We start from the raw sequence: 70,863 nt of genomic DNA, 5'->3' as shown, positions 1-70,863 counted from the left end.
TAAAATGAAGCTTAACAAAAATTTCAAAATAAAAGCCTTGAATATTTTTACATGACGTAATTGCTCTTTTTGGCTTTATTTGACTTTTTCATCCACAGCACTCTTACACGTGGTATTAGTTCAGAACTTTAAAATGAAGCATACTGAAAATTTCAAAATAAAAGCCTTGAATATTTTACATGAAGTAATTGCTCTTTTTGGCCGTATATGACTTTTTCATCCAAAGCAATGTTACACATGGGATTAGTTCGGAACTTTAAAATGGAGCATAATAATAATTTCAAAATAAAAGCCTTGAATGTTGTTACATCAGGTAATTGCTGTTTTTGGCTTTATGTGACTTTTTCATCCAAAGCAATGTTACACGTGGTATTAGTTCGGAACTTTAAAATGGAGCATAATAATAATTTCAAAATAAAAGCCTTGAATATTTTTACATCATGCAATTGCTGTTTTTGTCTTTGTATGACTTTTTCATCCAAAGCACTGTTACACATGTGATTAGTTCGTAACTTTAAAATTAAGCATAATAATAATTTCAAAATAAAAACCTTGAATATTTTTACATCATGTAATTGCTGTTTTCAGCATTATATAACTATTTTAACCCAAGGACTATTACGCATGGGATTAGTTTGGCCCTTTGAAATGAAGTTTAACAAAACTTCCAAAATAAAAGCCTTGAGAAAATTTTAAATCGTACCGAATGGTGCATGTCCGCCTCGCTTAACGTTCTTGCGGTTCTCCGCGTGCCGCTGGTCACGTCGCGGCGTTCTTTAGCGTCGACGCCGACTTGTGGCGTGACGACGCCGGGCCCAAAACCCCACGGGCGCGCCTTGGCAGGCCCCGGCTAAATTTCTTCCGAAATTTTCTAGTTGGGGCCTGCCATGCAAAGCAATGGCAGGAACCTATTACTCTACACCCAACAAGCGTCTCTTTATTATAATTCTTTATTTTTCTTCCGTCACCGTTAATGCGGCTCATACCGCTGGGTGCACACCTACAAATGAGGTATCAAAACGTGCAGAAAATTCACGCCATTGGAGCTATTATTTTTGGTGGGATTTGGGGTTAACGTGGCGACATAATTCGCAAAAAACTACGAAAAAAACCCCATTATAAGTCAATGGGAAAAATCCTGGAAATACCCTATTTTTGAGGATTTGCTGTGTCGTCACAAATTCACCTAGAAATGCCATTCAAATTTCATTTTGTAGATACGTCTGTGATCTCTTCCAAAGTGAAGACGGCTCGTCGATACCAGTTACGGTTTGTCCACAATTTGCCTCTAAGCGACCCAAAGTTTCTCATTTTTCCTAAAGTTAGAGTGCTTCTCTCGCTGCTTAGAGTGAGAGATCAAGACAACTTTTTCAACCCAAATCATTTTTGAAATCGCCATCACGGCCACAAATATCGCACGATTGGTATCAAAATCGGTCCTGACATTGATACGCCTGTCTGCTCCGGTAAAATGTTTTCGAAATTTATCTAGACCGTACGGTTTTCTGTCACGGTGCTTCAGAGCAAAGTGATGCGACAAGATTTTCTGAGGCTCTCAGGCTGTCTCACTGACATTTCACACCTTGGTGAGAAACTTATTTAACATAGCAACGGAACTCAAGAGGCTATTGGCTGCTGATTTGGACTACAAATACGCATCGTTGTAGTTCTATCTATCCTCAGTTGAAACAGATCAGGACTGAACTGGCCTTTAGAACTAATTGCTGCTATGGGCTGTATATAACTGATTTAACTTAGTAACTGTTACACATGGGATTAGTTTTGAACTTTAAAATGAAGCTTAACAAAAATTTCACAATAAAAGCCTTGAATATTTTTACATCAGAAAATTGCTCTTTTGAGCTGTATATAACTGATTTAACCCAGCAATTGTTACACATGGGATTAGTGTGGCAATTTAAAATTAAGCTTGATGAAAATTTCAAAATAAAAGCCTTGAATATTTTTACATCAGGTAATTGCTGTTTTTGGCATTATTTCACGTTTTCATCCAAAGCACTGTTACACATGGTATTAGTTTGGCCCTTTGAAATGAAGCTTAACAAAAATTTCAAAATAAAAGCCTTGAATATTTTTACATCATGTAATTGCTCTTTTTGGCTTTATTTGACTTTTTCATCCAAAGCACTGTTACACATGGTATTAGTTTGGCCCTTTGAAATGAAGCATACTGAAAATTTCAAAATAAAAGCCTTGAATATTTTTACATCATGTAATTGCTCTTTTTGGCTTTATTTGACTTTTTCATCCAAAGCACTGTTACACATGGTATTAGTTTGGCCCTTTGAAATGAAGCATACTGAAAATTTCAAAATAAAAGCCTTGAGAATTTTTACATAAGATTATTGCTTTTTTGAGCACTATATAACTAATTTTATCCAATGACTGTTATTCATGGGATAAGGTTGGCATTTTGAAATGAAGTTTAACAAAAATTCCAAAATAAAAGCCTTGAATATTTTTACATCATGTAATTGCTCTTTTTGGCTTTATTTGACTTTTTCATCCAAAGCACTGTTACACATGGTATTAGTTTGGCCCTTTGAAATGAAGTTTCACAAAAATTCCAAAATAAAAGCCTTGAATATTTTTACATGACGTCATTGCTCTTTTTGGCTTTATTTGACTTTTTCATCCAAAGCACTGTTACACATGGTATTAGTTTGGCCCTTTGAAATGAAGCATACTGAAAATTTCACAATAAAAGCCTTGAATATTTTTACATGACGTAATTGCTCTTTGTGGCTTTATTTGACTTTTTCATCCAAAGCACTGTTACACATGGTATTAGTTTGGCCCTTTGAAATGAAGCTTAACAAAAATTTCAAAATAAAAGCCTTGAATACTTTTTACATCATGTAATTGCTCTTTTTGGCTTTATTTGACTTTTTCATCCAAAGCACTGTTACACATGGTATTAGTTTGGCCCTTTGAAATGAAGCATACTGAAAATTTCACAATAAAAGCCTTGAATATTTTTACATGACGTAATTGCTCTTTGTGGCTTTATTTGACTTTTTCATCCAAAGCACTGTTACACATGGTATTAGTTTGGCCCTTTGAAATGAAGCTTAACAAAAATTTCAAAATAAAAGCCTTGAATACTTTTTACATCATGTAATTGCTCTTTTTGGCTTTATTTGACTTTTTCATCCAAAGCACTGTTACACATGGTATTAGTTTGGCCCTTTGAAATGAAGCATCCTGCAAATTTCAAAATAAAAGCCTTGAATATTTTTACATGACGTAATTGCTCTTTTTGGCTTTATTTGACTTTTTCATCCAAAGCACTGTTACACATGGTATTAGTTTGGCCCTTTGAAATGAAGCATACTGAAAATTTCAAAATAAAAGCCTTGAATATTTTTACATGACGTAATTGCTCTTTTTGGCTTTATTTGACGTTTTCATCCAAAGCACTGATAAACATAGGATTAGTTTGGCGCTTTGAAATGAAGCTTAACAAACATTTCAAAATAAAAGCCTTGAATATTTTTACATCAGCTACTTGTGTTTTGAGCATTATATAACTATTTTAACCCAATGACTGTTACGCATGGGATTAGTTTGGCCCTTTGAAATGAAGTTTAACAAAACTTCCAAAATAAAAGCCTTGACAACATTTTAAATCATACTGAATGGTGCACGTCCGCCTCGCTTAACGTTCTTGCGGTTCTCCGCGTGCCACTGATTACGTTGCGGCGTTCTTTAGCATCGACGCCAATTTGTGCCGTGACGACGCCGGGCCCAAGCCCGACGGGCGCGCCTTGGCAGGCCCCGGCTAAATTTCTTCAGAAATTTTCTAGTTATTCTTTATTTTTCATCCGTAACCGTTAATGCGGCTCATACCGCTGCGTGCACACCTACAAAAGAGGTATCAAAACGTGCAGAAAATTCACGCCATTCCAGCTATTACTTTTGGTGGGATTCGGGATTAACATGGCGACATAATTCGCAAAAAACTACGAAAAAAACCCCATTATAACTCAATGGGAAAAATCCTAGAAATACCCTATTTTTGAGGATTTGCTGTGTCGTCACAAATTCACCTAGAAATGCCATTCAAATTTCATTTTGTAGATACGTCTGTGATCTCTTCGAAAGTGAAGACGGCTCGTCGATACCAGTTATGGTTTGTCCACAATTTGCCTCTAAGCGACCCAAAGTTTCTCATTTTTGCTCATATTAGAGTGACAGCCGACCTCGGTTCATATCTGGGCACAACATTTCTTTCTCTCATCACTGTAAATGCTCTGAGTGAGGTACAGATATGAATCTCGGGACTATCGCAGAAGACACATTGAACTGTCATACGCTTAAAACGCTTTTCGAATATGTATTACGGTTCCCGAACAAGAAGGATTTGTTTCCAATGCTTTTTTTCAGTAAAGTGTGTTTGCTCAAACACACTTGTGTGTTTGAGAGCTCACAGCTCAGAGCTCACACCTGCTGAGACCATTATTTGCCATAGCAACGGAACTCAAGAGGCTATTGGCTGCTGGTTAGGACTACGAATACGCATCGTTGTAGTTCTATCTATCCTCAGTTGAAACAGATCAGGACTGAGAACTGGCCTTTACAACTACTTGCTGCTTTGGGCTGTATATAACTGATTTAACTCAGTAACTGTTACACATGGGATTAGTTTTACACTTTAAAATTAAGCATATTGAAAATTTCACAATAAAAGCCCTGAATATTTTTACATGACGTAATTGCTCTTTTTTGGCTTTATTTGACTTTTTCATCCAAAGCACTGTTACACATGGTATTAGTTTGGCCCTTTAAAATGAAGCTTAACAAAAATTTCAAAATAAAAGCCTTGAATATTTTTACATCAGCTACTTGTGTTTTGAGCATTATATAACTATTTTAACCGAAGGACTATTACGCATGGGATTAGTTTGGCCCTTTGAAATGAAGCATCCTGCAAATTTCAAAATAAAAGCCTTGAATATTTTTACATGACGTAATTGCTCTTTTTGGCTTTATTTGACTTTTTCATCCAAAGCACTGTTACACATGGTATTAGTTTGGCCCTTTGAAATGAATATTAACAAAAATTTCAAAATTAAAGCCTTGAATATTTTTACATCATGTAATTGCTCTTTTTGGCTTTATTTGACTTTTTCATCCAAAGCACTGTTACACGTGGTATTAGTTTGGCCCTTTGAAATGAAGCTTAACAAAAGTTTCAAAATAAAAGCCTTGAATATTTTTACATGACGTAATTGCTCTTTTTGGCTTTATTTGACTTTTTCATCCAAAGCACTCTTACACGTGGTATTAGTTCAGAACTTTAAAATGAAGCATACTGAAAATTTCAAAATAAAAGCCTTGAATATTTTACATGAAGTAATTGCTCTTTTTGGCCGTATATGACTTTTTCATCCAAAGCAATGTTACACATGGGATTACTTTGGAACTTTAAAATGGAGAATAATAATTTCAAAATAAAAGCCTTGAATATTTTCACATCAGGTAATTGCTTTTTTTGGCCGTATATGACTTTTTCATCCAAAGCAATGTTACACATGGGATTAGTTTGGAACTTTAAAATGGAGAATAATAATTTCAAAATAAAAGCCTTGAATATTTTTACATCAGGTAATTGCTGTTTTTGGCTTTATTTGACGTTTTCATCCAAATCACTGTTACACATGGGATTACTTTGGAACTTTAAAATGGAGAATAATAATAATTTCAAAATAAAAGCCTTGAATATTTTTACATCAGGTAATTGCTTTTTTTGGCCGTATATGACTTTTTCATCCAAAGCAATGTTACACATGGGATTAGTTTGGAACTTTAAAATGGAGAATAATAATTTCAAAATAAAAGCCTTGAATATTTTTACATCAGGTAATTGCTGTTTTTGGCTTTATTTGACGTTTTCATCCAAAGCACTGTTACACATGGGATTAGTTTGGAACTTTAAAATGGAGAATAATAATTTCAAAATAAAAGCCTTGAATATTTTTACATCAGGTAATTGCTGTTTTTGGCTTTATTTGACGTTTTCATCCAAAGCACTGTTACACATGGGATTACTTTGGAACTTTAAAATGGAGAATAATAATAATTTCAAAATAAAAGCCTTGAATATTTTTACATCAGGTAATTGCTGTTTTTGGCTTTATTTGACGTTTTCATCCAAAGCACTGTTACACATGGGATTACTTTGGAACTTTAAAATGGAGAATAATAATAATTTCAAAATAAAAGCCTTGAATATTTTTACATCAGGTAATTGCTCTTTTTGGCTTTATTTGACTTTTTCATCCAAAGCACTGTTACACGTGGTATTAGTTTGGCCCTTTGAAATGAAGCATACTGAAAATTTCAAAATAAAAGCCTTGAATAATTTTACATGACGTAATTGCTCTTTTTGGCTTTATTTGACTTTTTCATCCAAAGCACTGTTACACGTGGTATTAGTTTGGCCCTTTGAAATGAAGCATACTCAAAATTTCAAAATAAAAGCCTTGAATATTTTTACATCAGCTACTTGTGTTTTGAGCATTATATAACTATTTTAACCCAAGGACTATTACGCATGGGATTAGTTTGGCCCTTTGAAATGAAGTTTAACAAAACTTCCAAAATAAAAGCCTCGACAACATTTTAAATCGTACCGAACGATGCACGTCCGCCTCGCTTAACGTTCTTGCGGTTCTCCGCGTGCCACTGCTTACGTCGCGGCGTTCTTTGGCGTCGACGCCGATTTGTGGCGCGACGACGCCGGGCCCGAACCCCACGGCCGCGCCTTGGCAGGCCCCGGCTAAATTTCTTCCGAAATTTTCTAGTTGGGGCCTGCCATGCAAAGCAATGGCAGGAACCTATTACTCTACACCCAACAAGCGTCTCTTTAATATTATTGGGGCCTGCCATGCAAAGCAATGGCAGGAACCTATTACTCTACACCCAACAAGCGTCTCTTTAATATTATTATAATTCTTTATTTTTCTTCCGTAACCGTTAATGCGGCTCGTACCGCTGGGTGCACACCTACAAATGAGGTATCAAAACGTGCAGAAAATTCACGCCATTGGAGCTATTATTTTTGGTGGGATTTGGGCTTAACGTGGCGACATAATTCGCAAAAAACTGCGAAAAAAACCCCATTATAACTCAATGGGAAAAATCCTAGAAATACCCTATTTTTGAGGATTTGCTGTGTCGTCACAAATTCACCTAGAAATGCCATTCAAATTTCATTTTGTAGATACGTCTGTGATCTCTTCGAAAGTGAAGACGGCTCGTCGATACCAGTTACGGTTTGTCCACAATTTGCCTCTAAGCGACCCAAAGTTTCTCATTTTTGCTCAAGTTAGAGTGCGTTTCTGGCTGCTTAGAGTGAGAGATGAAGACAACTTTTTCAACCCAAATCATTTTTGAAATCGCCATCACGCCCACAAATATCGCACGATTAGTATCAAAATCGGTCCTGACATTGATACGCCTGTCTGCTCCGGTAAAATGTTTTCGAAATTTATCTAGACCATACGGTTTTCTGTCACGGTGCTTCAGAGCAAAGTCATGCGACAGGATTTTCTGAGGCTGTCTGAGGCTCTCTCCCATGTATTTGAATAGAATTTCAGATCTGGGCACAACATTTCTTTCTCTCATCGCTGTAAATGTTCTGAGTGAGGTACAGATATGAATCTCGGGACTATCGCAGAAGACACATTGAACTGTCATACGCTGCAAACGCTTTTCGAATATGTATTACGGTTCCCGAACAAGAAGGATTTGTTTCCAATGCTTTTTTGTCAGTAAAATGTGTTTGCTCAAACACACAATTGTGTGTTTGAGAGCTCAGCGCTCAGAGCTCACACCTGCTGAGACCATTATTTACCATAGCAACGGAACTCAAGAGGCTATTGGCTGCTGATTTGGACTACAGATACGCATCGCTGTAGTTCTATCTATCCTCAGTTGAAACAGATCAGGACTGAGAACTGGCCTTTAGAACTACCTGCTGCTATGGGCTGTATATAACTGATTGAACTCAGTAACTGTTACACATGGGATTAGTTTGGAACTTTAAAATTAAGCATACTGAAAATTTCAAAATAAAAGCCTTGAATATTTTACATGACGTAATTGCTCTTTTTGGCCGTATATGACTTTTTCATCCAAAGCAATGTTACACATGGGATTAGTTTGGAACTTTAAAATGGAGCATAATAATAATTTCAAAATAAAAGCCTTGAATATTTTACATGACGTAATTGCTCTTATTGGCCGTATATGACTTTTTCATCCAAAGCAATGTTACACATGGGATTAGTTCGGAACTTTAAAATGGAGCATAATAATAATTTCAAAATAAAAGCCTTGAATATTTTTACATCAGGTAATTGCGCTTTTTGGCTTTATGTGACTTTTTTATCCAAAGCACTGTTACACAATGGAATAGTTTGGCCCTCTGAAATGAAGCATACTGAAAATTTCAAAATAAAAGCCTTGAATATTTTTACGTCATGTAATTGCTCTTTTTGGCCGTATATGACTTTTTCATCCAAAGCACTGTTACACATGGGATTTGTTCGGAACTTTAAAATGGAGCATAATAATAATTTCAAAATAAAAGCCTTGAATATTTTTACATCAGGTAATTGCGCTTTTTGGCTTTATGTGACTTTTTCATCCAAAGCACTGTTACACATGGGATTAGTTCGGAACTTTAAAATGGAGCATAATAATAATTTCAAAATAAAAGCCTTGCATATTTTTACATCAGGTAATTGCGCTTTTTGGCTTTATGTGACTTTTTTATCCAAAGCACTGTTACACATGGGATTCGTTCAGAACTTTAAAATGGAGCATACTGAAAATTTCAAAATAAAAGCCTTGAATATTTTTACATCATGCAATTGCTGTTTTTGGCTTTGTATGACTTTTTCATCCAAAGCACTGTTACACATGGGATTAGTTCGGAACTTTAAAATGAAGTTTAACAAAACTTCCAAAATAAAAGCCTTGACAAAAATTTTAAATCGTACTGAATGGTGCACGTCCGCCTCGCTTAACGTTCTTGCGGTTCTCCGCGTGCCATTGATTACGTCGCGGCGTTCTTTAGCGTCGATGCCGATTTGTGGCGTGACGACGCCGGGCCCGAACCCCACGGGCGCGCCTTGGCAGGCCCCGGCTAAATTTCTTCCGAAATTTTCTAGTTATAATTCTTTATTTTTCTTCCGTAACCGTTAATGCGGCTCGTACCGCTGGGTGCACACCTACAAATGAGGTATCAAAACGTGCAGAAAATTCACGCCATTGGAGCTATTATTTTTGGTGGGATTTGGGCTTAACGTGGCGACATAATTCGCAAAAAACTGCGAAAAAAACCCCATTATAACTCAATGGGAAAAATCCTAGAAATACCCTATTTTTGAGGATTTGCTGTGTCGTCACAAATTCACCTAGAAATGCCATTCAAATTTCATTTTGTAGATACGTCTGTGATCTCTTCGAAAGTGAAGACGGCTCGTCGATACCAGTTACGGTTTGTCCACAATTTGCCTCTAAGCGACCCAAAGTTTCTCATTTTTGCTCAAGTTAGAGTGCGTTTCTGGCTGCTTAGAGTGAGAGATGAAGACAACTTTTTCAACCCAAATCATTTTTGAAATCGCCATCACGCCCACAAATATCGCACGATTAGTATCACAATCGGTCCTGACATTGATACGCCTGTCTGCTCCGGTAAAATGTTTTCGAAATTTATCTAGACCGTACGGTTTTCTGTCACGGTGCTTCAGAGCAAAGTCATGCGACAGGATTTTCTGAGGCTGTCTGAGGCTCTCTCCCATGTATTTGAATAGAATTTCAGATCTGGGCACAACATTTCTTTCTCTCATCGCTGTAAATGTTCTGAGTGAGGTACAGATATGAATCTCGGGACTATCGCAGAAGACACATTGAACTGTCATACGCTGCAAACGCTTTTCGAATATGTATTACGGTTCCCGAACAAGAAGGATTTGTTTCCAATGCTTTTTTGTCAGTAAAATGTGTTTGCTCAAACACACAATTGTGTGTTTGAGAGCTCAGCGCTCAGAGCTCACACCTGCTGAGACCATTATTTACCATAGCAACGGACCTCAAGAGGCTATTGGCTGCTGATTTGGACTACAGATACGCATCGCTGTAGTTCTATCTATCCTCAGTTGAAACAGATCAGGACTGAGAACTGGCCTTTAGAACTACCTGCTGCTATGGGCTGTATATAACTGATTGAACTCAGTAACTGTTACACATGGGATTAGTTTGGAACTTTAAAATTAAGCATACTGAAAATTTCAAAATAAAAGCCTTGAATATTTTACATGACGTAATTGCTCTTTTTGGCCGTATATGACTTTTTCATCCAAAGCAATGTTACACATGGGATTAGTTTGGAACTTTAAAATGGAGCATAATAATAATTTCAAAATAAAAGCCTTGAATATTTTACATGACGTAATTGCTCTTATTGGCCGTATATGACTTTTTCATCCAAAGCAATGTTACACATGGGATTAGTTCGGAACTTTAAAATGGAGCATAATAATAATTTCAAAATAAAAGCCTTGAATATTTTTACATCAGGTAATTGCGCTTTTTGGCTTTATGTGACTTTTTTATCCAAAGCACTGTTACACAATGGAATAGTTTGGCCCTCTGAAATGAAGCATACTGAAAATTTCAAAATAAAAGCCTTGAATATTTTTACGTCATGTAATTGCTCTTTTTGGCCGTATATGACTTTTTCATCCAAAGCACTGTTACACATGGGATTTGTTCGGAACTTTAAAATGGAGCATAATAATAATTTCAAAATAAAAGCCTTGAATATTTTTACATCAGGTAATTGCGCTTTTTGGCTTTATGTGACTTTTTCATCCAAAGCACTGTTACACATGGGATTAGTTCGGAACTTTAAAATGGAGCATAATAATAATTTCAAAATAAAAGCCTTGCATATTTTTACATCAGGTAATTGCTCTTTTTGGCTTTATGTGACTTTTTTATCCAAAGCACTGTTACACATGGGATTCGTTCAGAACTTTAAAATGGAGCATACTGAAAATTTCAAAATAAAAGCCTTGAATATTTTTACATCATGCAATTGCTGTTTTTGGCTTTGTATGACTTTTTCATCCAAAGCACTGTTACACATGGGATTAGTTCGGAACTTTAAAATGGAGAATAATAATTTCAAAATAAAAGCCTTGAATATTTTCACATCAGGTAATTGCTTTTTTTGGCCGTAAATGACTTTTTCATCCAAAGCAATGTTACACATGGGATTAGTTTGGAACTTTAAAATGGAGAATAATAATTTCAAAATAAAAGCCTTGAATATTTTTACATCAGGTAATTGCTGTTTTTGGCTTTATTTGACGTTTTCATCCAAAGCACTGTTACACATGGGATTACTTTGGAACTTTAAAATGGAGAATAATAATAATTTCAAAATAAAAGCCTTGAATAATTTTACATCAGGTAATTGCTTTTTTTGGCCGTATATGACTTTTTCATCCAAAGCAATGTTACACATGGGATTAGTTTGGAACTTTAAAATGGAGAATAATAATTTCAAAATAAAAGCCTTGAATAGTTTTACATCAGGTAATTGCTGTTTTTGGCTTTATTTGACGTTTTCATCCAAAGCACTGTTACACATGGGATTACTTAGGAACTTTAAAATGGAGAATAATAATAATTTCAAAATAAAAGCCTTGAATATTTTTACATCAGGTAATTGCTGTTTTTGGCTTTATATGACTTTTTCATCCAAAGCACTGTTACACATGGGATTAGTTTGGAACTTTAAAATGGAGCATAATAATAATTTCAAAATAAAAGCCTTGAATATTTTTACATCAGGTAATTGCTGTTTTTGGCTTTATATGACTTTTTCATCCAAAGCACTGTTACACATGGGATTAGTTTGGAACTTTAAAATGGAGCATAATAATAATTTCAAAATAAAAGCCTTGAATATTTTTACATCAGGTAATTGCTCTTTTTGGCTTTATTTGACTTTTTCATCCAAAGCACTGTTACACGTGGTATTAGTTTGGCCCTTTGAAATGAAGCATTCTGAAAATTTCAAAATAAAAGCCTTGAATAATTTTACATGACGTAATTGCTCTTTTTGGCTTTATTTGACTTTTTCATCCAAAGCACTGTTACACGTGGTATTAGTTTGGCCCTTTGAAATGAAGCATACTGAAAATTTCAAAATAAAAGCCTTGAATATTTTTTACATCAGCTACTTGTGTTTTGAGCATTATATAACTATTTTAACCCAAGGACTATTACTCATGGGATTAGTTTGGCCCTTTGAAATGAAGTTTAACAAAACTTCCAAAATAAAAGCCTTGACAACATTTTAAATCGTACCGAACGGTGCACGTCCGCCTCGCTTAACGTTCTTGCGGTTCTCCGCGTGCCACTGCTTACGTCGCGGCGTTCTTTGGCGTCGACGCCGATTTGTGGCGCGACGATGCCGGGCCCGAACTCCACGGCCGCGCCTTGGCAGGCCCCGGCTAAATTTCTTCCGAAATTTTCTAGTTGGGGCCTGCCATGCAAAGCAATGGCAGGAACCTATTGTTATTGTCGGAGAAAGTGTTTCTTTATTCTTCTTTATTTTTCTTCCGTAACCGTTAATGCGGCTCATACCGCTTGGTGCACACCTACAAATGAGGTATCAAAACCTGCAGAAAATTCACGCCATTCCAGCTATTACTTCTGGTGGGATTTGGCCTTAACGTGGCGACATAATTCGCAAAAAACTACGAAAAAAACCCCATTATAACTCAATGGGAAAAATCCTAGAAATACCCTATTTTTGAGGATTTGCTGTGTCGTCACAAATTCACCTAGAAATGCCATTCAAATTTCATTTTGTAGATACGTCTGTGATCTCTTCGAAAGTGAAGACGGCTCGTCGATACCAGTTACGGTTTGTCCACAATTTGCCTCTAAGCGACCCAAACTTTCTCATTTTTCCTAAAGTTAGAGTGCGTCTCTGGCTGCTTAGAGTGAGAGATGAAGACAACTTTTTCAGCCCAAATCATTTTTGAAATCGCCATCACGCCCACAAATATCGCACGATTAGTATCAAAATCGGTCCTGACATTGATACGCCTGTCTGCTCCGGTAAAATGTTTTCGAAATTTATCTAGACCGTACGGTTTTCTGTCACGGTGCTTCAGAGCAAAGTCATGCGACAGGATTTTCTGAGGCTGTCTGAGGCTCTCTCCCATGTATTTGAATAGAATTTCAGATCTGGGCACAACATTTCTTTCTCTCATCACTGTAAATGCTCTGAGTGAGGTACAGATATGAATCTCGGGACTATCGCAGACGACACATAGGCCTCTCATACGCTCGAAACGCTTTTCGAATATGTATTACGGTTCCCGAACAAGAAGGATTTGTTTCCAATGCTTTTTTTCAGTAAACCGTGTTGGCTCAAACACACAATTGTGTGTTTGAGCATGTATGACTCACAGCTCACACCTGCTGAGACCATTATTTACCATGGCAACGGAACTCAAGAGGCTGTTGGCTGCTGATTTGGACTACAAATTCGCATCGCTGTAGTTCTATCTATCCTCAGTTGAAACAGATCAGGACTGAGAACTGGCCTTTAGAACTACCCGCTGCTATGGGCTGTATATAACTGATTTAACTCAGTAACTGTTACACATGGGATTATTTTGGAACTTTAAAATTAAGCATACTGAAAATTTCAAAATAAAAGCCTTGAATATTTTTACATCAGGTAATTGCTCTTTTTGGCTTTATTTGACTTTTTCATCCAAACCACTCTTACACGTGGTATTAGTTCAGAACTTTAAAATGAAGCATACTGAAAATTTCAAAATAAAAGCCTTGAATATTTTTACATGACGTAATTGCTCTTTTTGGCTTTATTTGACTTTTTCATCCAAAGCACTCTTACACGTGGTATTAGTTCAGAACTTTAAAATGAAGCATACTGAAAATTTCAAAATAAAAGCCTTGAATATTTTTACATCATGTAATTGCTCTTTTTGGCTTTATTTGACTTTTTCATCCAAAGCACTGTTACACATGGTATTAGTTTGGCCCTTTGAAATGAAGCATACTGAAAATTTCAAAATAAAAGCCTTGAATATTTTTACATGACGTAATTGCTCTTTTTGGCTTTATTTGACTTTTTCATCCAAAGCACTCTTACACGTGGTATTAGTTCGGAACTTTAAAATGAAGCATACTGAAAATTTCAAAATAAAAGCCTTGAATATTTTTACATCAGCTACTTGTGTTTTGAGCATTATATAACTATTTTAACCCAAGGACTATTACGCATGGGATTAGTTTGGCCCTTTGAAATGAAGTTTAACAAAACTTCCAAAATAAAAGCCTTGAGAAAATTTTAAATCGTACCGAATGGTGCACGTCCACCTCACTTAACGTTCTTGCGGTTCTCCGCATGCCACTGATTACGTAGCGGCGTTCTTTAGCGTCGATGCAAATTTGTGGCGTGACGACGCCGGGCCCAAACCCCACGGGCGCGCCTTGGCAGGCCCCGGCTAAATTTCTTCAGAAATTTTGTTTTTCTAGTTGGGGCCTGCCATGCAAAGCAATGGCAGGAACCTATTACTCTACACCCAACAAGCGTCTCTTTAATATTATTATAATTCTTTATTTTTCTTCCGTAACCGTTAATGCGGCTCGTACCGCTGGGTGCACACCTACAAATGAGGTATCAAAACGTGCAGAAAATTCACGCCATTGGAGCTATTATTTTTGGTGGGATTTGGGCTTAACGTGGCGACATAATTCGCAAAAAACTGCGAAAAAAACCCCATTATAACTCAATGGGAAAAATCCTAGAAATACCCTATTTTTGAGGATTTGCTGTGTCGTCACAAATTCACCTAGAAATGCCATTCAAATTTCATTTTGTAGATACGTCTGTGATCTCTTCGAAAGTGAAGACGGCTCGTCGATACCAGTTACGGTTTGTCCACAATTTGCCTCTAAGCGACCCAAAGTTTCTCATTTTTGCTCAAGTTAGAGTGCGTTTCTGGCTGCTTAGAGTGAGAGATGAAGACAACTTTTTCAACCCAAATCATTTTTGAAATCGCCATCACGCCCACAAATATCGCACGATTAGTATCAAAATCGGTCCTGACATTGATACGCCTGTCTGCTCCGGTAAAATGTTTTCGAAATTTATCTAGACCGTACGGTTTTCTGTCACGGTGCTTCAGAGCAAAGTCATGCGACAGGATTTTCTGAGGCTGTCTGAGGCTCTCTCCCATGTATTTGAATAGAATTTCAGATCTGGGCACAACATTTCTTTCTCTCATCGCTGTAAATGTTCTGAGTGAGGTACAGATATGAATCTCGGGACTATCGCAGAAGACACATTGAACTGTCATACGCTGCAAACGCTTTTCGAATATGTATTACGGTTCCCGAACAAGAAGGATTTGTTTCCAATGCTTTTTTGTCAGTAAAATGTGTTTGCTCAAACACACAATTGTGTGTTTGAGAGCTCAGCGCTCAGAGCTCACACCTGCTGAGACCATTATTTACCATAGCAACGGAACTCAAGAGGCTATTGGCTGCTGATTTGGACTACAGATACGCATCGCTGTAGTTCTATCTATCCTCAGTTGAAACAGATCAGGACTGAGAACTGGCCTTTAGAACTACCTGCTGCTATGGGCTGTATATAACTGATTGAACTCAGTAACTGTTACACATGGGATTAGTTTGGAACTTTAAAATTAAGCATACTGAAAATTTCAAAATAAAAGCCTTGAATATTTTACATGACGTAATTGCTCTTTTTGGCCGTATATGACTTTTTCATCCAAAGCAATGTTACACATGGGATTAGTTTGGAACTTTAAAATGGAGCATAATAATAATTTCAAAATAAAAGCCTTGAATATTTTACATGACGTAATTGCTCTTATTGGCCGTATATGACTTTTTCATCCAAAGCAATGTTACACATGGGATTAGTTCGGAACTTTAAAATGGAGCATAATAATAATTTCAAAATAAAAGCCTTGAATATTTTTACATCAGGTAATTGCGCTTTTTGGCTTTATGTGACTTTTTTATCCAAAGCACTGTTACACAATGGAATAGTTTGGCCCTCTGAAATGAAGCATACTGAAAATTTCAAAATAAAAGCCTTGAATATTTTTATGTCATGTAATTGCTCTTTTTGGCCGTATATGACTTTTTCATCCAAAGCACTGTTACACATGGGATTTGTTCGGAACTTTAAAATGGAGCATAATAATAATTTCAAAATAAAAGCCTTGAATATTTTTACATCAGGTAATTGCGCTTTTTGGCTTTATGTGACTTTTTCATCCAAAGCACTGTTACACATGGGATTAGTTCGGAACTTTAAAATGGAGCATAATAATAATTTCAAAATAAAAGCCTTGCATATTTTTACATCAGGTAATTGCGCTTTTTGGCTTTATGTGACTTTTTTATCCAAAGCACTGTTACACATGGGATTCGTTCAGAACTTTAAAATGGAGCATACTGAAAATTTCAAAATAAAAGCCTTGAATAGTTTTTACATCATGCAATTGCTGTTTTTGGCTTTGTATGACTTTTTCATCCAAAGCACTGTTACACATGGGATTAGTTCGGAACTTTAAAATGAAGTTTAACAAAACTTCCAAAATAAAAGCCTTGACAAAAATTTTAAATCGTACTGAATGGTGCACGTCCGCCTCGCTTAACGTTCTTGCGGTTCTCCGCGTGCCATTGATTACGTTGCGGCGTTCTTTAGCGTCGATGCCGATTTGTGGCGTGACGACGCCGGGCCCGAACCCCACGGGCGCGCCTTGGCAGGCCCCGGCTAAATTTCTTCCGAAATTTTCTAGTTGGGGCCTGCCATGCAAAGCAATGGCAGGAACCTATTACTCTACACCCAACAAAGTGTCTCTTTATTATAATTCTTTATTTTTCTTCCGTCACCGTTAATGCGGCTCATACCGCTGGGTGCACACCTACAAATGAGGTATCAAAACGTGCAGAAAATTCACGCCATTGGAGCTATTATTTTTGGTGGGATTTGGGCTTAACGTGGCGACATAATTCGCAAAAAACTGCGAAAAAAACCCCATTATAACTCAATGGGAAAAATCCTAGAAATACCCTATTTTTGAGGATTTGCTGTGTCGTCACAAATTCACCTAGAAATGCCATTCAAATTTCATTTTGTAGATACGTCTGTGATCTCTTCGAAAGTGAAGACGGCTCGTCGATACCAGTTACGGTTTGTCCACAATTTGCCTCTAAGCGACCCAAAGTTTCTCATTTTTGCTCAAGTTAGAGTGCGTTTCTGGCTGCTTAGAGTGAGAGATGAAGACAACTTTTTCAACCCAAATCATTTTTGAAATCGCCATCACGCCCACAAATATCGCACGATTAGTATCAAAATCGGTCCTGACATTGATACGCCTGTCTGCTCCGGTAAAATGTTTTCGAAATTTATCTAGACCGTACGGTTTTCTGTCACGGTGCTTCAGAGCAAAGTCATGCGACAGGATTTTCTGAGGCTGTCTGAGGCTCTCTCCCATGTATTTGAATAGAATTTCAGATCTGGGCACAACATTTCTTTCTCTCATCACTGTAAATGCTCTGAGTGAGGTACAGATATGAATCTCGGGACTATCGCAGAAGACACATTGAACTGTCATACGCTGCAAACGCTTTTCGAATATGTATTACGGTTCCCGAACAAGAAGGATTTGTTTCCAATGCTTTTTTGTCAGTAAAATGTGTTTGCTCAAACACACAATTGTGTGTTTGAGAGCTCAGCGCTCAGAGCTCACACCCTGCTGAGACCATTATTTACCATAGCAACGGAACTCAAGAGGCTATTGGCTGCTGATTTGGACTACAGATACGCATCGCTGTAGTTCTATCTATCCTCAGTTGAAACAGATCAGGACTGAGAACTGGCCTTTAGAACTACCTGCTGCTATGGGCTGTATATAACTGATTTAACTCAGTAACTGTTACACATGGGATTAGTTTGGAACTTTAAAATTAAGCATACTGAAAATTTCAAAATAAAAGCCTTGAATATTTTACATGACGTAATTGCTCTTTTTGGCCGTATATGACTTTTTCATCCAAAGCAATGTTACACATGGGATTAGTTTGGAACTTTAAAATGGAGCATAATAATAATTTCAAAATAAAAGCCTTGAATATTTTACATGACGTAATTGCTCTTATTGGCCGTATATGACTTTTTCATCCAAAGCAATGTTACACATGGGATTAGTTCGGAACTTTAAAATGGAGCATAATAATAATTTCAAAATAAAAGCCTTGAATATTTTACATGACGTAATTGCTCTTATTGGCCGTATATGACTTTTTCATCCAAAGCAATGTTACACATGGGATTAGTTCGGAACTTTAAAATGGAGCATAATAATAATTTCAAAATAAAAGCCTTGAATATTTTTACATAATGTAATTGCTTTTTTTGGCCGTATATGATGTTTTCATCCAAAGCACTGTTACACATGGGATTAGTTTTGAACTTTAAAATGAAGCTTAACAAAAATTTCAAAATAAAAGCCTTGAATATTTTTACATCATGTAATTGCTCTTTTGAGCTTTATTTGACTTTTTCATCCAAAGCAATGTTACACATGGGATTAGTTCGGAACTTTAAAATGGAGCATAATAATAATTTCAAAATAAAAGCCTTGAATATTTTTACATCAGGTAATTGCGCTTTTTGGCTTTATGTGACTTTTTTATCCAAAGCACTGTTACACATGGGATTCGTTCAAAACTTTAAAATGGAGCATACTGAAAATTTCAAAATAAAAGCCTTGAATATTTTTACATCATGCAATTGCTGTTTTTGGCTTTGTATGACTTTTTCATCCAAAGCACTGTTACACATGGTATTAGTTCGGAACTTTAAAATGAAGTTTAACAAAACTTCCAAAATAAAAGCCTTGACAAAAATTTTAAATCGTACTGAATGGTGCACGTCCGCCTCGCTTAACGTTCTTGCGGTTCTCCGCGTGCCATTGATTACGTTGCGGCGTTCTTTAGCGTCGATGCCGATTTGTGGCGTGACGACGCCGGGCCCGAACCCCACGGGCGCGCCTTGGCAGGCCCCGGCTAAATTTCTTCCGAAATTTTCTAGTTGGGGCCTGCCATGCAAAGCAATGGCAGGAACCTATTACTATTGTCGGAGAGAAGCGTCTCTTTAATATTATTATTATTATTATTATTATAGAACTTTATTTTTCTTCCGTAACCGTTAATGCGGCTCATACCGCTGGGTGCACACCTACAAATGAGGTATCAAAACGTGCAGAAAATTCACGCCATTGGAGCTATTACTTCTGGTGGGATTTGGGCTTAACGTGGCGACATAATTCGCAAAAAACTACGAAAAAAACCCCATTATAACTCAATGGGAAAAATCCTAGAAATACCCTATTTTTGAGGATTTGCTGTGTCGTCACAAATTCACCTAGAAATGCCATTCAAATTTCATTTTGTAGATACGTCTGTGATCTCTTCGAAAGTGAAGACGGCTCGTCGATACCAGTTATGGTTTGTCCACAATTTGCCTCTAAGCGACCCAAAGTTTCTCATTTTTGCTCATATTAGAGTGACAGCCGACCTCGGATCAGATATGGGCACAACATTTCTTTCTCTCATCGCTGTAAATGCTCTGAGTGAGGTACAGATATGAATCTCGGGACTATCGCAGAAGACACATTGAACTGTCATACGCTCGAAACGCTTTTCGAATATGTATTACGGTTCCCGAACAAGAAGGATTTGTTTCCAATGCTTTTTTTCAGTAAAGTGTGTTTGCTCAAACACACTTGTGTGTTTGAGAGCTCACAGCTCAGAGCTCACACCTGCTGAGACCATTATTTGCCATAGCAACGGAACTCAAGAGGCTATTGGCTGCTGGTTAGGACTACGAATACGCATCACTGTAGTTCTATCTATCCTCAGTTGAAACAGATCAGGACTGAGAACTGGCCTTTAGAACTACTGCTGCTATGGGCTGTATATAACTGATTTAACTCAGTAACTGTTACACATGGGATTAGTTTGGAACTTTAAAATGGAGCATAATAATAATTTCAAAATAAAAGCCTTGAATATTTTTACATCAGGTAATTGCTGTTTTTGGCTTTATTTGACGTTTTCATCCAAAGCACTGTTACACATGGGATTACTTTGGAACTTTAAAATGGAGAATAATAATTTCAAAATAAAAGCCTTGAATATTTTCACATCAGGTAATTGCTTTTTTTGGCCGTATATGACTTTTTCATCCAAAGCAATGTTACACATGGGATTAGTTTGGAACTTTAAAATGGAGAATAATAATTTCAAAATAAAAGCCTTGAATATTTTTACATCAGGTAATTGCTGTTTTTGGCTTTATTTGACGTTTTCATCCAAATCACTGTTACACATGGGATTACTTTGGAACTTTAAAATGGAGAATAATAATAATTTCAAAATAAAAGCCTTGAATATTTTTACATCAGGTAATTGCTTTTTTTGGCCGTATATGACTTTTTCATCCAAAGCAATGTTACACATGGGATTAGTTTGGAACTTTAAAATGGAGAATAATAATAATTTCAAAATAAAAGCCTTGAATATTTTTACATCAGGTAATTGCTGTTTTTGGCTTTATATGACTTTTTCATCCAAAGCACTGTTACACATGGGATTAGTTTGGAACTTTAAAATGGAGCATAATAATAATTTCAAAATAAAAGCCTTGAATATTTTTACATCAGGTAATTGCTGTTTTTGGCTTTATTTGACGTTTTCATCCAAAGCACTGTTACACATGGGATTACTTTGGAACTTTAAAATGGAGAATAATAATAATTTCAAAATAAAAGCCTTGAATATTTTTACATGACGTAATTGCTCTTTTTGGCTTTATTTGACTTTTTCATCCAAAGCACTGTTACACATGGTATTAGTTTGGCCCTTTGAAATGAATATTAACAAAAATTTCAAAATAAAAGCCTTGAATATTTTTACATCATGTAATTGCTCTTTTTGGCTTTATTTGACTTTTTCATCCAAAGCACTGTTACACGTGGTATTAGTTTGGCCCTTTGAAATGAAGCTTAACAAAAGTTTCAAAATAAAAGCCTTGAATATTTTTACATGACGTAATTGCTCTTTTTGGCTTTATTTGACTTTTTCATCCAAAGCACTCTTACACGTGGTATTAGTTCAGAACTTTAAAATGAAGCATACTGAAAATTTCAAAATAAAAGCCTTGAATATTTTACATGAAGTAATTGCTCTTTTTGGCCGTATATGACTTTTTCATCCAAAGCAATGTTACACATGGGATTAGTTCGGAACTTTAAAATGGAGCATAATAATAATTTCAAAATAAAAGCCTTGAATATTTTTACATCAGGTAATTGCTGTTTTTGGCTTTATTTGACGTTTTCATCCAAAGCACTGTTACACATGGGATTACTTTGGAACTTTAAAATGGAGAATAATAATAATTTCAAAATAAAAGCCTTGAATATTTTTACATCAGGTAATTGCTGTTTTTGGCTTTATATGACTTTTTCATCCAAAGCACTGTTACACATGGGATTAGTTTGGAACTTTAAAATGGAGCATAATAATAATTTCAAAATAAAAGCCTTGAATATTTTTACATCAGGTAATTGCTCTTTTTGGCTTTATTTGACTTTTTCATCCAAAGCACTGTTACACGTGGTATTAGTTTGGCCCTTTGAAATGAAGCATTCTGAAAATTTCAAAATAAAAGCCTTGAATAATTTTACATGACGTAATTGCTCTTTTTGGCTTTATTTGACTTTTTCATCCAAAGCACTGTTACACGTGGTATTAGTTTGGCCCTTTGAAATGAAGCATACTGAAAATTTCAAAATAAAAGCCTTGAATATTTTTACATCAGCTACTTGTGTTTTGAGCATTATATAACTATTTTAACCCAAGGACTATTACGCTTGGGATTAGTTTGGCCCTTTGAAATGAAGGTTAACAAAACTTCCAAAATAAAAGCCTTGACAACATTTTAAATCGTACCGAACGGTGCACGTCCGCCTCGCTTAACGTTCTTGCGGTTCTCCGCGTGCCACTGATCACGTCGCGGCGTCCTTTGGCGTCGACGCCGATTTGTGGCGCGACGACGCCGGGACCATGCCCGACGGGCGCGCCTTGGCAGGCCCCGGCTAAATTTCTTCCGAAATTTTCTAGTTATTATTATTATAGAACTTTATTTTTCTTCCGTAACCGTTAATGCGGCTCGTACCGCTGGGTGCACACCTACAAATGAGGTATCAAAACGTGCAGAAAATTCACGCCATTGGAGCTATTACTTCTGGTGGGATTTGGGCTTAACGTGGCGACATAATTCGCAAAAAACTACGAAAAAAACCCCATTATAACTCAATGGGAAAAATCCTAGAAATACCCTATTTTTGAGGATTTGCTGTGTCGTCACAAATTCACCTAGAAATGCCATTCAAATTTCATTTTGTAGATACGTCTGTGATCTCTTCGAAAGTGAAGACGGCTCGTCGATACCAGTTACGGTTTGTCCACAATTTGCCTCTAAGCGACCCAAAGTTTCTCATTTTTGCTCATATTAGAGTGACAGCCGACCTCGGATCAGATATGGGCACAACATTTCTTTCTCTCATCACTGTAAATGCTCTGAGTGAGGTACAGATATGAATCTCGGGACTATCGCAGAAGACACATTGAACTGTCATACGCTTAAAACGCTTTTCGAATATGTATTACGGTTCCCGAACAAGAAGGATTTGTTTCCAATGCTTTTTTTCAGTAAAGTGTGTTTGCTCAAACACACTTGTGTGTTTGAGAGCTCAGCGCTCACAGCTCACACCTGCTGAGACCATTATTTGCCATAGCAACGGATCTCAAGAGGCTATTGGCTGCTGATTTGGACTACGAATACGCATCACTGTAGTTCTATCTATCCTCAGTTGAAACAGATCAGGACTGAGAACTGGCCTTTAGAACTACTGCTGCTATGGGCTGTATATAACTGATTTAACTCAGTAACTGTTACACATGGGATTAGTTTTACACTTTAAAATTAAGCATATTGAAAATTTCACAATAAAAGCCCTGAATATTTTTACATGACGTAATTGCTCTTTTTTGGCTTTATTTGACTTTTTCATCCAAAGCACTGTTACACATGGTATTAGTTTGGCCCTTTAAAATGAAGCTTAACAAAAATTTCTAAATAAAAGCCTTGAATATTTTTACATCAGCTACTTGTGTTTTGAGCATTATATAACTATTTTAACCGAAGGACTATTACGCATGGGATTACTTTGGCCCTTTGAAATGAAGCATCCTGCAAATTTCAAAATAAAAGCCTTGAATATTTTTACATGAAGTAATTGCTCTTTTTGGCCGTATATGACTTTTTCATCCAAAGCAATGTTACACATGGGATTAGTTCGGAACTTTAAAATGGAGCATAATAATAATTTCAAAATAAAAGCCTTGAATATTTTTACATCAGGTAATTGCTGTTTTTGGCTTTATGTGACTTTTTCATCCAAAGCACTGTTACACGTGGTATTAGTTTGGCCCTCTGAAATGAAGCATACTGAAAATTTCAAAATAAAAGCCTTGAATATTTTTACATCATGTAATTGCTTTTTTTGGCCGTATATGACTTTTTCATCCACAGCACTGTTACACATGGTATTAGTTTGGCCCTTTGAAATGAAGATTAACAAAAATTTCAAAATAAAAGCCTTGAATATTTTTACATCATGTAATTGCTCTTTTTGGCTTTATTTGACTTTTTCATCCAAAGCACTGTTACACATGGTATTAGTTTGGCCCTTTGAAATGAAGCATACTGAAAATTTCAAAATAAAAGCCTTGAATATTTTTACATGACGTAATTGCTCTTTTTGGCTTTATTTGACTTTTTCATCCAAAGCACTCTTACACGTGGTATTAGTTCAGAACTTTAAAATGAAGCATACTGAAAATTTCAAAATAAAAGCCTTGAATATTTTACATGAAGTAATTGCTCTTTTTGGCCGTATATGACTTTTTCATCCAAAGCAATGTTACACATGGGATTAGTTCGGAACTTTAAAATGGAGCATAATAATAATTTCAAAATAAAAGCCTTGAATATTTTTACATCAGGTAATTGCTGTTTTTGGCTTTATGTGACTTTTTCATCCAAAGCACTGTTACACGTGGTATTAGTTTGGCCCTCTGAAATGAAGCATACTGAAAATTTCAAAATAAAAGCCTTGAATATTTTTACATCATGTAATTGCTTTTTTTGGCCGTATATGACTTTTTCATCCACAGCACTGTTACACATGGGATTAGTTTGGAACTTTAAAATGGAGCAAAGTAATAATTTCAAAATAAAAGCCTTGAATATTTTTACATCATGCAATTGCTGTTTTTGGCTTTGTATGACTTTTTCATCCAAAGCACTGTTACACATGGTATTAGTTTGGCCCTTTGAAATGAAGATTAACAAAAATTTCAAAATAAAAGCCTTGAATATTTTGACATCATGTAATTGCTCTTTTTGGCTTTATTTGACTTTTTCATCCAAAGTACTGTTACACGTGGTATTAGTTTGGCCCTTTGAAATGAAGCATACTGAAAATTTCAAAATAAAAGCCTTGAATATTTTTACATGACGTAATAGCTCTTTTTGGCTTTATTTGACTTTTTCATCCAAAGCACTCTTACACGTGGTATTAGTTCAGAACTTTAAAATGAAGCATACTGAAAATTTCAAAATAAAAGCCTTGAATACTTTTACATCAGCTACTTGTGTTTTGAGCATTATATAACTATTTTAACCCAAGGACTATTACGCTTGGGATTAGTTTGGCCCTTTGAAATGAAGTTTAACAAAACTTCCAAAATAAAAGCCTCGACAACATTTTAAATCGTACCGAACGGTGCACGTCCGCCTCGCTTAACGTTCTTGCGGTTCTCCGCGTGCCACTGATCACGTCGCGGCGTTCTTTGGCGTCAACGCCGATTTGTGGCGCGACGACGCCGGGCCCATGCCCGACGGGCGCGCCTCGGCAGGCCCCGGCTAAATTTCTTCCGAAATTTTCTAGTTATTCTTTATTTTTCATCCGTAACCGTTAATGCGGCTCATACCGCTGCGTGCACACCTACAAAAGAGGTATCAAAACGTGCAGAAAATTCACGCCATTCCAGCTATTACTTTTGGTGGGATTCGGGATTAACATGGCGACATAATTCGCAAAAAACTACGAAAAAAACCCCATTATAACTCAATGGGAAAAATCCTAGAAATACCCTATTTTTGAGGATTTGCTGTGTCGTCACAAATTCACCTAGAAATGCCATTCAAATTTCATTTTGTAGATACGTCTGTGATCTCTTCGAAAGTGAAGACGGCTCGTCGATACCAGTTATGGTTTGTCCACAATTTGCCTCTAAGCGACCCAAAGTTTCTCATTTTTGCTCATATTAGAGTGACAGCCGACCTCGGTTCATATCTGGGCACAACATTTCTTTCTCTCATCACTGTAAATGCTCTGAGTGAGGTACAGATATGAATCTCGGGACTATCGCAGAAGACACATTGAACTGTCATACGCTTAAAACGCTTTTCGAATATGTATTACGGTTCCCGAACAAGAAGGATTTGTTTCCAATGCTTTTTTTCAGTAAAGTGTGTTTGCTCAAACACACTTGTGTGTTTGAGAGCTCACAGCTCAGAGCTCACACCTGCTGAGACCATTATTTGCCATAGCAACGGAACTCAAGAGGCTATTGGCTGCTGGTTAGGACTACGAATACGCATCGTTGTAGTTCTATCTATCCTCAGTTGAAACAGATCAGGACTGAGAACTGGCCTTTACAACTACTTGCTGCTTTGGGCTGTATATAACTGATTTAACTCAGTAACTGTTACACATGGGATTAGTTTTACACTTTAAAATTAAGCATATTGAAAATTTCACAATAAAAGCCCTGAATATTTTTACATGACGTAATTGCTCTTTTTTGGCTTTATTTGACTTTTTCATCCAAAGCACTGTTACACATGGTATTAGTTTGGCCCTTTAAAATGAAGCTTAACAAAAATTTCAAAATAAAAGCCTTGAATATTTTTACATCAGCTACTTGTGTTTTGAGCATTATATAACTATTTTAACCGAAGGACTATTACGCATGGGATTAGTTTGGCCCTTTGAAATGAAGCATCCTGCAAATTTCAAAATAAAAGCCTTGAATATTTTTACATGACGTAATTGCTCTTTTTGGCTTTATTTGACTTTTTCATCCAAAGCACTGTTACACATGGTATTAGTTTGGCCCTTTGAAATGAATATTAACAAAAATTTCAAAATTAAAGCCTTGAATATTTTTACATCATGTAATTGCTCTTTTTGGCTTTATTTGACTTTTTCATCCAAAGCACTGTTACACGTGGTATTAGTTTGGCCCTTTGAAATGAAGCTTAACAAAAGTTTCAAAATAAAAGCCTTGAATATTTTTACATGACGTAATTGCTCTTTTTGGCTTTATTTGACTTTTTCATCCAAAGCACTCTTACACGTGGTATTAGTTCAGAACTTTAAAATGAAGCATACTGAAAATTTCAAAATAAAAGCCTTGAATATTTTACATGAAGTAATTGCTCTTTTTGGCCGTATATGACTTTTTCATCCAAAGCAATGTTACACATGGGATTAGTTCGGAACTTTAAAATGGAGCATAATAATAATTTCAAAATAAAAGCCTTGAATATTTTTACATCAGGTAATTGCTGTTTTTGGCTTTATTTGACGTTTTCATCCAAAGCACTGTTACACATGGGATTACTTTGGAACTTTGAAATGAAGCATACTGAAAATTTCAAAATAAAAGCCTTGAATATTTTTACATCAGGTAATTGCTGTTTTTGGCTTTATATGACTTTTTCATCCAAAGCACTGTTACACATGGGATTAGTTTGGAACTTTAAAATGGAGCATAATAATAATTTCAAAATAAAAGCCTTGAATATTTTTACATCAGGTAATTGCTCTTTTTGGCTTTATTTGACTTTTTCATCCAAAGCACTGTTACACGTGGTATTAGTTTGGCCCTTTGAAATGAAGCATTCTGAAAATTTCAAAATAAAAGCCTTGAATAATTTTACATGACGTAATTGCTCTTTTTGGCTTTATTTGACTTTTTCATCCAAAGCACTGTTACACGTGGTATTAGTTTGGCCCTTTGAAATGAAGCATACTGAAAATTTCAAAATAAAAGCCTTGAATATTTTTACATCAGCTACTTGTGTTTTGAGCATTATATAACTATTTTAACCCAAGGACTATTACGCATGGGATTAGTTTGGCCCTTTGAAATGAAGGTTAACAAAACTTCCAAAATAAAAGCCTTGACAACATTTTAAATCGTACCGAACGGTGCACGTCCGCCTCGCTTAACGTTCTTGCGGTTCTCCGCGTGCCACTGATCACGTCGCGGCGTCCTTTGGCGTCGACGCCGATTTGTGGCGCGACGACGCCGGGCCCATGCCCGACGGGCGCGCCTTGGCAGGCCCCGGCTAAATTTCTTCCGAAATTTTCTAGTATTTGACTGTTAGTTGTATTTTTGTTCTTTTACAGTGAAGAGTAAATTTTATTCAGACCTTTAACACCTACTTGGTTTGTTGTATCAGGGCCTTAAAATCTGACAGTCGTACCTGAAAGTATCAGATTATTAAACGAGGTTCAGCCAATCAGAGGGCATGCTCATGTCATGTGATCAGACCCAGGACTAAATCATATCTGCCTGAGAAAGTGTTGAACCTCCAGTAGTGATTTAAATGAATCCACTTAGATGTGAGTCAGATTAGGCAGCAGGAAAGTTCAGACTTGGTGTCTCTTTCTTGATATTTTTTCAATAAGTTATTTAGTTGACTGCTGTGAATGTTTCAAGCTGAAGCTCTGCTGTGGGGTTGTGGGTTAAATTCTGCAGTGAGGACTTTATACTCAGCAGGAAGTCTAAAAACAACCTTCTGTGGTTGAAAGGATGAAATCCATCTGCTGATAGAGATAAAACTGTTACCATGCAGAACATGAAGTTATAGAAAATTATTTCTGCTGCATCACAGGTGTAATCATAGGTAAGTAGAGAATCAAAAAATGTTACTCAATAGTAACTTCTATGCATTTTTACTCATGTAAAAGTAAAACGTAGCCATCTAAATAACTAAAGTATTTGATAAAAAAAGCTACTCAAGTAATATTAGATTTAATATTTAAAATGATGTCATACTGACAAAAATGTAAAGTTTTGTGCAAATTCTCATGTTTTAGACGAACAAAAATCAACATAAATACGTTACAACATTCAGGGAGAAGAGACGTTTTCCCAAATTAGTTATTCTGAATAAAATCAATTTAATTAATACATATGGTAATGTGTACACAGTATAAAATACTCCTAAAAGTAACATTTTTTTTCCAAAATTACTTCAGTAAATGTGAGCCGTTACCACGCAGCTCTGCTGTATTCTTCAGAAAGGTTCAGTTTTCTGCCAGTAACCAGAACAGGAAGCCTGGAGGGGATGTGGCTCTAAGGCTATATTGGTCCTTTCAGGGTGTTTCGGTCAACATTTCAAACAGTTGAGAACATGGAGGTTCAATCTGCTGCTATGCTGCTGCTGCTGGCGCTGCAGGCCGCGGCTCAGGAGGTTAAATACTTTGAGATCGGCGGAAATCTGGAGCTCGACCCAAAGCCTTCTGAGGCCATCATCGCCATCACATGGAAGCATAAGGGGAACATTGCTGTTGAATACATTAAGGATGCGGTTCCTCTGGAATATCTGGGTAACATAAAAGGCCGATTAAAACTGAACGTGACCACCGCAATACTGACCATCAGCAACATGAGAAAATCTGACGACGGGCAGTTCACGGTGGAGGTCAACAACAGAGTCCTTCCTATCAGATTTAACGTTGTGGGGGTCAAGTCTGTCCCTGAACCTGTACTGGTTCTGAATAATCCGACATGCTACAAGAACTCGGACTCGTGCAATTTGACCTGCAAGGGAGACATCAGAGACTCTGGACCAGTTCGGTACTTCTGGAAGCTGGGAGAATATGGACCCTGGTTGAAAGCAGAACAGGACTGGATGTTCACAGCGATGCAGAAGGCATTGGTTGAAAAGATCATCTGCAAAATTCAGAACCCGATCAGTGAGAGGGAGAGCGGACCTCTGCAGAATCTCCTCTTCCCTCCAGGTTGCAGCTTCATTTCTGAGGTTCTGGGTGTTGTGATGAGATCTGTGGCTCTCCTGGTTCTGTCCAGTATCGCTGTTTGGTTCTTTTGGCAGAACCGGAACACCATGTGTAGGTGCAGAACCAAAGAGGATAGCCAAGCTTAGCTTTACTTCAGGAATGTTTGAGCTGTGCTTAAGAGGAGGGAAGCTTAGATAATTCATACAATAGAAACTTTGCATTAAAAGTAGTACATAAAAGTGCAGCTGTTTATGTACTTCAGCTCCAAATCAGCCTCCTCATTTTGTACTCCTGGTGCATGTTATTAAAAACAAGAAGCTTGTGGTTTTTGTTTCCTGTCCGATTTGTGTGCTTATTGTGTTCTGCATTTTTATGAATCTTCTTTTTGAGAAAGCAGATCTAAAGCTTGAGAATGATCTGCGTTTCAAGTCTGTTTTATGGTTCAATTAATTAGAATGTTATTGAAAAGTAAATTTTAACATTTCTACAGACCCCACACATCCTGGACACAAATGGTTTTATATTCAGGTCGGTGCTACAAAGCGCCATTCACTAAGACCAGCTTTGAACGTCCACAGATAACAGTCTCACTGAGTTCCTTGGTCTTCGTGCCGTTTGTTCACTGATGTTCACTAATAAACCAGAATAGCTTCTTTTTACAGACTGACTTCTGAAGGTAAGTGGTTGCACTAGACTTTATTTGGGTTATCAAAATAAAAGTATGATATGCACAACACTTTTTAAAGTTTCCAATAACTTGAATCATTTTTGCTACTTCCCAACTATGCACCACATAAAAGCCCCATGAATACATAGAATTTTGACATTTATTAATATTTTTGCAAGACCACTTAAGAATGGTTCATACCCTTTACATTCATAATAATTTATATGTGTTTTTGTAATGTTACGTTTTTTTGTAGCTGAATTTTTTCTTACGAAGGAAGCTGAACGCTTCCGTCTGATTTAACAGGGTAATTCTGTTGTAGTTCCACACAGTGCCCAGCAGAGGGAGGCAGACCCACACAGTGATCATCAGAGAGAGGCAGTTACACAGAGTGAACACCGGGTGTCGCTGTGAGCGTATTTGGGTCAGATTGACGTCATTGTTGGGGAATGCTAAAGATGGCGCTGGGCGGTCAGAGGAATGTTGCCGCAGCAACAAGCTGAAGGGATTTAATTAATCTTCCAGCCGGCAGCGAGTTCCTGTTTCCTCCACGGACCGAATACTTCAGGTTCTGAACCCAAATATGAGCCCAGTAGACCCGGTCAGAGCCCGGTAACCCTGTGGTGTCCCTCCGGTTAAAATGGTAGCCGGATCCTCGGAGAACAACAGAAGCTGCTGCGGAGTTCGGCCCACCGAGCCGGAGGATCTTACGGCCGGGGCCGAGGCGTCTGCGGCGGACTGAGGGGGTCATGGAAACGCCGAAGGAGAACGGAGGCTCGGTTTCTGTGGATCTGAACGAAAACGAAGATGAGCCGGTGGGTTTGGAGGGGAAACCGGGTCCCAGGAACCTGAAGGAGCGCAGCCTGACGCTGCTGGCCGGTGTCAGCGGGGGTCAGGCGGCGGGCTGGACCCGGAATCCGGTGGATTTACACGGGAGGAACGCAGCCAGAGACCCGGAGATCATGCTGGTGGCTGCGGAGGACGGGTACCTGTCCGGCCCGGAGGTGTTGGGCGGTGTGAACGGGTTTTCCCTGGAAGAAGGAGGTCCGGCCGCTTCCTGTCCAGCTGCGCTCCAGGAGGAAGGAGACTCTTCTCCCCCCCAGGACCAACGCTCATGTCCAGGGAGACCGAACCGGACCCCCGCGGGTGTAAACATGTCCAACGGGGTAGCTGACAGTCCTGAGGCGGCGGTCCGGTGTCTGGGTCGGAGACTGGATCAGTGTGAGCTGGGCTGTGAGGAGGTGAAAGTAGCTAACGGTGGTTTGCACATGATGGACCCCGGTTCTGAGTGGCCCGGTTCCGATTACTTCCCTGTAAACAGACACTCTGACCCGGGGTTCAGGCGGAACCGCTCCCCCAGCTGGGGCGACCCCAGATCCGGCCCACCATTCACCCCGGAACCGAGCCCCGGCCCCGCGTCGCCCTGCCCGTCCAGCCCGCTGTCCGAGCCCAACACCCGGCACGAGGAGCCGCTCGGTGACCCGGATGTTCCCGCCAGGCCGCAGAGTCTGAGGACTAACCCCGCAGCCAGCGTGTCCCGCAGCTGTGACGCCACCCCGCTGTCCCCCGATGAGGACGGGGGGTTCAACTTTGACCCCGAGGCGGGTCGGAGGCAGAGCGCCCCGGACAAGCTGAGTGAGGAGACCGGGGGTTCGGAGCTCAAAGTGATGCCCAAAAGGTTCGGCATCGCTGACTTCTTCACCAGGTAAGGGTCCGGGTTTAACCTTTAACCCCTCCAGGTACCAGGTCCAGTTCCACCAGGAGGAGGTTTGACTTCCAAAGGTCATTTCTAACAGAGCTGGTTGTTCACCGAGAGCCAGACGTTTTCATGAAAAGTTCAGTGGAAGGAAAAAATGTAGTCAAAAAGATGCAAAACAAAACTTCCCCTTCAAAGGGTAGATTAGTCAGAACATCTAGATCCGCTCTACTCGGATGGATCCTAAACATGGGCTTCAAGCTTCTGATCTGGGCTGAGGAGAACCAGAACCAGAACCGGACCGCTAGTCAGAGGTCCAAAGTCACACAGTTTTCATGTCAGAGTTCCTGAACCTGGAGGACCAGAAATCATGTTGCTTTAAGTCCAGAATAAAATTTCCACTATCAGTGATGATCTGGGTCGCCAGGTCGTCTGCTGGTTCTGGTCCACTGGGTTTTCAGAAGTCAGGATGAGAGACACCAGAACCGACGATGCAGACGACCTGAAGGCAGCCAACAGAGCAATCTGGTGTTCCAGAACCTCAGCAGAACCATGCCACGCCGCACTGATGCAGGATTTCATGCAAAAGGAGCCCAGACCCGGTTCTGATTGCAGAATCTGGACTCATGGTTCTGGACTGAAACCATCAGACCCACTTGGATAAAGTCTGGAAACAAATATAAACAAATCCAGTCTGAGAGAAACGGCTGCTGATCCTTCAGAATATTTGTTGTTGTTTAGAAGAAGTTCAGCTGGTTCTGGTTCTGATCGGTCCAATGTTGCTCTAAATGTCAACATCAGCTGCTATTATAATCTAACTCAGGTGTCAGGATTCATTTTGAAGTAATAATTTCAGTTTCTACATCCGGACCTCTCTGTCTGTCTGTCTGCAGAACCAGCCGGGTTCTGCTGAACCGACCCAGAGTTCCCTCTGCTCCAGAACTCAGCTGCTGCAGGTTTTATTTATGTGACAGATTAAATTTATTCAGTGTGAAAACTGGACTGTCATCATAACAAGTTTTACTGGATGGTTTATAATTCCAGAACTTATTGAAATAAATGATCATATTTTTGACTTCAGATCATTAAAAAAATGCAAAACAATAACAAACATTTAAGGCTGGAAGACGTTTCAAAAAGTAAACAAAACAATAAATAAAATAGATTTTAAAGTCTCTGTAAACGGATCTGAAGAATCAGAATGGAAATAATAATTATTGTGATGGTTTGGTTCTGACCCGATCACTTTAACCCTCTGATCTGCTTTCAGCTGAACTTTATTTGTACTGAACAGAAGCAGGAAGATCCGAGTCTGCAGTTTAGGTTCCGAGTTAACGCTGACTGGGTCGGGTCCAGGTCGGGTCCAGGTCGGGTTCAGGTGAAGTTTTATCCTGAACCGAGTCCAAATGAGCAGAACCAAAACGTTTATCAACATAATATTATTAAAGCAACAATTAATACAAAGTTCTGCATTAAAAGGACCTTTACTGTTGATTTGGACCAGAACTTTATGATTTGATCCAGACCGTTTAACTGAGCAGAACCGTCCGCTCTGCTCCAGGTCCGATCACATGCTCTCTGCTCCTCAGCAGCTCACAGTCATGGGATCATGAAGACCAGAACCGACCCGACCCGTTCATGTATCTGTGATGAAAGCCTTCCTCTGAGCTTCAGTACCACCTGGTTCTGTCAGAACAATCCGGTCCAGACAGAGGGGGCGGTTCTGGTCGTCATCTGGGTTCTGTCTGGAGTTCAGTACTGGCTTGTTCCGCAAATGATTGATCCAAAACATCGGTATTCAGAACCGCCTGTTTGGACTGAAGTGAAAGGAAGAACCAGAACCCAAAGAACCATAAAAATCATTTTAATGAGTTTTTCATCATTTCGTCTGAAATGTTTTATTTTCATGTTGATTCGTCCAGAACCAGAACCAGCTTCATTTATTCAGAGAACTGGAGGTTTGGAGCAGCTGGGAGCGCCAGAACCAGATGGTTCTGCAGACCGGGACCGGCAGGTGTGGAGTTAAATCTCCATCTGCCGGAGCGGTGCTGCTGGTTTGGACCCGGGCCAGAGCAGCAGGAAATCCAGGCAGACAGAGGAATGAAGGCCAGGAGCTCCGGTTCTGATCCGACTAACACTCAGCAGCATTTGGGTTTTAGCTTGGAGGAGCCGGTTCTGTTGGTGTCCAGTTAAACCAGTTGTGGTTCTGAGTGGGACCAGCTGTCCTTCCACTCAGTAACTACTGACTCAGGGAGTCCAACTTCCTGTTTCTGATCCGGTTCTGTTTCACTTGTTGCATCACAGCCACATGTGGAACAATGGAGAGGAAGACTTGGTTCTGTTTGGGCCCGGTTCTGCCCACTTGACGCTACACTGGTTTCACTCATAAACAGACGCTGCTGGAGTCTAGTTAAAGTACAGCAGGGTTCATAGCTGGGTGTCCAAAGTGAGGTCCGAGGGCCATTTGTGGCTCTTGGCCCTTGTTTGGGCTCGGACCGCAGTTCGGCCCTCCGACACATTCTGGAATATTTAGGAGGAAGTTTTCTGTTGATTTCTTCTTAAATGGGAAAAGTTAAGAACAACAAAGAATTTTTCTCAGCCTTTATTGTTTTAATTTTATCTCATAATAAGTTTTATTACAAACATCTGGCAAGTTTGTACTCAAAAACAGACGTAGTCGCACCAACCATTATATTTCAGTAAATACAGCAAAGTTTGTAGAAGAAAATTCTTATTTTCTTTTCTGATAATAATTTAAAACATTTTATATACTTAAAAAGGGAAAATAATAAGCCCCCCAAAAATAAAAGATTGTAAAAGTTAAGACAGACATGAAATATTACATATTTTATTTATTGTTGTTCAGGTAAAAGATGCTTTTTAACTGGAGTTAGCTTTAGCTGATGATGTAAACAAAACACTTTGCTTACAGCCTCCAACGGATCCAGAACATCGTGTCAATAAGCTGAACAGACCCATTACCATGGGAATAGGAACCAAAACTGATCAGTTAGTGTGAAAGTGTGGGATTTTTAGCTGCTTCCATTCACTGCTATGCTAGCAGGAAGCTTTAAGGACAAAATCCCCAAGTTGAAAGTATTCAGGGGCCCCAGCTCTTTGTTAGCTCACCTGAACCGGTCCAGAAAGCGGATCAAACTGATTTCTGTTAGTTTAATAAATATCAGCTGAAATCCTGAATAGAAAACTTCTGGACTCTTCTTGTTTCCTGAAGTTGTTTCTCCAGAACAATCTCACTAATTGGCTCGTTAGGGTCACATGACTCCCTCAGTTCAGGGTTTGGGTCGTCGTCCCCTGGAAACCCAAACAGATTCCTACTGACCCCAACCTGCTGGGGTCACATTTAAAGGTCAACATGGTTCAGATTGTTGAACTATCTGGTGAGCAGAAACCGTTTCCATGGAGACGTTTAGCGTCGTTGTTCATAAATCCTCCTGGTTTCTCCTCTTCATGCCTCCCGTCAGCTGATCTGGACTTTTCCACTGAAGAGAATGTAAAATGTTGATCTCACTGCTTTTTCACTCATTTTTCCACTAAAGTCGTTAACATCAGTGCACAAACTGCTGCAGCTGCACAAATACGGCCCTTTGTTTGTAACCGCAGCCGTTGCTTAACTTTTCTTTAAGGAACTGAAACTATTTTCTGTAGTTTTGTTTAGTCTGACATCAACAGTGATGCTTGTTCTCTTCATGAAACCAACAACTTAAACAAATTGACATGTTGAATATAGAAAAGTTGCATTTCTTATTCTTGCTTTTAATTGTTTTAAAAGTTTTACCATAATTCAGAAGAAGGTTCTGCGTAAAACTTTGAGAAATGGAAACAATTACAGATCTAGAAACAAACATGTAGATCAAACATCATTTTGAGATATTTTCAGTTCAGTTTTATTTGCTAACCTCTCCTCTGACTTTAGTTTTCCATTAAAACAGCTGCTTGTGAACTACAGGATGACTCAGTTGGTGTTTTAAAACACTGCAACATTTTAATGTTACTTTGTTCAAAGGAGAACATTTAACAAGAAACAAAAGAAAAAATATAGTTTTAAAAAGTAAATTCTACAAAATAAGTTGAGGTTTAAATTAAAGTCCTAACTTGATCTTCAATCTTAGGCTCCAAACAGGCTAGCTAAATGCTAACCTAGCATTACAGTTATCCAGCTAATGGCTGATAGATAATTGGAAAAATCACATTATCATTTTTCTTTGGTTAATTAGGAAACAAGCTGCTGTTTATTAACTCGCCTACATTGAAAGATTAATAAAATTTGTTGGTTTTTTTAAAACAATGAGGCGAATTTGAGAAAGTTAGCTTGTTCGTCAGACAGACTGTTGGTTGTTGGATATTTTGTTGCTGGAATAGAATAATATTCAAAATATAATATAGTGGTGAATATTTAGGTCAGCAGCTAGTGGACCTAAATATTGGAGCTAGTTAATGGAGCCAGTTAAAGACAGATAAGCAGGTCTTTGCTGTAATGGTTTGATGTTTCCTGTGGGGCTGATTGGATCAAATCACTGGAAACATAATTAACTGGAGACAAACGGAGCCGACTGCTAGTTACTAACGACTGGTTGGATGTTTTTCATTGTTTAAATTAAATCAACTTTAATAACAGTTTCCTTCTTTCCTTCAGGAGCCTGTTTTCTAGAAAACCCAAAGAGTCCAAGGCAGCGTCCCACAATGCAACAGGATGGCGACTGTTCAGCAAGTCAGAGACCAGAGAGGAGGACCAGAGCGGAGAGGCGGCCATGACGCCTCAGCAGGTTCGTCTGATTTAAACACAGAAGATGCATTTAAAAAAACTAATCTGCTCATAAAAAACACCTTATTATTCATGTTTCCTGATATTTAGTCTCTTTATGCAAACCCACCTCCAGGTGTCCCTCAGAGCAGACACGTCTGTCCAGGTTTTCTCCTGGTGACGGATCAAACCGTTGTTTTCCGTTGTCGTGGTGAAAAGATGTGAGCAGATGTTGTTTTAAAATCTTTCCTGCATCACAAAACAGGAAATGAAGCCACTTGTCCAATCCCACAGCATGATGCCGCCTCAGCGAAACCAACGTCATCACACTGCAAAAACAAAACCACAAAAATCTTTCCAAATATTTTGGTGCAGTTTCTTTGCAAATGTCTTATTACACTTTAAAAATACAAAACTAACTTAAACGTAACGTTTCAGCAGCATATAGATTTTTGTTTAAATCAATAATTCCTTAATATTGATGAAAAAATGATAGATATAAGGGAAATAATCTGACATTTTTCCCATCTTATAAATTAAAATGTCTTGGTAGATTATTTCACGTATCACTTCAGTTTTTTATTAATGCTATAATAGAATAAAATAGATTATAATAGAATATCCTTTTTTTATACCAAGGGGAGATTGCTTATTAGTTGACAAGCTCCTCCATCCATGGCGTCAAATATTAAAAACACAAATATAACCATAAGTGATAAAATTAATAAAATATATATCATGGAGTGATGTAAGTAAGTAATTAATTTAGTGTCAGGTTTGACGCCTATTAAAACAGATTTAGCAAACACAGAAAAGACAAGAGAGTTAGATTCTTTTCAACTCGTGAGGAGAACAGAGAGATGTTTCCAGTTCCACTGTCCTGCCGCTCTGCTCCTCTTTTTATTGTGTTTCAGGATCCCTGTTACAAAGGGCTGCAACTCTAAAGGGCTGAGAAAACACTTCAGCTCAAATGACAATCACTAACCAAAACACATGGTACCCAACACTAGCTTATTCTGACCCAGACACAGGGTTGAGCAGAGCAAGTTGTTCTTTACAGCGACGGTTTTATAGCTAACAGGATGCAGAAGTTTCTGCTGAGCGATAATCTGTTGCCCTGTTGCTCTGTTGCCCTGTTGCTCTGTTGCCCTGTTGCCCTGTTGCTCTGTTGCCCTGTTGCTCTGTTGCTCTGTTGCCCTGTTGCCCTGTTGCTCTGTTGCCCTGTTGCTCTGTTGCCCTGTTGCCCTGTTGCCCTGTTGCTCTGTTGCCCTGTTGCTCTGTTGCTCTGTTGCCCTGTTGCCCTGTTGCTCTTCCTCAGAGGCTTTCTGAGAAAAGAATCAAAGTAATTCAACCACACAGAAACTTTCTTTATGCTAAGATGAAACAAAACAAATAAAGGCATGTAAGACAAGAACATTATAAAGGTACATGAAACAACAAATATTTGATAATAATATATACAATTTACCTACCATTTAGTAAAATAATAAGTTGAAAACATTAAGGAGTAAAGACAAGCTCCTATATTGTGGTGGAAACTTAATTTTAAATGAGTTTTTTCTTATTTCAAGTGTTTCTAGATATTTGACTAGAAACTTTCTCAGAGATTCTTGTTGAGATTTTGTGTTTTTGCAGTGCAGTCTGTGAATCCACAGCTGGATTTTATTAGCAGTGGAACAAAAACACCAAACCAGTCTCCCATAGAAACCAGTTTGCTGCTGGTTCTTCATCCGGACCACCCGCTGTCCGGTCCGGTCCGGTCCGGTTCTCGCCTGTTTTCACGGCTCAACTGGGTCTGTAAATGGGTTTAGTGGGGGTGTTGGTGGTTGCTAAGCAACCGGCACACGGAGGCGGCTGTAGATGAGACTGATCATAACAACAACACTCCACCCTCTCTCTCTCTCTCTCTGCTGAGTTGGTGTTTAGGGGCGATCAGCAGCAACATGGCCGCTCCCTCGGAGCGCCGCGCCGCCATGACGCTTCCTGCTGCTCAGACCGTCTGGCAGCTGCTGCTGTTTCTGCTCAGGTCACATGACTCAGGGGAAGCAGACGCCACATGTGGCTTGGCTGAGAGGGGCTGACACGTCAGGAGGAAGAAGATGGCGGTAATCCCGGTCGCCACGGCGATCCCAGATGTGATTACAGGACAGACAGATGTTTTCTACTCCAGGGAAGAAACAGAAACATCTGAGACTCTGAGTCTGGTTGGTGGGAACCGATAACTGGACCTAAAACTTGGCCGGGTTTATCTGAACTGTTGGTTCTGCTGAGGAGAACCGGGTCAGAACACCAACCAGACTCTGGTTAATGGAGAATAATGGAGGTGTAAATTGTGACACGTTGCCACAGATATTTAGACTGGATGTTGAAACATAAAGGACAAAATGAAGGAAAAATGGAAACAGAAAAACAAAGCAAAAGGAAAAATATAAAAGGGGATGATTTTAATAAGGAAAATCGTATAAAAAGGATAGAAAGGAAGGAGAGAAAAGAAAAAGAGGAGAATATTAATAAAGGAAAGAGAGAAAGCAAAAAGGAGAAAGTGGAAAAAAGAGGGAAAAGAGAAGATGAAGAAACAAATTCTAAAAAGGAAAAAGGAGAGAAACAGGAAGAAACAGGAAAAAACAGGAACAGGAAACAGGAAAAAACAAAAAGGATGACAATTTTTAAAACAGAAAAAAGGAGAGAAAAGCAGAAAAATAGAAAGATTAAAGGGGGAATAAGGAAAATGAAGGTGAGGTTGATTATTTATTGGAACCAGATGAGATGGTTCAGTTTCTAATCACCTGTTGCAGAAAAAGGAAAGTTTTCAGGCGTTAAACTGTGTGGAAGGACGACCTCTCCTTTAACTCCTGGGATTCCTGATCTGAAATCCCAGACCAGCAGAACCCAGACCCGGGTTCTGCTGGTCTCCAACAGCCAGTCAGTCTGATCCTGTCCTCCTCTGCCTCCCCCTGCTGGCCGGAGGTGGAAGCGGCGTTATGAAAGGATTCTGTTGTTGGTGTGCAGCTGTCCTGGTCTGAATCAGTCCTTCATTGTTCCGCTACAGACAGGTCCATTCATCAGGCGCTGGACGTGTCCTCATCGGCATGCAGGGACGCTCTGGTGTCTCCGTCCAGAACCGTTTGGGTTTCAGCTCCTGTCTGTCTGTGTCCTCAGCAGGAGGACGAGGACTCGCCGTGTCCACAGCGCCCCCCGGCTGCAGGGAGGAGGAAGAACCTGGAGTTTGAGCCTCTGTCCACCACCGCTCTGATTCTGGAGGACCGGCCGTCGTGAGTCCCACCAGAACCGTCCTGAGTTGCCGTGACGACGGTCCGGCCAGCTGACTGTCCTCTGTCTGTCCCCAGGAACCTGCCGGCCAAATCCCTGGAGGAGACGCACAGACACAAGCTGGAGTACGAGGAGATGGTGGCTGGAGCCAAGAGGAGAGGTGAGCTCCCTGACCTCTGACCTCCAGGACGCTCAGCTACTGCGCCCTGACCTCTGACCTCCTGTCTCCAGAGATGAAGGACGCCCAGAAGAAGAAGCGCCAGATGAAGGAGAGACACCGGCAGGAGGACAGCATCTCCAACGCCATGGTGGTCTGGAACACCGAGATCCTGCCGCACTGGGACGCCATGTAGGTGCTGCGGGGTCGGGGGTCGGCGGGGTCAGGGGTCAGCAGCTCACCCTGTGTGTGTGTTCAGGAAGGGGACGAGGCGGGTCCGGGACCTCTGGTGGCAGGGCCTTCCTCCTGGAGTCCGAGGACGAGTCTGGAGCCTGGCCATCGGCAACGAGCTCAACATCACAGCAGGTACCGGCCCGGTTCTGGCTCTGGGTTCTGTTTGCTCCTCTCTGGTTCTGGGTCTCTAAGGCCCGGTTCTGGTTGTCTCTGTAGAACTGTATGAGATCTTCCTGTCCAGAGCCAAGGAGAAGTGGAGGAGCTACAGCGAGACGAGCTCGGTCAACGACAACGAGAGCGGTACCGGTCCTGGTTCTGAAGGTTCTGTTCTGACCCGGGTCGGCGGGCCGCCTCATCCCTGTTTGTTCTGTTTCTCTGCAGACGGAGGAGCGTCTCTGGCGGACCGGGAGTCCAGTCTGGACCTCATCAAGCTGGACATCTCCAGAACCTTCCCGTCTCTCTTCATATTCCAGAAGGTACCGGACCTGCAGTGGCGCTGCTGGGCCCGGCTCGCTCTGACCCGTTTGTGTTCTGTCCGCAGGGCGGGCCGTACCACGACCTGCTGCACAGCGTGCTGGGAGCCTACACCTGCTACCGACCCGACATCGGCTACGTGAGTCCGCCCTCTGGAACCGGATCGGTTCTGATGGGCTCTGTGTGTCCCGACCCGGTCCGACCCGGTTCTGTGTCTCGCAGGTCCAGGGCATGTCGTTCATCGCCGCCGTGTTGATCCTGAACCTGGAGGAAGCCGAGGCCTTCATCACCTTCGCCAACCTGCTCAACAAGCCGTGCCAGATGGCTTTCTTCAGGGTGGACCACGAGCTGGTGAGGGCCCGGTTACCATGGAGACCAGCAGAACCCCACCGGAACCCACTGACCCGTCTCTCTGCTCTGCTCCAGATGCTGAAGTATTTCACCGCCTTCGAGATTTTCTTTGAGGAGAATCTTCCTCGACTCTTCAGCCACTTCCAGACCAACAGCCTGACCCCTGACCTCTACCTGATCGACTGGTGAGGGTTTGATTTTCAATATACATGTATAGAAATTGATTTTCTTGTTCAAAATTAAAAAAATATAAAAAATGTTATTTTTAAAACTTTTACATATATATATATATATATATATATATATATATATATATATATTTAGTATTTTTATATATTTTAAAGTTTTTTCATTCTAGTTTTTAAGCTTTATTTTTTTAAATATATTTTTTCAACTTATTTCTGTCCGAAATTATTATTTTTTTCAAAAACTGTTTTTGAGAAATTTGTACATTTTGAGAAAAAGTATATTTTTCCCAAACAAAAGAATGTTTAAAATGATATATTTCAGAAATCTATAATAACCTTTTATAAAAGATTTGGAAAAATAAAAAATAAAATGAAATGATGATGATTATGTTTTTAAAGTGTGTATTTATATTTTTTGTCCAGGATCTTCACGCTGTACAGTAAGTCTCTCCCGCTGGACGTGGCGTGCCGAGTGTGGGACGTGTTCTGCCGGGACGGCGAGGAGAGCCTGTTCCGGACCGGCCTGGGGATCCTGCGCCTCTTCCAGGACGTCCTGCTGCAGATGGACTTCATCCACATCGCCCAGTTCCTCACGCGTCTCCCTGACGACCTGCAGCCGCACACGCTGTTCGCCGCCATGGCCAACACGCACATGATCAGCCGGAACCGCCGCTGGGCTCAGGTCCGCTCCGTCTCCCACAGAATGTCACCGGAGCCACTTCCTGTGTAACTTCCTGCTTCCTGTCTGCAGGTGTTCTCCGCCGTGATGAAGGACGGGAACTTCAGAGAGGCGGAGAAGTCCGGCAGCCCGGCTCTCAGGAGCTAACGCTGCCCCAACATGGAGCCGAGAGACGGCTGGACTTCCTGGTGCTCCCTCTGCTGGCCGGGAGGGGAACCGCTAAAGAACTGTTCCGGTCCAGTTCCTCTCCACTTCCTGCTCCGGGTTCCTGGATCAGCTTAAGCAGTATTGATCCCAGATGAAGGATTCAGACGTTCAGAACGTGCTGCATGCTTCGTCTGGATCCAGATTTCCTCTCAGCACTTTATTCCTGCAGAACCCAGCGGAACCGCCCGACGGACCCGCTGGTTCTGTTTGACCCGCCTGCTGGTCGCCTTCCAGGAGTAAAACTGTGAGCTCCTCCTGCACCAGCACCCAGAGTTCAGGGTGGGGGGGTGTGACCCTGAGATCATGTGAATCAGTGACGATGAAGAAGCAGAAATACTGAGGAAGAGCGACAGAGTCCCTGAAGTTACACATTTTAATCATAACTATCATCTAAATATTGTTAAAAACCCAAACGGATCCGATCCATGAGCTCTGATGGGTTTAATCCCATCAGCAGGTCAGATGCTGAAAAATCAGATTTTTTTCCCCGTTCATTGAACGCATCACCAGCAGCACATTGATGCTGGTTTCCAACATTCCCACCGAGCTGCAGAGGAAGTCCAAACACTCCTACTGGTTCTGGTTCTGAACCAGATAAATCACATCATCACATGTTGACCTTTGACCTTTTCACACCTGGTGAGCATCAGAGGAAGAGTCAATGTTTCCAGGAACATGTCGGTGGTTCTGGTTCTGGTTCCGTTTGGAGGTAAAGAACCCAGAACCTGGTTGTTCAACACTAGAAGCTTCAGGCAGGAAGTGGTTCTTTCAAAGTAAAACTCGACCAAAGTGTGAATCTTTACCGATCAGAATCTGGATCGACCCGCTCCGTGTTGGTTCCGGATCAACACTAACCCGACCAGACGGACCTTCGGTACCGGCAGCAGACGCTCCGACGGTTAAAGTATTAAACTGCTTCCTGATCCTCAGCGCTGTAAATTATTAAATTATTCAAATGAAACTAAAATGGATTAAAAACTACAAAGATTGGAAAATAACCGATCCGGACCCAGATTAGTTTCCCTCGGTTCTGGTCCCGGTTCTGGTCTCTGCTTGTGTTTCACTAACAGAATCCACTTTCTCTCCCACGTCGACTTCAAACTAAACTTATTCCATCAACATGTTTTATTATTTAAACTTTTCAGCTGTTTTATATTTTATTGTTTGTTTATTTAGCTTCTCTGTTTCACTTCAGTGTATTTTCCCATAATGCCTTACAGTTGATGTAAATAAACTGTAAAAATGTTCTTTTTCATATGACGCCGCTAGTCTGATGTGTAAATAAATATCTAAGCAATCTGACTGGACTGGCCTCTATCAGCCAAAACATTATGACCACCAACATTCCCACTTGGGTTCACAACATACTTCATTCTAGCTTGATAAATAAAGTTAACATCATTCTGCTGTCTTCGGTTTAGAGGGGAACTTTTCCTCGATTCAATAAACACTTAAAAAACAGTCTGATGCTGTTACAGTAAATCAAATCACAATATATATCCACTTCCACTATAACCATTGATTGGTTCGTGTTAAATTCTCTGGCTGCTGCTCTGTTCCCATGTTTTACTGCGTCACTGATCGCCTGGAGTTTAAACTCTGCGTCGTCAGCTCGTCTCTTAATAGGAGCCATTTTGGGGTCTTTACACAAAACCCAGCGTGCACCGCGCGCTTCTTCTTCTACAGGGGAAAATGAAGTCGGCGGCTGCTTACTGTAGTTACAAGACCAGTTGTGGCTCAATATTGGCGCACCGGATTATAAGGCGCACTCTTGGCTTTTGAGAAAATTGAAGGTTTTTAGATGCAACTTATAGTGCGGAAAATACGGTAATTGTAAATGTTGCCCAACTAAAACATGAATTAAATTATGTTTATTTATACAACACAAAAGTCATTTCAATGCAATCACAAACAGTACAGTAATTAATTATTCAAAGTAGTTTAAAAAGTTTCTATCAAAGGAAACCCAGCAGCACTAACTCCTCCTGGACCAGCAGGGGGCGACATCTGACAAGCGCTTGTGATTTTACATCAATCCCTCAAACCGAGAATACATGTGGCGACAGTAGAGAGTAAAAACTCATTTAACAGGAAGAAACCTGTTAAATAGGATAAAAGTTTTCACCCAAAGGAACTTAGATTCAGATCTTCTATTAGTTTCCATCTTTTCCTCCTCAGTCTTGATCGTTTTACTCCAGTTGCTCCTCGTTTGTTTTCTACCCTCTCTGCTGCTTTCTTTTGTTCTTTTGTTTGTTTGCAAAGTTAGATTTGGAGAATGTGAGAAGTGTGCAGCGGTCTGTAGATAAGAGAGAAGTTGGTTTGCTTGGTAGGAACGAGAACACCAGCAGGATGCAGTGCGCAGCTGCTGCCACAAGGTGGAGCCAGAGGACCTGCTTTAACACTCCTTCACTGTTCTGCTGCTAATCTATGATGAATGAAAGTTCAGAGCAGGTCCTGGGAGATGTTCTGCTCCCTTTTCTTAATTTTTACACAGTTCTTGTTGTTTTCCAGCTCACTGAACAAAAATATCTTTGTTCTCAGTTTGTGGCGTTACTAGAATAATAGTTTCTTCTGAGAGAAACGACAAGTCGCCACGTCTCGGTCTGAGCTCTTCTGATCTAATTAAGACAAACTGGAGAGCTGAACTGCTAACCTCAGCTGGCTGCAGATCTCTGTCTCCACGCTGATTTAAACGGCGTGTGAAGGCCCCGGCGGCGGCAGGGTCCCTCGCCCGGGGGCCTCAGGTATTTCCGAGGCCTGTGAAGGACGAGGAGCGGGGCCGACATGGGGCCGGGGAAGCAGTCTGAGGTCTTTCCTGAAGAGGCGGGGCCGGAGAGAAAGAAGGAGCCCAGTGGGGCCCCTGAGGGCCTCTGAGATGCCCCAGCAGGAGGCAGGGAGGTCAGGGCAAAGGAGAGCTGCCTGGCATGGAGCGGATGAGGGGAAACCTGACGGATGTTTTCACAACGCTTAATGAACTCGGCACAGGTGGAGGCTTGTGATGGATCTGCTCATCAACGCCTTGGTTGTTTACAAGTCATTTTCCCAAGTCACATCTCCAGTCTTTCTCAACAGGTCAGGTTGGAAGTCGTTTAGGGACAAGTCAAGAGTCAAGACTTAGATAATCAAGTCTGTTAAAGTCTGTAAAGACCAAGTCCTGGTCTTTACCTGCAAAAGACTGAAGTCTTAAGGCTTAGAAAGGAAAGTCCAAGTGAAGTTTCGAGTCTTAAAAACGAGTCGTGTCAAAGTCTCTTGAGTCTAGTCCAAAACAAATTACAAGTCATCAAGTGTCAAGTCTTTGAGGGGCAAATCCAAGTCAAATGTTTCACCTACAGTCAAGTCTCAAATCCTTAGAATGCTAATCCAAGTCAGGTCTCGAGTCTTTGGTGATGAAGTCTGAGGACTAACGTCTAATTCAAGCTTTATTCACATCAAGGCAAGTCGAAAGTCAAGCTTCGAGTTTTAACCCAAAATCCAAGTCAGGACCTTCAGAATGGCCTCAGGTTCTGGTTCCAGGTCTGCAGGAACAAAACGTGGCAGCTGTCATCACTCAGTCCGTGTCTAAGACTTGCTCTAACTTTCCCCCTCTGATGCTGATCAGGTTTCATTTCTGATGTAAGGAAGAGATGAAACCAGAGAATCTGATGTGATGCTTTCCTGCATCAGCTGAAAGAACCAACTGCTGGACCGTTACGGTCAGAGAGAGTTTCAGTTTCTCTGAGGATGAAGAGCAGAGAGAACCAGGAGGAAGAGGAGGAGGAAGTGACTGCTGGTCAACACGCCGTTTCCTGTCCTGTGGGACGTCTGGGAGCATCTTGATGACTGGATCACTCATCTCTCCTACTGAACTCTTTCTTCTTTCAGTTCAGTCTCTTCTCCTCTTCCACTCATCACTCTATCCTGACTGTTTCCTTCCAGTTAGTCAGTTTTAAACCTCTGCAGGTTTAAGGCGTCCGCTGAGAGTTCAAACTCTAATTCAGGCAGTAATGGACGATTCCTGATGTGTAATGCAATGAATTAGCAGCAATTATTGCATTTTCATCCATTTGAAATCATTTCATTTAAGATATTTACAGTTTTCTTCAATCTGCTTCATTTGTTTTGCTTATTTTCCATCCATTCTTAGACTCCAACTTATTTAAAAAATATTTCTAACATGGCTTTATTGGAATATGAGGGGATAGACAACACAAACACAGAAGTGGATGAAGGTGATTTCTGGTTTTCTACATCCAGCCTCCTGAGTGAAAACTTTCTAAAACCTCCTCTAGTTGTTTTTGTCTCCTCCAGTTTGAACATCTTCAAACTGACGGTTTAGTTGAACTCAGATTAGCTGGAGAACATCGATGGTCATCCACTGACTCTTAGAGTTAGAGACCATGCTGGTCAGAGGCTGGATCTCTGCAACGTCCCACATTCTGCTTCATAAATCCTCCGTAAGGCCACATAAGCTGCCAACCTCTCTAATCTCTGAAACAAAAACATATTCTGATTCTTTATTAAATCACTGACAGTAAAAGCCGACAATCAAAGATGGCGATCCAGTCACTGATATGTCATTTAAACAAGATCAAATTAGGGATTTCTATATGATTAAATTAATCATCATAATAATAAAAACCTGATGTTTATCTACCATTGGATTGGGTTTGGATGTGGTTTTAAATTAAATGTGATTTTCTGTGATTCTCATAGAAAAGCTTTTGGGCTGCAGACGGAGGTGAAAAGGTCTCAGAGGGGTCACACCTGCAGCGGCAGGAACTCAAGCCGGTTTCCCATTAGGTCAGTGGCCCCCGAGGGCCAATCCTCTTTAGCTCTCCTTTCACTCTTCGTAGAGCGGAAACCGGCGGGTCGGACGGAGGGAAAGCTGCGAGGCGCCGAGTTGCAATTAGACGCTCCATTTTATAAAGGCATATTCAGATAACAGGGGCACCAATGAGGTCAGTACGTGCCTTTTGTTGTGGGAATAATGAGTTTTTTAATAAAACAAAAAAAATGCCCCCTTCGTTATTGTAATGACCTAATGAGTGTGCCAGTGGCGCGGGGCCATGTTGGTGGGAAAGTCCCGCGGTCGGAGCATCTCTCTGTCCTCTCGCTGCACCTGCATCCCCCCGGAGCCGCCCCGTGATTTCTGGACCTCCAGTGTTTGTGTTCGGGCTCAGAACCGAACGAGTGTTTAATTACCATAAAATGCTGCGGGCATGTAGCCCTATGACACAATGAATGGCAACATAGAGCTCATTGAGGTTATCAACAAGGGGCCCAGTGGTCAATTGGGTCATTGATTTGGATTGTTTGACAGACCTGGAGCCAAGGCCGCAGGAACAAGCAAAGTTCAAAAATCCCCCTCAGTTGAATCGAGAAGTTTGTCACAGAATCTGTTGGAAGGGGCTGTCAGCAGTGATTAGGGGGCATGAAAGGGCTCAGCGATCAAACGGGCTCCGGCCCAGCGCTGCACATTTAATTACAATTTGCATGTCTTTGTTCCTGACCCCTCAGCAAGCATGATCTGATTACAAGGGTGAACAGTTAGCACCGAGGGAAACTGGCGGCATTTTTCTCTAACTAAACTCCTGCGTGTTTGAAGGTGGACCTCCGGCTTTCAGGGTCCGACGTAAACTCTGCACATCGCCGGAGCTGCTACCTTCCTCCTGCTTTTTCTGCTTCATCCCCAACTCCCACTGCATTCTGGGAGTTCACTGAGCTGGGGGGAACGCAGGAGCCCACCGGCTCATTAACTGGGAGGCGCAGCGCCCTTTGACCCCTATGATGCAGGGTGACAGGGCAGACGAGACGAGGCGATTGGCTGGCAGCTTCAGCGGTTGAATGTGCCACCGGCGGTGTTCCAGAGTGGAAAAGGGCAGCGAGGAACAAAACGCCGCTGACCCAACGTCCCGTCGTTAAATCAGGTCTCTCTCTGACCTCACAGCTCCGCTCTTCACATTTTACAGATAAACTATTACATGCTTTATTTTATGCTTTATGATTTACCAAAAAGTCAGAAAACATATGTTTAATAATAATATGCATTGAATGTTTATAAAGTTATTATTGTTGTATGATTATAAATTTAAACCAACCATAAAAGGAACATTTAGCATTTTTTGAAAATGTAAGTTTTCCTTTGTAAAATGTAATAAAGTTGTATTTTTGGTGAAGATTAATGGAAGATTAGCCCAAAACACTGAAACATAACAAAACATAACATAACATAACATAACATAACAACATAACATAACATAACAGCCTGTTGGTAAAGTAGATGAATGTTAAACTTCTTGGATTTCCTTATTGAACATATTCAATTGATACCAGAAATATTTATTCACCAAATAAAACTATTCACACATTTTTTCTCTAAATCACAAAAAATGTTGGCAAATAGAAATAATCTTGGTAATTACAACTAATCTAAAAAGTTAAAGAAGAAGAATTGAACTTTGTATTAATAGTTAATATAGTTTACTTATTTATGGATAAAATAATATAATGCAGTGTAACACAAAGTGCTTTATAAACATTTAATCTCTAAATCTGACAATAAATGATAAAAAAAAAATCAAACCAGACATAAAATTATAATTGTTGGTAAGTAAATAAATAATACTAGTAATTAAAATCTATTGTCTAATTATAACTAGATCAACTGATAACATTAAAGTTGGATATTTAAAAGGCAGAACTATGCAAGACAAAATATATAATTTTAAATAATTAAATTCATAAATTTGCAGCATCAAGACTAATCTGACTTTGTAAAGTCAGAAATTTGTAAGAAAAATTTCCTACATTTTTCAGGAAAAAATCTATAAAACTAAAATCCTTTAAGGTTTGAATCTAAATGGTAAGTTTTATCCTCAGCCTGGACGACGATTACGCTTTGTGTTTAATACATTTATGCATTTAATCATACAAGTAGGACATTTTTCTTGTACTTTTACAACTTTTCATGGAAAAATATATAAAAAATTCTTGTAAATATGTGAAATTAATGTAAACGTTTTTGTGTTGAAAAGTTTATTAGTAGTTAATTTTTTCTACCCATATTCCTTTCACACACACACACACACACACACACACACACACACACACACACACACACACACACACACACACACACACACACACACACACACACACACACACACACACACAAAATAATAATAATGATAATAATAATAAAAACAAGCTAATGTTTTTAAATTTGGATATTATAACAAATGCAGGTTTTTAAGTTTTTCAGTTTATTCCTACAATATTTGCATATTTGTATTAAACTAATATTTTATTTATTCTGTTGTTTATAAGGTCTTTCTGCCTTTTTACTATTTTTACATCATTTTCCATCCCACAGAAAAAAAAGATCCATTTTCACTTTTGGCTTTTATTTTCAATTCTAAAAGACATAAAATGCTGGTTCTTTCAAAATAAAAGCTTTCCTATAGTAGATATTTGTCTAAGTGAGTTTTATTTAGCTGGAGTAAAGGTCGCCGACCCCTGCTGCAATGAGCTGGTGTTGGTTCTGGTTGTGCCACTCCTGTCCAGTAACCAGGTGACATTTAAAGTTTCTCCAGAACCGGGTCGGTATCAGCCGGTTCTGGAGATGAATGAGCGAACGCTCTGATTGGTTCAGGGAAAACCTTCCCTGTTGTTCCCGTTTAGAAAAGCAGAAGATCCAACCAGTTGTTTCAAACTTGAGGGAAAGTTTGGGATCCGTTTCCACCCATGAATCCTGGTTTTACTGAAGAAAACATCTCATCTGGAAGTTTCTGCTGGTTTCTGACCGAGAAGGCCTGAGAAGGAGACAGAAGGTCATGGGAAGAACTCGTCATTTTCCAAGTGACACAGACTGACGTTGGAGTAACGTAATCTGAAATGATATGATTTCGTCCTCAGAGGTCGGCCCACCGAAGCAGAAAAACGGGCTCCATGTGCTTCCGTACTCCCTGAACTCTGGAATAATGACCCTTCCTTGTTCATTAGTGTCTACTCGGTCAATCAGAAACACATCAGAAATGAGTTTAGCATTCAGGCGCAGGACAATTGACCTTGTTTGTGCCCTTCCTCACCAGCTAGCTGTCACAAGACTTCACCCAAATTGAGGCAATTAGGGCCGATGTGTCTCCCCCATTAGGCTGGGTCTCCTCACCGCGTCCTAATGACGGCAGCAGGACGTGGTCTAATCAGAGTCCACCTCCAGCTTGAGCCGACTCTGCAGCCACAAACCTTCACAAGCAGAGGATTGTTGAGCAGGAGCAACCAGAGGCCCAGACCAGAGGAAACGACCGGGCACAGCTTGGTTCTCCCTCAGAGTCGCTGCACACAGCAGGGGGGCAGGAAGATTTTCTTTTCAGATTTTCCAGTAATTTGACAGGAGCTGAGGTTTAAAACCATGGAGCATCATCCACACCGACTACTGGAGGGGTACGAACTCAGAAGGAAACTTTGGTCTGGAAACCAGAAAACAATGAACAGAAATCTGTTAGTCAATCAGCTGAACTTTCTCCAGGTTGATTTGATCAGATGTTCAGAAAAACAGTATTCTGCAGAAAGACCCAATTATGACCAGTTGATAATTCAAATGTTCTGATATTTCAAAGAGTCAACGATGGCAGAACCAACAAGGTTCGCTTGACCTTTAGAAGAGAACAAGGCCCACAGGATCACAGATCCTCCACTGTGCTTTTCTAAATCTTCATGGTTTGTTTCATACCAGATCCACCTGGACTGTTTGTTGTTGAAAAGCTCATTGGGTCAAAGTTCACAGGTTCAGTTACAGTCCAACAGCTCAACAAACATAACTGTGGTTAAATGCAGAAATGGGCTTAACTATCATAACCACGACAAAAAGGTTCAGAGAAACTGAAAACATTTAATAAGTTTACATTTTAAGAAATGCTCCAGCTGCATCATAAATTCTGTTTAAAACGATATTTTCTTCAAATGATTTTGCTTCCTTGTAGGTTAAACTAAAGTTTTGCTGCTGCAGATTTACTGCCAGGCTTTTAATAAATATTTACCAACAATAAATATGAAGCAATCTGAAAAAACAAATATATAATATTTATTTCCTTTTAAGTTTCTTTACACCTAATTAGAACTGTGAGCGTAAACAACTTAATTATTATTATTGTACTTATGTCAGTCTAACTGAACATGGGGTTTGGATAACAGCATGATCTGTATTTACAGATAATGAATCATTTTAGGCTCCATTTTCTCTTTAAGCTGATCATTTTTTTCTTCCAGTAAAAACACAAACAACTTTAGTTTTGAGATTTAGAATAAAGAGAACAGTTCGTTGCTCCTTGCTGATGACGGTGTGTGAACATATTATTTCTCTGGACCTGGAAGTGTTTCAGTCAGAATGTGACCTCCAGACCTCGGTCCGCCGGCCAACCAGAGGAACACTCTGATAACATTCCCGTCCAGCTGACCTCTCTCTGTCCTCGTTCAGCTGCTGCGTCCCATAATGCACCTCAATCTGTCCTGATCTGAGGCCTCAGCGTTATGTAAGCTCTGCAGCCGTAGATTCATCACCGAATGGTAATTAATGTGTGCTCTTTATTTGAGTTACAGTGAGATAATGCCACTTCAACGTAAACATGTTGATGCTTTCATGCTGTTTCTGCCAAACGGCTCATCATATGGATATTAAACCAAACATTCATCAGACCAGTGTGATTTTTCCAGTCTGTTATTGTTCAGTTTTGCTGCGTCTACATTAATCGGAGCCTCTTCTGCTGCCTTCATGGTTCCACCTGTTGTTCCTTCAGGGATTTTGTCCTGCAGACTTCGGTTCTAGACAACGAAACATCTCCACCATGTAGTGAACAGCTCACAGACTTTTGGACATTTCTGTTCTCTGTAGATAAAAAAAAGTTAGCAATTGCACTTCAATGCTGCTTGTGCATAATCCAATGTCTCAAGACTCTGATGCTGATTGGAGGATGACTCTGCTCTCTGCACTGGAGGCTGGAATTAGAAGCATCACTTAATTAAGCCATAGAGCTGAAATCAGGGAATATTTCTCCAACTGAAGCGATCAGAAGCCGGCAGGACTCTATGAACCAGGGCTTCATGATCGGGAGGAAGTACGACAAGAAACTGCTGAGGTTCTGCTGCACCAGAGGCGAGTCCAGGTCAGAGCTGACACTCGGATGAGAATTTGTTTGGATTGATTTGATTAAAGCTAAAGCAGAGGTAAACTAATCAGCTTCCCTGAGGCCTCAGTCCATCGGCCAACCAGAGGAACACTCTGATAACATTCCCGTCCAGTTCACCTCCCTCTGTCCTCGTTCTAACGAGGGAACAGAAGGAGCTGGACGGGACAGCCAGGACCCAACCAGGTTCTGAGAAGATGGCCTCAGCCGACATCGGCAGGAATGTGTTTTTCATACGACGATCCCTGCCTGCTTTTGATTCTGCTCAGTGTGAACACAACCAGGACCGGAGTACAACACGGCTAACGGCGGCCGAACCGTCCCGGGTCCTGAAGGGCTAAAGGACGTTTCCATGTAAAAGTCAGAGATCTCAAATTGGACTGGCAGAAACTTGACCCAAGTCCAAAAACAACTGTGGAGGTCTCTCTGAGACAAAGAGCTGAGACGTTTGATTACAATCAGGTTTAGAGAAGAACCGAATCTGAAATACCCTGCAGGTAACCAGCAGGTGAGTTCGTTCACAGCAGGAGAAGCTGCACAGGTAAGCAGGACGCTGAACGGAAATTTGAGGGAATCATCAGACGTTTACGTTGATGCTGAACTGGTTTCTTGATTAACCTGGAAATTGTCTTCCTATGCAACTCTGCTGGACTCTCAGCTCCCTTCGCTGATCCGGTCCAGGTTTGTCCAACTGAGCTTTCCTCTCCAGTTGAATCTGAACAGAGTGAATCAGCAGACAGGAGGAGAAGTTCTGATTGATGACATTGAGGTTCAGGTTCTAGTTTACCAATAGCAGCGCAGGAAGCAAACAAAGCCCTTCAGTCTGTGTTGGTCATCCTTCCAAATACTGAGCAATTAAAGGAGGAAAGCTGAAGACATTTTTTGCTCTTTTATCAAAGTGATCGTTCACAGTGAGCCTGGAGGTGAAGCTTTACAAACTTTAGTGATTGGGAAAAATCAGAATCAGTCATTTCAGACTTCCACAGAATTCATGGCTTCCCAACAGCCGAGGGTCCAGAACCAGAGGGTCCAGAACCAGAGGGTTCAGAACCACAGGGTCCAGAACCATTGGGTCCAGAACCAGAGGGTTCAGAACCAGAGGGTTCAGAACCAGAGGGTCCAGAACCAGAGGGTCCAGAACCATTGGGTCCAGAACCAGAGGGTTCAGAACCAGAGGGTCCAGAACCATTGGGTCCAGAACCAGAGGGTCCAGATCCAGAGGGTCCAGAACCAGAGGGTCCTCTGGATGAAACAAGGAGTCGGTTTTACCAGGATAAGTCAATTTCTTCTCATCTGAGGGGAACCATTCGGGTTTTCTTCCAGACACTGGATAAGTGGTGAAATGTCTTCAGAACCTGTGATACTAGAACAGGTGATCTTGGAATACAGCTAATTAGAAAAGGGACAAAAACATTTTTAAACTGTAAATTGTTCAGTTGATCTCAAATCTTCACTAAGATCCTGGATTGTTGATCAGTCTAATGGGTTCTTCTTCTTTGGTGGCCCTGGTTCCTACAACCTACATGGAAAAATCTGATGAATGACAGAGGATCAAAGCGAGTCACAGAACCTGCTGGCGTACGAGTGGCGCTGCGCGCCGGGCTTGTGAGGTTCTTCCTCTGTGGATGAAATAAAAGCCGGTCTTGTTTGGCAGTGAAAAAAGGCTAATAGGGCTGACCCGCCGCTCACCCCACAGCAGAAGAAACAGAGTGGGAAAGAAAAACAGAGGGAGGAGGAGTGTATTCTTCTTGTGCACAAACGGGACGGGTGAACGAGGGAACGGGGCAGCACCGGGTGACGGATTAGTCCACGATGTGCGTCTCCGAACAATGAATGGATGGACGGGTCGGTGGATGGAGCCGCTGCTGAGAACAACATGTTGCAGATTGATGAGGAGAACAGAGAGACTCATGAAGTTTCTCAAATAAAAACAATTTGAGCTTTTATTTCAGATGGATAAACGTTGGAAAAAACGACTGAAGTGGTTCAGAAAAACTTTTTACATCCAAATAACAGACTCAGAGGGAAAGAGAAGCATGCCTCCATCTTGATGCTGATTTGATCTCTTTTAGGGGCTAAAGAACCAGAGAACGTCTAAGAACTGCTGTCAAAACCATCCAAGTGGATCCAAATCCTGATTTAATCTCTGTAGACGGATTCAGGATTCACTGACCACCTTCAAAGTCCAGCTGGGATCATTTTATCCGAGTTTGTCTGAAACGTTTCTGGTCCAAAATGATACGTTGAAGTGGTACCTTCTATAGAAACTCCATCAGTGACTCAGTGTATCTCTGGGTCAGGAGAACTTTCTATGAGTAACAACAAAAAAGAATCTACACCAAAGCTAATGGCACCAACAGCTGGAACTACGTTCACCATAAAACGGCACAAATTGAAATGATGAAAATAAATGTGCTGAATGGAAACTTGGCAGTTTTGTAAAAGTCGTTCTTCAATAAATGACGTGTTTTTTTTAGTGGAACTGAAATTGATTTAGTTTAAAAATCTGCAAAAGAAATTGTTTTCCCGCATCAAACGAGTTGTGATGAACAACCAGACGATGATGAAGATGACAGAAAATGAATGAATGAACAAACTGATTCACATGTGATTTAAATAACTTTTCATGTGCAATGGAAACACAGCAATTGTGAAATTGTGTTTTTTCTTCATTAGTGGAAACGCAGCTAACGACCCCAACCAGGAAACGAAACATCCTGTGAGAGAGGCAGAGAGCAGAATAGTAGTTTTGATGATGATGCTAAAGAAACAGATACGGAGTAAATCCTGTAAAAAACACGGCTGAATAAATCTAATAAAAACCTGCAGAAATATCAGCAGGAGAAAGTTTCTCCATGTGAAGCTGAGGACGAAGAGCAGATTTCCTTCCAGACGGTTCTGATCCGACTTCAGACCCAGAGACTTCCAGCAGCTGTTGTCTGTTTGTTGTAGTTCTCGTTAACTCATCACGTCCCTGATTGGAGCCTGAGAGACTCGAACTCGTTGAGCTGCTGGATGTCAAAGAAGGAAGTGAAATGCTGCTGATGATCACTGATGTGTTGTGGAAACAAGCTGCAGCTCATCACGAAGCTGCAGCAGCACCAAACTCCTCAGCACTGTCATCGCTCTGAGACAGAGGGACAGACGGGACAGACGGGACAGATGGGACAGACGGGACAGAGGGACAGACGGGACAGAGGGACAGACGGGACAGAGGGGACAGAGGGACAGACGGGACAGAGGGACAGACGGGACAGATGGGACAGACGGGACAGAGGGACAGACGGGACAGAGGGACAGACGGGACAGAGGGACAGACGGGACAGATGGGAGTCCTGCAGACGGAGCGGAGACACAACAGGAGAGAGACAAACTGAGAGAACCGGTGCTGCTGCAACCAAACAAGAAAAAACGATTCACTTGTTCTTTCAGGATTTCAGAAATCTTTGACCAAATAGTTGCAATTTAAGATGATTGTTTGATTTGAATGATTTTCCTTTCCTAAGCCACAGTCTGGTTCTGTATGAACAAACCTACATCCTACAGAAAACAACAAATCGTTTCTGCTTCCAATCAAAGCAAGTCGTTCCGCCATCAGGACCGTCCTGGATCAAAGGTCAGAGATCATTGTGAGATTCATCCTCTTTATGCAACAAACTGGAGCAGGAACTGAAGCTGCTGGACAAAAGCAAACAGTGAAGAAATGCACAGAAAACTGAGAAAAAAAACTCATTTAGATTTTGAAATTTAATTAGAAATTAAATGAAAAGCAGTGAGAGTGGTTTCAGCTCTGATGTCCAAACAGCTTCTGGAGAATTTATCTGCTGTGGTCCAACAACCAAACCTTTTGAGCAACCTGTTCCCCTCCTGGCCTGTGGGGGCGCTGTACCAAGAACCACTGAAGGAAACGACACAAAAACCTCCGAAGACACCGAGCGCAGCTTCCTTCTTCACCAGATGGAAACTGAAATGGAAACCTTAAACATTGTAGTTTTTCTCTTTTGTCTTTGGTAAAAAAACAAAAACACAAGTCATTTCTCCTGCTAGCGCTAAGCTCCAGCTTTTGTTTTCATTGTATTTACCCAGAATGCCCTGTGCTGTAGTCCACTTCCTGCTTTTGAAGCAGTCTCCGGTCCACTTGGTATTCACATATGGATTCTAACAGAACCAGAGTTCACTTCAACCAAGCTGAACTAGAGTTTTCTTACTTGCTTCATCAGAGTTTTACACTTCATGAACTGAACCGGACTGTTAGGCAAACGGACTGGATTTGGATTAAAGCGGACTGAACTGGGCTGGAGGGAAAGATTAAAGGTCTATATGCTGTCAGGTAAACCACATAAAGGTGAAACTTCATTGAACACACATCCCCCCCCCCCCACACACACACCCACACAGCCAGTTGGTGGCTACCAGCAAGGCTTACTGGTGCGGAACAGAGGACCAGTAAGGAGGTCTGAGATGCTAACTGATGGACTCTGGCAGGACGGAGGGGCCTGGATCTGTGTGTGTGTTGTCAGGCGGCGCTGCGTGAGCTTTGACCTCTCACACACTTCATGAGTTCATTAATGAAGCTCAGAGCTTCTGACCTGAGATCAGCCGCCGGGTCGAGACCAGCTCCTGGTTTCACTCTGATCCGTCTTGATGAAGCAGGTTGGCTGCTGCCATCATCACAGGTTTAACTTTGGTTTGGACCCAAAGACCAGAACCGGTCAGATCTAACAGGGGTTTCGTTGTGGTACCAGCAGAAACATTTGTTTCTTCAGAACCGTCATGTTGGACCGCTCCGCTTTTCTGAACGGATTCAGTTCACATTCAACTTCCTGCACCAGAAATACTCCAAATTCGGTTGCTTCAAATCAGGTTGAAGCTGTGGGAAAACCTAGAGCAGTTTGGATGTTGGCTCAGGGTTCTGTAAAATAATCTTTTATAACTTATTAAAAAAAACAAAACATGTTTTTTACACATTTGTTAAAACTCTCACAATGTCTCGACAGTTTGAGAAAAGATCGATCTCCCTGAGCTACTACTGCCATTTGATGACATGCATCGCTCCTGACCAAAAACAACCAATCAGAGCCTGGAGGAGGGACTTAGCGCTGGCAATAATCCTCATGTACACGCTGCTAAATGTGCTAAGGGTAGAGAAACAACTTAGTGTTACAGGAAAACCATTTATCCACCGTCAACCATGGCCACGGTCGCTTGCCTTAGCATTCATGGCAGGCTCTGCTAGCTGCAGTGTAGCAATGACGGTGACAGGTCTTATCCTGTCACTCAGAGAGTGATTGACAGCGATAAGACCCTCCTCCTGGCTCTGATTGGTTCTTTCTAGTTAGCACTGGGAGAAGGCAGGGAAACTTGATTTTTTTCACAGATTTTCTGCCTCATAAACTCACAACATGGTGACAACAAACATGTAAAAAAATTATTTTTCATAGTGCATCTTTAAAGCGGCTCTCAGGTGAGCCCCACCTGGCTGATGTGTGGCCCTTAAAGCGGCTCTCAGGTGAGCCCCACCTGGCTGATGTGTGGCCCTTAAAGCGGCTCTCAGGTCGGAGCATTTCCTCATTCCGTTGTGGTTCCGGGTCAGCAGCCTCCCAGTCTCCTGGTGACAGCTTTTGTCAGCTTTTGTCAGCTTTTGTCAGCTTAGCATTAATGTTTTGTATTAAAAAGGACTTAGCGGCATGCCGAGTCTTTCAGTCTGCAGAGCCATGGACACCGGCGCTGCGACCCGCTGACTTCCACCCGCCTGCTGGCTGCAGGAACACCAGGATGAAGCTGCATGTGGAGAGGAAACTTTAGGGGTTTCTGCACTAATAAAATGTAATTTTCTACATTGCATAATGAAAAGAGAGGACAGATTTGCTCAGTGTGAACAGAATGAGTTAATAAATCAGTCAGGATGGAAGCATTGATCTAATCTGGTATTGATCTGATCTGATTGGACTGAATGATGCTGCATGAAGTCCTGACAGGTCAGGAATGTTCCACGTTGAAGGAATGAGCTTCAGGGGAGAGAAGCCGTCTGCAGCGAACGCCACAGATACAAGAAATAAATCTGTTTGTTGCTCAATAACTCCACTAATGACTGATGGCGGCTGCAGATATTAAACATATTAAACAATCCCTTTATCATCCCTCGAGCCCGAGGCAGATTTGGAAAAACACAGTTTACAGGATCTGGAAAAAAAATGACACCAGAGATTAACGATGATCATTTCTTCTAAAGACAGAGAGAAGCCAGGAGACACAGAACAATCTCTCACACTGAGGACAATTCAAAGAGAAAAACTAAACTAACAGACTGTTTCTGGACTGTGGGAGCTTGAATACCAAGGAGAGCAAATAATCTCCGTTCAAAAAGACCTACAGGATGGGATTTGAACCCACAACCTTGTTGCTGAAAGGCAGCAGTGCCGTCAACTGTTTCACTGTGCAGCAAAACACCAAACAGTGTTCGTCACATTCTCAGAAAACTGCAACGATTTTCTCTAGAAACCAAAATAAAGCTGTAAATAACATTTCCAGGGTTTATTGGAAACAAAAAGCTCAGAAAGTTGAAACAGGATCTGAACCTTTGATTCACTTTAACAATTCAATTTTTTAAGTTAAAAAAAATCTTTTTCTCTTGAAAATGAGATCCAGATCTCAACAGGGTTTACCTGGTTAAATAAAAGAAAAAAAATAAAATAAACTGTTTTTAACTCATATTTTATTATCTTATTTAATTGAGTTAAATCTCTTGTTTTGTTTCTGTAATTTTTTGTTTGCTTTATAGAAACTGATCTCTTGGATCTCAAATAAAAGTGAAATAAATCCAAATATGTCTACTTCCAGATATTTTCCAGAAATATTCCAAAGAAAATGCAGTTTAAAAACTTAAATACTTAACGGAGCAAAGGCGACTGTAGATGCTAGCTTCTGTGGCTGAGACGGTTTCCACTGGACGTGTTAAATCATATGAAAGTATATTTGGTGTTTGAAGTGTTGAAGTGTTTCTGTGGACGGTGACAGCTGGTTGGAAACGTGGGAACATGTGGGAACATGTGGGACGATCCTCCTGGTGTCCATCAGGACCGAACCTTCGATCCGGACTGCAGGCCGTTGAGTCGTTCCCTCCTCTTCCTCAAACCTAAAATCTGTGCAGAAAGACGTTTTCCACAGTTTTTTAGCTTTACAGTAAAGTTTGATCTCTGATTGGAAGATGAGTTCAAGCATAAAGCAGGAAGAAGCAGCAGTTCGGTTTCTCTGAGGAGTCCAGAATCCTCCATGCCGTTTCTGCTTCCCTCAGTTTGCTCTGAAAGCTGCTTCTTGTCGCCACATCAGATCTGCGGACGCATGTTTGTGTCGGCGCTGATCTGTCAGCGGCGGACTTCTGTCCCCGGAGTCCTCGGGGATTTGATCCCAGGTCTGTTGACTGACCAGCAGGTCTCAGGCTTAAATCCTGCCGTGACCTCTGACCCCGACACTAATTGCATCTCGCCTGAGTGCTGACGGCTAGAACGCACCCCGGGGTGAGCAGAGAGAGTCGCCTTGAACCTTTAAGCCTGGACGGAGGGACGGAGGTGTTTCCTGGAGAATTCGGCTTTAATCCCACAGATAAATAAAGATGTCAGGAGCTGGAGGGGCGGCGCACCGTGGGGGGCCTGGGGTTTAACTCCCTCACTTATCATGGAGTTTTTCTCAAAAAATGAATTTCTGTGACCTATCGCCAATTCTGTGAGCAGTGAAACTGATGTTAGCTCATTTATAACAATAATTTGTGTTGCTGAGCTTTTATATCACATTTCATCACTGAATTCACGTCTGAAACAAACTCTGCTTAATAAAATCATACTAATAATACAAGCCAGAATTTTCTGAAATTAAAGTCGGTATTAGAAAAATACAGTAATACGACAATGAAGCCATAATATGACTTTATTCTTGTAAAATTAATTTTTTAAACCTTCGTATTATTTTTGAAAGACTCCAGGATTTAAGAAAAACATAATATGTAGTTAAGCAAACAAATATGTTCACTTTTCATATTTCAGGTCCGACTTCTACATTTTTTGAGCCACTATGTGATGTGATCTCTTCCCAGTAAACTCACTCCACCACAGCTGCTGTGAAACTGGGAATGCTGGTGGAGCTGCAGCAGAGCCACACGGCTCTGCAGGGCGTGACGGCAACAAGCTGGAACTGAGGCTCATCGGGAAACGATCCCAGGTGTAGGTGTCTGTTTTGACAGTGAGAAAAGCTTTTCAGATTTCTGTGGCTCAGAAAACCAACACAGACAGGCTGCGAACAGGGAGACGGCTCAGGGCGTGCAAAAATATAAATATCAATACTGGATTATTCCAGCACCACTTTCCTCTGCGACGACAGACGGAGCGCTCCGCTGACGAGGTCACGACCTCACAGAACCCAACCTGTTGGTTCATTCAGCTCCAACATTTCACCGTTAAAACGTCTCTGTGACCAGAGATTACACATCACTAACTACCTGTACAGGTGAGCAGACTAAGAGCAACACGGAGAGGTTTGGTGACGCATGTTTGAGATGTGATGGATGAAAAATTAAAAACTAAATAAATCACCAGTGAAACCAGTAGAACAACAGAGCAGTTGCCATCAGGAGTCACTTCCTATTCAGAGTTTTTCAGCAGCAACAGTTGTTTAAAGTCATACCAGATCAACTTAACTGGATTTATATACAGACTTTGACTAGGCCACTCTTAGAAAGCTTTGTTTTTTATCCACCAGATGTTACTTTTGTCCAGTAATTAAGAACATTTTCATTTAAAAGATGCTTTTTATTTATTCAGATTAACTTTGTAAGATATGAAGATTTGTGTAAAGATCAGATACATTCATGTAGAATAAGAAACTGAAAGATCTGCTGGGATAAATCATAAATGTATTGTTTTTATGATTTCGGCAATAAAAATGGAAGGAAAAGGATAAAATGACAGACAAGCAGAACCAGCATAACAGACCATAGCACTGGTCAGACTGGGACGGTTTCTGCTCCATCCTGATCCGTTAATGAATCTTAAAACATCCTGATGTTTATGTGTCAGAATTGAATCCTTGCTCAACAAGCTCTAACACAAAGGGAGGGAATCATTTACAAAGTTTGCAAAACTTAGAGATAAAATCTCTAAGTTAAAACGGCATGAAGAGACACAGACGAGTATTTCTGTGTGTTTGTTTGAGTTTCAGGTAACTGAAAGATTGACTGAGCTCATGTTTGTGGTTCATGTTTGACATTCAGAAACATTTCTGTTTACTAAACAGGTCAAGTTATTCATCTGCAGTTGCTAGCAGGTAGCAACAGATCTGCAGCGTTTGTTTCAACCGCGGCGCAGAAATCGCTCACATTCTTCAGCCGTGACAAGGAAATCCTTCAGATCAGCTCCACCCTGATGGAGCCTGTTTGGACACAAATGCTACAGAAAACCTGGAGATGCTGAGACGACAACATGATGCTTGATTCAGAAGAACGCTGAAGAGAAACAGATCAACCTCACAGCTCACTTACTGCTGTCATCAGGTAAATATCAAACTCTGCAGGGATCCTCCGGCTTTTTCTGCTAACTTCTGATTACATGTGGTCTGTCTGGAACCAGAACCTGGAACCAGAACCATCACATGACCCACCAGGAGGCCTGCAGGAACTCTGGAGTCATGAGAAATCTGCAAAGCATCGGCATTTCATTTAAATCAGCACATGTGGAAGTGGCAGCATCATGACCCAACAGAGAACAAACACACACCAAACTTTTCATGTTTGTATTTGGAAATAGAAACATTTACCATAACAACATAAGATTTAATGTGTTACAATGTTTCATGCAATTAATGCCAGATTTTTATACACAAAAGTTCAGAGCGGAACCTTTGTGTTCAGGTGTTTCTGGTACAGCAGTAAATCTGATGCACAACCAACATCCGCTAACAACAGCGATGGACGACGAAGCTGCTTCTCTCAGCCCACTGACGGTTGAGTTCTGCTTTAAAAAACAATCTGATTGGACGCTGACGGTTGAGTTCAAGTTGTGCTAACAGCAGTTAGCGTATCAGTGAAACTATTCAAGCCTAAAGTAGCCTCTCAATGTTAACATGTAGCGGCTAATGCTAATATCAGCGTCCGCTGTCTACATTTCTAAAGAAGCTCTGGGCAGCTTAATGCAGAACAACACGTTGCTCCAATCTGATGGTTGAATAACAGATTAAAAACTATAAATATCTTTGCTGTTTAGCTCACATGTCTATTTATTTGGTAATTTAGCAGAAAAGTTGCTTCCATTGCACCAATAAGCACAACTTTGTTTTGGTTTTTCACATAAAATTTTAGTAAAATCCGTTAGAGTTTGAGCTCTGGTTGTCTTTTCATTGGGTTATTCTCTTGGTTCTTTCTGTTCTTCTGGAGGAACCGATCCGTCTACACGGGTCCAGTTGGTGTGGTTCTGCTTCACCACAGGTTCAGCCTAAACCAGTTGGTTTTATCTGCAGCCCAGTTCAGACAGCAGGCCTCCATTACTGCCATCAGCTCACTAACGGCTCTGCCACTGATAACAAACACATCTAATCCTGATGCTAATGAGAAAATAAAAAAGCTGGAAGCATTAAAACCCGGTTTCCCTCCAACAGAACGAACAATGACCGGGTCAACATTTACATTCTGTCTCATTAAGATGGAGCAGATTAGATTAGTGAGAGTGTTTACAGGATTAACCCCAAACTGCATAATTAGGATTGTGTAGCTGAAACCTGTGGATGACGGTTCCTCCTCTTCCAGCTCTTTGCTTTAAATTGATCCGTTTTGGAGTCGATACATGTGGAAATGTTGAAATGTTATAAATCTAAAGAAAACAGTGAAAAAACTCACGTTTTGTTTATTGAGTCTCTGGAAATTATAATTCTTCTGATTCCTTTTAAATTGACGGTTGGAAAAACTCAGTAAAGTTAAATCATTGAATTTAACTGTTTCTGTTGGTTTTGGGTTTTTGCTGAAATGTTTGGTAAAACCCAACAGGAGCGTCTTGGATGCATCGCTGTTGTTAGCGGATGTTGCTTGTGTCATGAAACGGTGAAGGTGGCGAGGCAAACGCTGTAGACCCAGGTTGACATGATTGATGGTTGTTTTAATGATAAATACTGATCCACAGTCCAGACAAAACCTAGTAGTTCACTGCCAGGCAGCACGACTGAGCAGAAAGCCAGGGCTCAACGTCGGCAGCACTGGAGCAACGAAGGACCAGGTAATCACAGCTAGACAGACTTGAGGCAAACCAACGACTGCTTAGACAAGGACAGAGACACAGAGACACTAAATACACATGAGGTAATCAGAGAATGAGACACACCTGGGAACTAATGAAGGGAGACGGGACAACAGGGAGACTCAGAGACACAGAAACTCGAAATAAATACACAGAAAAACACAGAACATGACAGCTTGTGCGTCAGAATTATCGGAAATACGTGAATACAAAGGTTCCGGTTAAAACCTTTGTATGTAAAAAAAAAGTGTTTAGTTGTGTTAAAAAGTTTAATGCATAATTAATTACCTGAAATGAACGCGTTAAAGTCTTGAGGGTTAACTAACTCGCGCCTTCGCCTCAGTGAGCTTGAGGTGAAGAAGCTCATTGAGGTGAAGCTCATTGAGGTGACAGACATTTTGCTTCTTTACATGTTTGCAAAACCTAGCGAGTAGCTAGCGTTTAATTTTTTCATCATGTGTTAGTTATTGGGATGTAAACTTTTTAAAATCAAAGCAAACGTCATTCCAGGGAGGGAGGGTGAATCTAATCTGCCTGGCTGACTGGCAGGATGCTGCCTGCGTTTCCTAATGAACGAGAATGAACTTGAGGTGAAGGCGTTAGCTTGTAGCATCATTCTGATGGATAAACTGTTTATGGCAGAGTTAGCTTTGGTTGAGTCGAGGTGAAGAACTGGTGCAGACGTCCTCCACCTTAAATCAGCAGCTGGGTGCTGGAAAAGCTCCAGTTGGGTCTTCAGGCAGGACGATGGAACCAAACTCTGAGTTTTTGGTGTTTTCGAGTAATTTTGCTCTCCTTGACTCTGTTTGTTTTCCAGGTTCTCTCCTTCCTGGACCCTCCAGGTCTAGAAGCTGAGCAGCAGGAGCCGCTGACCTTGGCTGACCCCGGCTGACCGGTTAACCGGCTGGCGGGCCCCGGCGGCGTCCAGCAGCACGGCTGACTGGAGGCCTGAACCCGCCACACCGCTGGGCTCCTAATCCTGTTACGGAGGAAAGAGACAATTACTCTGCTGCTCCACGGTTCAGCGCTCAGATCCGCTTCCAGCAGAGCAAAAGAAAAAACCTTTATCTCCACCAGGGAACAGACAAACATCACCTCAAACCTTCCAGGCTCCACAAACACCCAAAAAGTCACGCAGACCTCGACTTGTGGACACAAATCTCCTTGGAGACAGCCGGGTGGAGCCTGGAGACACAAACGCTGCTAATCACCACTTGTCCTGAGTGAGTTTGGCTTCCTAAGCTGCATGGTTCTCCGTGATCCCTGGCTCACCTCGTCTGGGCTCTTCAAAGGTGCGCTCCTCTGTGGGCGTTCGCCGCGTTGAGCCAGGCGTGCAAGGCGTCGCCGCCCCACTTGTTCGTGTCTGTCAGGACAGCGGCTGAGTGAGTGTTTGTGTTGAGCAGCAGTGGAGCGTAGCCAGGCGTGGGTTCGCCTCTTTATTCCAGCATGTCTGCAGGTTACCTCTGCTGATGCCTCTCCTCCTGCTTTTATGTGCCAGACTTATTTTCTTGTTATTTCTGGGAAGCTTTGATCAGTTACATTCACGCTTTAATCACTTTTCTCTTCACGGTGTCAGAGCACATCCTCCAGTCGGGTCAAACCGCTGCAGAGAGAAAAGGAAGACAGCAGGTTCTCACCTTTGTTCTGAATTTTCCCTCTAATTTGCCGCTGAATTAAGTCTGATGTTGTCGTCTCTAAAGGAGCGCTCCTTAAAAACATGTTTGTCTGTTTCACCGTCTGTGGGTGGAGATTCCTCCAGACGCTATTGTGAGAAAAATGAGGCCTTCAACGTATTTGGATCAGAATATGAAGGGAGTTGATGAATGGTTCTTAGCCGTTTTCACAAGAGGTCCCACAGGATCCTCCTAGATTTTTGTCTGTCACAGAAAATCCTGATAAACGACATTGAAACCAGAATTTCTGGGGTCTCTAAAGTGGAGCAGTTTGGAGCTCGCCACAGGTAGCAGCCATGTTCCACCAATGGTTTTTGGAAGTATTGCATCAGAAAAGGTTGAGGGAAAATTTAAAAAAAATTTAAAATGACTTCCTCAGTTTGGCTTTTTAGAGAGAGTTCATGTGCTAAAGAGGAGATGGACATTTACCAAATCAGTTCCGACATAGTGAATGCTCCTGTCCACCGGTGGGCCTGTGCCTTACCAGAGGAACAAAACTCTCAGTTTTGTTTGTTTCTTTTTTACCAGGTTCTGTCCAGATTGGTTCATTTCCTCTTCGTGTCATTCACTGTAAATCTTTGCTATCAGATTCTGCACAATGTGTCTTTTTTCCAGGATCCTAAACTGAAGGTGTTTTCCCACCTGATGGTCCGGTAGACTTGGTTCAAATTGGGATCAAAGTTGCATCATCTGCTCCAGCTCCAGTTGCTGTGGTTCTTTCTCGCTGCTCTGAGTCAAACCAACCTGTTCCCTTCCTGGCCTGTGGGGGCGCTGCACCGAAGCCACTGGAGACACTGAGCGCAACTTCCTTCTTCACCAAATGGAAACTAAAATGGAGGCGTCAGACTTTAGAGGTTGGAGGATTTCTCTTTCGTCTTTGGCTAAAAATCACAAGTCATTTGTCCTGCTAGTACTAGACTCACATGTTTGTTTTTATTGTATTAACCCAGAATGCCTTGCACCGTAGTCCATTTCCTGCCTTGGGGGTCTGCTTGGTGTTCACATGTTCATTCAAACAGCACCAGAGTTCACTTCAACCAAACCCAGATCGAGGTTTGCAAACAGACTGGAGTTTGATTAAAATGAACTAAACAGGTCTGGTGGGAACGAACTCTAAGAGTTAACCAGAGTTTTGCTTTCAAACTGAGACCAAATGAATCTGCAGCATGTTTCTGATTAATAGTCTCTCTCCAGTGCCCCCTGGTGGTTGTAGTTTCTCCTGCAGCGTTTGTTCAGCCAGCTGGTCCAGCTTTCACATGAAACCTGTGGTTTAATGCAGCAGGAAGTGATGCTTTGTCAGGCTGCGGTGTTGCAGAGCGAGGCTTGGTGGACCGGCCCCCTGCTGGGCTTTGTCCCAGTGATTGACAGCTGCAGGAGCCCAACTGGTGTTGAAGGGCCGGCTGTGGGGGACCCGCTCCTGTCTGGACCTTTTGGCGCTGACGGGACGTCAATCAAAACTCAGACCGAAGCTTCCTTCTGATTCAAACTTTCTCAACATTAAATGAATGTGGCTGCAGAAGAACGTCTCCATAGCAGCTCGATGCTAATCAAATTAGCAGCTAGAAGTCATATTTCTCATTCGGATCGCGCCGGTTCTCCCTGAGCGGCCCATTAATCACGCTGAGTGACAGGCCGGCCCACGGTGAAACATTTTACCTTCTTCCCTCCCTCCTCTCTCTCTGTCTTTGAGAAGTTTTTATTTTCTCAAGCTCCAGCAGCGCCCTCCTCACCCCGCCGCAGCAGAAGAAAAGAAACGAGAGAAAGACAGAAGCTCAGGGGGAAGGAAGGAATGCATTGAGGCGGCGCGCCGTTGACCCCTCCACAGCATCTTTGGGCCTTTCAGAGGCCGCATGTGTCAGCAGAGCCGCTGCGACGACGCTGCACAAACCGCAGCGCTGCTTGTTTTTCTTCCTCTCACCTGAACTGAGTGCTGACCCGCTCTGCTGTCTGTCGAGTGAGGTCCATGACCCCATCAGAACCGCCGACCCCCCCAGGAGGATCTCAAGCTGAAGGAGCACTGGTGCAGGTTTTCTCCCTGGGAACCAGCCAGTTTCTGTTTTTGCTGCTTCATCTTTGGTGTTTAAAGTATCTATAAAGACATGAGATCAAACTCTTGAGTCTGACTTGAGGATTTATCCTCTTATGGCTTTTGCAGGAAGTTTCAGAGATCCGACCATCTGGACCTCAGCCAAGAAGGGAGCTCGATGCTGCCTGGGCAAGAAAATGTTGCCACCAAAAGAAAAAGTTCACAATCTTAATATTTCATTGGAACTCATTTAACTTTGATCATAGCATTTGCTGTGGCATTGCTTTGATAAGATTTTCTTTGATGAAGTGTCCGACCTCTGAGCGGCGTCTCCAGAACACCCCAAAGGTTCTTCAGGTCCGGACTCTGAGGCCTCCTGACCCAGTTTCACAATCTGACTCAGATGAATCATTGCGTTGTCATCCTGGAATATCTCTGTGTCATCAGCAAAGAAACGATCCTTTGCAGGAATCATCTCATCATTCAGTTGACCTCAGGAACTTGCTGAACTTTGACCTGTCCCCACAGACTGATACAGTAGACAATGGGAATGATTGGTGCATCACTTCATCTGCCTCTCTTCTTACCCTGAACGCCCGTCTCTCTGGAAGAGGGTAAATCTGGACTCATCGGATCACATGACCTCCTTCCATCACTCCAGACTCCCATCTTTATCCTGCCTTGCCGAATAAAAAGCCTTTTTGTCCTGTCAGCCTCACTGATCAGTGGTTTTCTTATAGCTATAGCTGTTCAGTCCCAAACCCTCCAGTTCCTCTCACATTGGAAATGCTCCTACTTTCACTATTAAACACAACCACCACTTCTACTGTTGTTTTTCTTCTATTTGATATCTCAGTCATTCATTTCTTCCCCAAAGACGACAGTTCCTCTTTATGCTTCCTGTTTTTAATAACATGTTGGTCAGTTCTCAACCATACTTTAGTCTCGATGGCAATAATCTGACCCTTCTTAAGCAGACGGACATCTTTTCCACAACCACAGGATGTGTCTTTAAGAAACGAGGAGCTGCTTGTTGCATCACTTGGGGTTAAATAACTTGTTGCAGCTTTAAGACGTTGTAACTCTGCAATAGGAAGCTAATTTTCTGGAGATGGAAACTGTGAACATGCATAGAATAGTTTTTAGATGGAGAATAAATCAATCTAGACTCCAATAATGAGTCCATTGCTTTGCATTGTTGAGGTGAAGAATCATCTGATCCCTTAAGGCTTTGCTTGGTTTCGGATCTTATTCAGATTATCTAATGACTTATGCTGGTGTGGACGGACCTGAACCTAAAGCTCGACTCCAGGAGCCATCGGATCTGATGATGACCTCATCGGATCTGATGACGACCTCATCGGATCTGATGACGACCTCATCGGATCTGATGACGACCTCATCGGATCTGATGACGACCTCATCGGATCTGATGACGACCTCATCGGATCTGATGATGACCTCATCGGACCTCATCAGATCCGATGAGGTCCGATGAGGTCCGATGAGCGGTTAAACCCGGCAGATGGGTTGGATCCTGGTGGGAGGGATGGACTAAGACCTGGACTCCTGATGCTGATCGCTGTGGAAGGAAGACAAGTTTCATCTGACGGCAGCAGAATCCTTTGAGCAGGAGGTCAGGAGGAGTTTTCTTTCTGGCTTGACCTCTGACCTTTGTCTCCTCAGACAGCAGAGCCCACATGAGGCTGTGAACAAACAGAAACGGCAGATCAGCGATGTTGTTGTCTGGGACCTGAACCGACGATCTGCTGCTTTCTTTGTCTGGATCCTTCAGATGTTTCTCTCCTTTGTTTTCGTCAAACAAAGTTTGGACCTGAAAGTGTCGATCTTTGGCCCGTTTCCTGCCGCGTTCTGCCACACAGACCCGTTGGTCCTAATCAGGTTAAGTGTCTGAGAGTCCCAACACCTAATGCGTCTTTTAACTTCCTCTGACAGACGATTCATCAAGCCGCCTGGTAATCTGGTTAGAGCCGAGCCCGAGGCGAGGCGGAGCCGCCGGCGCTCCAGAACGGCGGACCGTAATGGAGGCTTTTATCCCGACACATTCTGGTCCCGGAGCGGCTCCAGCCCAACTACAGGAGCCCCAGAGGGACTCAATTATGAAGCTGCTGTTCTGCACCGGTTACCTCCATTAAACCGGGTCCGACTGCGTCTTCAGGCCGAGATGTTTCCCGTAAAGTTCTGGTCTTTTCCCAACATTTCTTCAGTTCGTTAAAGTTTCTGCTCATTCCCACCACAGCAGTTCTGTCAGGACTTTGATTAGGCCATCTTTTTCTCTGACTGGTTTGGGTCTGTTGATTTTATAGTCACTATTTAAACTTTTATTTTTGTAATCTGGACTCATCAGGTTTTTTGATTTGATCATTTTTATGATGAAAACATTAAATAACCTGTTTATGTTTCCTCGTTGATTGGAGCTTGGTGATTTATTTTGCTGCTTGTTGATCACAGATAAACACAGTGATAGTAATTAGTAATTTCATTAGTGAAAAACATTTGTGTGCAACTAATGGTTACAATAAAATATCTGAATTTATTCAGATTTTTCTGTTTGTTCTCCAGTGCCATTTTAAATGATATCTGCATATATTGTGTATCGTGTAGCAAACAAATATGATTTTCATCAGATCTCCCAGCTGTAACTGCAAGACATTTTAAATATGCAAAATAAAACACAAAAACCAAAAGCAATAAATAAAACGGATATAAAAAATAACTTTCAAGCAAAACCATAATTTAAAAGATTATAACGTCTCTTTATGCCAAATTTCCCTTCAGATAATATAATCAGAATATAAATTATTGAGCTCATTTTAAATGATCAGGGGATTAAGTGATTAATTTCTTGTGGTGACAGGATTATGTGTTGGTTGGATTTGAAGGTTTAGTTTCTTCTAACCTTCCTGTTGTTGTTGTTCATCTTTCAGTAAATTTTTAATTCTGACCTGATTGAAAAAGTTTTTTGTAAAAGCAGTTGATTTGAATTTTGTGTTTAATTTAACTTTGCGTCTTAAGAAATACCTTTATGTCTTTTTGTTCCCATAATAAAGTTGATGTGGACTTCAGGATGTTTAAATAAAGAAATGACCTTTAACCTTTAACCTGCTACCTGAGGCCTGCAGAACCTGCTATGGATCTATTTCTGATCATTTCTCTGACGTTGGGCTCAATCTGCTGGAATATTAGCATCAGTTGAAATGTTTCCTCTGTGCAGAATGATGGACTTCAGGTAGTTAAAAATGACCTTATGACCTTTCCCAGGTTGTTGCTTTTCTCACCAGTCCTCCATGTTTTTTACGCCTGACTCGGATGAATGACTCGTTGGGACTCAGCAGAACTTGGTGACCCAGTGAATGAATGATAGATTCATTTGATTAAAGTTTCTTGAATCTGAAAACTTGAGGACTGAAGCTGGACTCTCCAGTCTGAGGTCCTTGCTGATGAGATTCTGCTCTGGCGTTGTGATGAGGATGATGATGATGGACGAACCACCAGATCTCTGGACCTCTCAGCTTCTTCAGTACATCAGGAGTCTTTCAGGCTCTTCCTTTCTCATTAAATCGGTTTTGTTCTGCTGGCCAAACTTCCTCCTTTCTCAGTGATGCCGACCCTCCCTCTCCCAGCAGGCCGTCTCTCCTCTCTTTGTCCTCGCCGTTTCCCTGCAG

General features: G+C 41.1%; 2 protein-coding genes across 3 annotated transcripts; both read left to right on the top strand.

Moving 5' to 3' along the window:
- Nucleotides 1-28,723: 28,723 nt before the first annotated feature.
- LOC111606721 lies at nucleotides 28,724-29,682 on the top strand. The gene has a single exon (XM_023327875.1). The coding sequence runs from the start codon at nucleotides 28,754-28,756 to the stop codon at nucleotides 29,504-29,506; it is 753 nt and encodes a 250-aa protein (XP_023183643.1). The 5' UTR covers nucleotides 28,724-28,753; the 3' UTR covers nucleotides 29,507-29,682.
- A 568-nt stretch (nucleotides 29,683-30,250) lies between these two features.
- On the top strand, nucleotides 30,251-43,346 carry LOC102225588 (TBC1 domain family member 12-like). 2 transcript variants are annotated; one of them, XM_023327602.1, is made up of 13 exons: nucleotides 30,251-31,732; nucleotides 36,378-36,507; nucleotides 39,648-39,757; nucleotides 39,833-39,915; nucleotides 39,987-40,104; nucleotides 40,172-40,278; nucleotides 40,363-40,446; nucleotides 40,528-40,622; nucleotides 40,688-40,759; nucleotides 40,843-40,971; nucleotides 41,047-41,156; nucleotides 41,583-41,841; nucleotides 41,911-43,346. In XM_023327602.1, exons 1-13 carry the CDS (start codon nucleotides 30,777-30,779, stop codon nucleotides 41,983-41,985), a joined length of 2,328 nt encoding a protein of 775 aa, XP_023183370.1. In that variant the 5' UTR covers nucleotides 30,251-30,776; the 3' UTR covers nucleotides 41,986-43,346. The 2 variants fall into 2 exon arrangements, with proteins under 2 accessions (XP_023183370.1, XP_014330908.1); XM_014475422.2 differs by having other exon boundaries at nucleotides 30,253-31,732; nucleotides 39,645-39,757.
- Nucleotides 43,347-70,863: the final 27,517 nt, after the last annotated feature.

The sequence above is a fragment of the Xiphophorus maculatus genome, chromosome 22, assembly GCF_002775205.1.
Source record: "Xiphophorus maculatus strain JP 163 A chromosome 22, X_maculatus-5.0-male, whole genome shotgun sequence".
In the NCBI taxonomy this organism is placed as follows: domain Eukaryota; kingdom Metazoa; phylum Chordata; class Actinopteri; order Cyprinodontiformes; family Poeciliidae; genus Xiphophorus; species Xiphophorus maculatus.
The sequence above is the reverse complement of the archived record's forward strand: the minus strand, read 5'-3'. Positions and strand labels throughout refer to the sequence as shown.

Bases quoted from the DNA above. Each gene is read 5' to 3' on its own strand.
- LOC111606721 (XM_023327875.1), top strand. From the start codon at position 28,754: ATGGAGGTTCAATCTGCTGCTATGCTGCTGCTGCTGGCGCTGCAGGCC.
- LOC102225588 (XM_014475422.2), top strand. From the start codon at position 30,777: ATGGAAACGCCGAAGGAGAACGGAGGCTCGGTTTCTGTGGATCTGAAC. The intron at 31,733-36,377 runs GTAAGGGTCCGG...TCTTTCCTTCAG, and splicing joins ATCGCTGACTTCTTCACCAG to GAGCCTGTTTTCTAGAAAAC. The intron at 40,972-41,046 runs GTGAGGGCCCGG...GCTCTGCTCCAG, and splicing joins TCAGGGTGGACCACGAGCTG to ATGCTGAAGTATTTCACCGC.